Consider the following 72,089-nt stretch of genomic DNA (forward strand, 5'->3'; position numbering starts at 1 on the left):
AGTCCTCAATCCTCAAACTAAAAGGAGAACACACCCTATGGATATCACATTAGTGCTATATATTTGCTATGTGTTTTATGCTATTATTGATTCTGTTTATTGTAAAATAGTTATATTGTTATTTTAGTAGTTTTTCACATATTTGATGTAGTTTTACACTGTATTTTTAACATTTCCTCTACTTTACATTGTGTAATTTTATCTTTGTTAGGTGTATTGTTTTTGTATTTATGTTTTATGACTTTGTTTTTATATATTATGTTTTGTAAAGCGCTTTGAAGCCTTTGCATACTGCGCTATATAAGTTGCATATTATTATTATTATTATTAAAATAAAATAAAACTGTTAGAAAACTGCTTATCCACTAGAGAGCCTGTGTAATAGAATGCGTAAAAGTAAGTTGGCCTGACGTTTCGATCCTAGCAGGATCTTCTTCAAAGGCTAAATGACAAGTAACAGTAACAGAAGGGACAAAAACACGCACAGAATACAGGCAGAATACAGATTACTATTAATCTGTAAAAAATGCTCATCTAGCCAGAGAGGGCTTACTAAATGCAATCCACACAATTTGACAGGGCGACAGGTTGACCATTCTGTCTTTGTTGAAAAAAAAGCACACTATGGCATGACTTGCCTCAACTAGGTTACCTTTTGGTAATAACGTTCTCATATTATCGTGCGTAAGTTTGCACATTGTGGTTTGTAGCCTATACGCGTAACTCATCGACCACATACTGCCTCTGTACTATTATTACTAGGGTAGTACAAGACCGTTAGCCCAATGTTATACATAAGTTATTTAGTTATTCCGAGCGGGTAACGTAATACTCACAGCATAATGCAAATAAAAGTTCTCACCTATGGATTTTCCCGTTTTTATAAAGCTCCAATAATTTTCCGTTTTTTTTCACAGCTGTGTAGCCCACAAATAAGCTGGGCTCCACAGTGGACGTAGAACTTGAAGGTCCATGTGTCATTTCGCTCGTGGCTATAGGCAAGTTCACGCTGATGTGTGCAAGATACTAGCTTCTCCCCAATAAAATGTTGGCACAGCATCCTCCTTCAATATCCGCAATTTGTGTGGCGCATTTACACTGTCACTATTTTTATGACTTTCTTATAATATTAAACTTAACTATTCACAGAATAAAACTAATATTTCTCCCTTGCATTTGGAAGAAATTGTAACAAAGAGCATCTTGAAGCTCACCAAGTATTCCAGATGCATCGGGTTTCATGGATAAATCAACAAGAAGATGAATATAGAAAAGTAAAGCTTTTGAAGAACACTTGCTGTAATAGCACCTATACTGTGACTTACTCAAGGTAAGAATTGAGAGTTGAGTTAGTTACTTATCCTATGACGTGGATACACGTCCTTGTGTATGCATAACGAAACTGATGGTACAGACTAGAACATTAAAGTTAACAATTAAGACTTCTGAACTAATTTTTGCAAAATGTAGAACCGTAGACTAAATGTTGTAGTTAAAGTGATGTTCTTACTTGTGAGATAATTAAGCAGTTTAATAGTTTTGCTAATGGCAATATGTTTACATAGACAAAGTATATCGATATGCCATACTTGTTTGCTTCCTATAATCTTAACTCCAGGCCTTTATGACTTGGTTTTGAAGTTAACAACCGCCTCTTGGTAAAGTAAATATGGTTTAGTTAACGAGTTTTTTTTCTATAACCGTTCCCCTACCTAACATTATCCTAACACCTCCCTCCCCACTCCGAAATATTCGTATAGTAGCATGTTATTCGTAAATTCATCAGACAAAGACACTGCTGAAAAATTCGAACTATTGAAATTCATAGTTTACTATAGGTTTATTCAATATTGCATGTAGCGACAAGTGCACAACATGTTCAACACAGAGAGAAATTATTAGTATACTAAATTAAATACATTGTCTCTTAAGTTCGACACCATTCACGCGATGTTGCATTCATGTAGAATGTTGTAGAAACAAGTTAAGTCCAATGAAACTGCTTCCTTGTATACTTTCCAAATGGCTATTGGGAAACATGATGGCAGTTACATGCAATAAATTACACGCCAGTACCAGAAGGTGACTAAAGCAACATCTCCACAACGAGTTGAGATCTAAACTTGTTTGAAACCAACAATTATTTTGTGAATTTGAACATTCTCAGGCCATGCATGCATAATTAAAGTGCCTATAATAGATATTGTATCAGTCTCTTGATAAATCCATATAATATATACGATAATTCCCTTCAACTTTTTTTTACATGTTATATCGCTCTTGATCATCTGTAGGCGAATATTGTCCAGTAAAGTGGATTACATTCATGTTCACAATTCGATTTCAAATTCCAACACTTCGTGGCCTAGTCTTATTTCTGTATCATATTAATAATAAACACATAAAAAGAAAAATTGGACTTTTCCAAAACTTTGAGATTTGTTTAACTTTATTAGCTTGCGATAAATAAAATGATAGCCAAACTACTCAACTAAGAAATAACGTATTTATGGGATTATCAAAACTCCATCAACAAAGCAGTCTAATGTCAGCTTGTTCACAACCTCTTTGGGATTTTTTTTTTTAGAATACTCTCTTGCAAAAACAACGTTCACGACTGTGAATAATCACACACAAAATGTATGCTTGGTAAGCACTTTTATATATTTCATAGTCTGCTCATGAAAACAATTTGTCAAAGCAGATTTGTTTTGATAAAGAGAAATACAGAAGATAGAAAACCAAATACCCTCAACATATTGATAAGAATTAGCTCCTACAGCCGCTTTATAGTTATGGCATTTCCGCCCTTCCACTTTGCATTACATTTGCAGGCAATAACATGAACTGAACCTATCGTGATGAACGGAAGTGATCTGCCGGTCCATCGCTAATATTTGACGAATCGGTCAATAGGGCAAAGCTGCTTCCTAAAGGTTAGGATAAAAACAGAAATAAATAAAGTAGTACAAAATATGATAAACTATGAATGAATCGATCACTGACGGACGTTTATAACCCATGTAACAACAAACAATTCATAGAAAGCCGGTGTTTAATATTAACATTAATATGTTATGTGCTATATCAAATAGAATAAGACATTAATGTTATCTGACTGATTGTTTGAACTAAGTAACAAAATATTTTTATACGACAGAGTAGTACATGCGTCAATTCCTATTCTGATTTTCAAACTATAATATCCTCTGTGGAACCTTTTATCTGGACATTCACTTCTCGCTTGATTTTTAAATGTCTCCCTCACGACGCTACACTGCGATAAGCATAATGCAGTGAAGTACTGTAACCTACGGCATGGAAGTACTATAACTTACCTTACATCTAGCGAGGCTGCTTCTTCTTATCTTCCATGCAACCAATAACACCACCATTAAGATCAAAATAATAACGATTATCACAACAATGATGCCAATCATACCACGACTCAATGTTCGATGTGACCTCATGCCTACAGTATGAGAAAAAAGCAATTCATATCGTTCTCCCTTGAAAGCAGAGCAAAGTAAATAACACATGTAAAATATTAAAAAATAGCACAAGTCAAATAACATCAGAGTAAATTCACAAATGATTTGCCTGTATGCCAGCAGTTGTTTAAATTACACACTAATACATTTCTCATTTAACAGACACGTATATTGGTTAGACACTTATATTCCCCTGTTTCCCTCCCCATGCTAGATTCCCCCTTCCATCTGGTGTGCATGTGTGCATCTTAGGCCAAAAACACCCCTAGTCCAAGTTCTATAGTCCACAGAGAGATGGAGGGGTCTGCAAGCTCGGAGATGGGAGTTCAGGTATAGTAAGCCCTGTCGTCATTCCATATATAGGCGTAACTTTCGGAGAGGAATACTTCACGGTGGTTTAATTGATATTTTATGATGTAGTTGCTTATCACACACATTGTATTCTTCAATTCATTGTCAAAAATGAAGGAAAGGGTAAATCCCTCAGTATAAATATTCTGAACCATGGTTAACAGTCAATAAGGGAAACTAAAATTGTCACTGTGAACTGACTGTAAAATAAGTTTTAACATTATTCTAAAATCCTTTTTCGATCAAGCATTGATATTTTGGTTACGATGGAATACGTGTGTCTTCCTTACCTGACGCAATCTTGCGAACTGGGACAGTTAATGACGTCATCACTGCAATTTTGCTCTGATCTACAGCTATTACTCTGATTTCTCTGACGTCAGCGCTGATGACACCTTCAATTATAAATTCTCTCTCCTCCGGTGACAACAATGAAGAAACGGTAATCCACTCGTTTAACCCAATTAGCTTCACTTGCACTAAGAAACCGTCGATTTCTACATCGGTAGGAAGTATGTTCCACGTCAAGGATACCTTATCCGAAAGACCCTCAGATTGTACAAGGAAAACGAGGTTTTCTGTAATGTCGGAAATGCTTTGTTAACAAACTTTTATTCTTCTGTCTGTATTCTTTGGTAATTTTTAATTTTTGAAGAAGTACACATAAGAAGAAAACATTACACGTATGTTAGCTAAAAATATAGGTCTTAAATTTAAAGTAAAACAATATAATCATAACTTTTTAAATGATTTATTGGCTGGTGAAATTGCTTAAAGATATAATGAAAAAATCAGTAACATCACCGGACAATACGTGTCCCCATACAATGGATATCAAATGTACCAGACAGTGACTGCTATAGGTAAGAAGGGCATATTCCTACATTTTGCTGTGATGCTATTATCATAGTTTATGTATGTATATGGGAACCTGGGAATGATTAACGTAATTACCAAGGGAGTGGGGAGGGGTGATGACAGTCTCACAAAGAAAACAACTTTTATATAATATATGACGATATGAAAACAAGACTTCATAAACCTTATACAATGATACTTTTTCCAAAAAAGGAGTTATGTTAAAAGGTAAAACGTGTAAGCTGAAAACAACGATATCCCACAAACCATACATCAGTTAAAAAATGAATAGTTCCAGGTCAACATTTTATGGTGATACATTAGGCCAAGCTATTTAATCAGTTACCGATATTGTTTTGGTTGATGTTTTCATTGCATCGATTGCCATCACAGAAGCATGCCCTCCCATTTACTTCTGTCGAACTAACATCAAAGGGAACGATCGTTGGCCTGACAAGGAAATCCTCTGCTGTCAAACACGCTCTATTTCCAGCCAAAGCATCTTCACATCCTCTTCTTATCATGTTTATACTCCTTTGGGCTTCGTCATAAGTACAAAGTTCGACAATTACAATGTGACTTCTATGTGATATCATGTTGAGCGTAACGATATAGGTATTGAATATATCACACACTGCAAACTTAACAATTATTCAAATATTTAAAATGATATTAAGTGATTTCGCATTTCATATACATGTTAAGCATGTTACCATCAGAGGTTAATACAACACAATTCTGGATTCACGGAGAAGATGAGAACATAATGCTTTAACACACTGCGACGCGTTATCATAGTGAGTTCATTCGACGACATTATGGGAATGTTGTCACTCTAGTAGGATATTAGTACCATGATCATACACAAGAGGATGTCATGACAAAGACATAACTGGACGAGAAGCCCCCCCCCCCCCCCACACACACACACACTTACATTGGTTTACAAATGGTTTTGTGAATAATATCTTCGTGATTTTTTTTTTAGTTATAAAGAGATAAACACACGACCTTGTTGTAGCAGGGTAAGAATTTGCTTTCAGAAAGATTACCTCTAATTAATTAAATTATGGCGTTCTTAACGAAGAAACATAAATACTCTTTTACTTACGATCATTCCCGATTGAAATATTTACAGCGACACATATTTGACCAGTTGAGCATGTGACTACTGGAACTGAAGGTGACGTACATGCTAATTCCCCGTTACAATCGTAGCATTCTGCTTTTTCTATAGGATGCAAGAAAAACAACAATTGATATAGTTTGTGGATTAGGGATTTGAATTTTCCCTACTAATTACCTACTATTTTTTTTACTATTCTTGATTTTCCAACTCGCTACGATTTCAAATATATATATATATATATATATATATTCATTTGCCTTTGTCGTTACCTCCATTTCATTAACTTAAAGTCTGTTCAAAGTATCTCTTTTGAGATCCGGCCTTAAGAATCACAATGATATTCGAGTTTGTGGACATCATGTTTGATCTCTAGAGTAAGGCAAAATATGTCACCAAAACAGAACTAGTATTGTTCGATACAGGTGACAAACGCCTACAGTCGAATTACGACCTTCCTAACCGGTTTCGAACCTCTGGACATACAATCAGCGTCCATAGCCTACTGGTTAGGGTGTCCGCATTGAAAGCTGGAGGACCGGGTTCGAATCCCGGTGGAGGCTGGAAATTTTTTCACTGTTCTTGATTTTCCAATTCACTACGATTTCAACTATTATTATATATATATATATATATATATATATATATATTTATAAAATTATATAAGAAATTAATTTGTAGCAAGTGGTTTGACAGATATATAGTAAATAAATAAAGAACAACACACCAGAAAATTTACACTTCACGACCGGTTTCGTCCTTTTGGGACTTATCAGGCGAAGGTAGGAATCGAACCCCGAATCTTGAGTCCGTACCACTCGACCACAGTGATTCTACTGGTGTGTGAATGCGTATAAATTGGCTTGTTTAACTGTCATTAAGGGCGTATAGCCCAATTGTTTTGATTGTACAGAGTGCACCCCTGGTGCTTTGAATCTGACAATTTACACAGAATAACCACTCTTGTGGTCGAGTGGTACGGACTTCGGTCTGGGATACATAATATAATATATTATGTCTTAACACTCACCTGCTGTTGAACTCGATATAGATGTTTGTCCAGAAGCTAGAGGAAAGCAAATGAATATAAACATACAATTAGGGCTCTCTCTATTTATCTATCTGTAATGCGGGCATTATTCAAAAAAATAAAAATCAATACACAACATACATTTAGTTCATTTAGCAAATGAATATAAACATAAAATTATAAATATATATAAATGTTTATATATATATATATACATATATATATATACATATACATATATATATATATATATACATACATATATATATATATATATATATATATATATATATATATATATATATTTATATATATATATATACATGTGTGTGTATCTATCTATCATTTATATAAAACTCTATATCTTTATTATATATATACCACATATGTGTTCGTGGGTGCGCGTGTGTGTGTATTAATAAGTGACAGCACCTACTTTACAAATTAATATATAGATATATAATATATTATGTCTTCAAACTCACCTGCTGTTGAACTCGATATAGATGTTTGTCCAGAAGCTAGAGGAAAGCAAATGAATATAAACATACAATTAGGGCTCTCTCTATTTATCTATCTGTAATGCGGGCATTATTCAAAAAAATAAAAATCAATACACAACATACATTTAGTGAATATTACTGAAAGGAAAAGCGGCACGCTTGGTATCATTGCTGAATGTCTTTTAGCTAATATTCCAACTATATATTTAATCTTTTAATTCATAATAAAAACGGTAAATTTTATCAACCACGACTCTCTCGTACACGTAAGCAGAGTGGTTATGTTGTTACAAAAATCTTCAGGGTCACATAAGCACACTATTCCCGTTGAATTTTGGGTGGAAAAATCAAGCTGAAATACGTCTATGTATTCAGATATGCTGATACAGCCATTCGTCGTGCTGAATTCTAAGATAGTCTGGTCGACACATCCTGCACTAGTTTGCTGTACGACGAAATCTACGGGAAATCAAAACAGATCATGGAAAGATTAGATGCTATTTGTGTATTTGATTTATGATTGTGTATTTAATTCATTTTTTACAGTACAATAATATGTCAATTTAATAAGTACATAATAAGATGTGACAGAGTCAAGCAGTATAGTCGTATCTTTTGTTGTCAGAATGTGTCGGTAATGATACTCGTATTCTATCAACGTTACTCACCCTAGAGATTTGTAAAGGTCCTCGATAAGTCTTTCTAGAAAACTGTTATCGATACTATACATACTCGATCCCCGGCGTAGAGTGTTGTACTTATTGCAATCAAGCCAATACTATTCTACATATATTCATACTCTTGTTCTCATACTTCTTGCTTTCATAACAAAGAATATTCTACGTTCACTCATACTCTTGCACTCAATCCTTACAATCATACTCTTCTATTCATACTTCTTGCAATGAAGCCAAGAATATTTTACTTTTACTTACACTCTTGTACTTATATATCTTGCACTCATAAAAAAGAATGTTCTACTTTTACTCATACTCTTCTACTCATACATCTTGCACACATAACAACAAAATGTTCTACTTTTACTCATGCTCTTGTACTCATAAACGTCTTGCATTTAAGCCAAGCATATGATTATTTTACTCATACTCTTGTACTCATAAACGTCTTGCATTCATAGCAAAGAATACTTTACTTTTACTTATACTTATACTTATACATATACTCATACTCTTGTACTCATACGTCTAGCACTTAGGCAAAGAATATTTTGCTTTTACTCATACTCTTGAACTCATGCGTCTTGTACTTAAGCAAAGAATATTTTACTTTCAATAATTTGCTTGTACTCATACGTCTTGCACTCAAACCAATACTATTATACTTTTACTCATGATATTGCACTCGTGTTATTGCTTGCATTATATTGTATCGACTTCATTTAAACATTCCAGACTAATACATACCAAAGGATGGTCATCAATAAGTCATTATTCCAATAAGTGGAATAATTCCTTTGTGCATCGTGTTGTCCAACTAGTATTAATGATATCCATATGAACAAGGATAGGTTATATGCCTACCTAAGCGACTTGATATCATAGTAACATTAACAACAATGCAAACTTCGCCTCCGGACCCACAAGTCTGATAGCCATCACTATCACTGCAGTCGCCATTTCCATCGATCTGTGTGCACAGAAGACACCGAACGACATCTGCTGACAAGTTATAAAAGCATGCAGTATGGATAATTGTTTGAATACATGGTGAGTGAATGCACTGGTTGACACAAAAAAGAACACCAAGATATGCATGTAGGTATGAATGTGTAAATTACACAGCATAGAATACTAGAGTTAAAATGTTTGTCAACCAAATGCCTCGACTACAATTAATTATAATTTTTTATAGCAAAGTAAAAAAAAATAACTGAATTAAACACTTGGAATGAAAAGGTTTTGTTTCTTATGAAATAAAATAATTTATAAATTATCCGTATAAGATAATTTACCTCCTGAATCTTTTTCCGAAGTAACTATTGAATTTGGAGCTGATATATTGGAGGTAGTCTGCAATGATCCCTCAGACGTAGTAGGGGAAGAAAAAGTCGACGTTTCCTCTTTCTGAGGTGTTTCTGAAATCCATATGCCATCGGTAACACTCGTTAATTCCGTAAAGAGATCAGAAATTGCATCCAAATTTGTTGACGGTGTTGTCAATAACGTTGCAGGCAAGATGTCCGGGTTGGTACTAAAGATAGGGAAACTGTCATTTGATGCTGACTTGTCGACGTTGTCGACGGCTGATATCATAGTACGAAGTTCTTCGACTTGAGAAGTCGATTGCAAGATCTCTTTGGTAGCAATTTCAGTGAATATTCTGGAAGTTGTTAGACTATCTTCCGTATCTGACACAAATTTAAGGAACGGAAAATACATGTATAATATAATGATGTCACTTTGGACGGTAAAAAGAGGCAGTAAAACATACACACATGATAATAAACAATACATTTGGTTTAATTACGATTCATTACCAACCAGTAAGTTATCGTCTGTAAAGTTTTTTTAAGTTGCTATAGGTAAAGTGTCACCTTGAGAAATGTAATCCTTTATAATGTTTTAAAAGGTTTCTCTAATACAAGGTCATGTGGGAATGCAGTTCGAACCTTTGGACACTGCTACTCCATTATGCAGGTATATATACTTACTAGAGATTGGGCCGAGACAGAGGTCTGTATTGCAATAACAGGCTGTTCCTTCTACGGTAAAATTGTTTCCAGGACCAAAATATTCTTGTGCAGATAAACAGCTGTTTGCAGGAACGTTTTCTGGATTTTCGCAATCTCTCAAGATTAATGCAAGTGAACCACCTTAGAAGGAGGACAGGGTTAAAGAGGGAAAGGGTTTCTTTTTAACAATATTAGTATGTAGTTAAGGCATAAAACTATTTAAGTTTAAGAAATACATTCTAGAAATACATTCCAATTCAAATGAAGGCCATATATTTACATATTGTACAATGGAATCAATAAACAATAAAAGAGATAAATATGATATCTACTACAAAAGTTGCAATGTTGAGTTTACTTCCTGATTGAAGCAACATGTATGCAAATGTTTTCTATTTATCTGATACTTTTCTACAGGAATATTGTACGCTTTTATAACTGTCACGGTACGCCTCGTTTCTGGAATGTCCACAAACCTTAGATTCCTCCTTCCCGTCATAGATAATTTTATATTGATTATTGAGTAGCTTCTACTTTAACGATTCTGGTCACACTAATAACATTGTCATAGTGCTTAAAACCATGAGTTGTGGTTAAATGGGTACAAGACGTATTACTTTCTCTTACATTGATCATATATTATGAACAGTAATTGATTGATTAATTAATTATTAATTAATTTATATTCAAGATAAGAAAAAACGGTTTATTATAACTATGATCGTAACTCACCGTCCGCGAGAGATATGTTAAAATTTAATATGACGCAAATTTGATCCTGTAGGCATGTCTTGTTGGAGAAAGAACCAGTCTCACAGGTTGTACCATCCACTCCACAAGTGAAACACGTCAATGGCTCAATTGCATCCAAATCTAGGTGAGAATATTCCGAACTGTATCACTTAATAAGAGACAAACAGCCAACTCACAAACACGTTTCTCGATCTGTTTGGTGTTGGAATAAGTGTGATAACTCCATTATAGGTCTACTCTGTACTTTTCGATCTGTTTGGTGTCGGTTTAAGTGTGATAACTCAATTATAGGTCTACACTGTATATTTTGTTCTGTTTGGTGTCGGTAGAAGTGTGATAACTCAATTATAGGTCTACATTGTATTTCTCAATATGTTTGGTGTCGGTATGGGTGTGATAATTCCATTATTAGTCTACTCTGTATTTCCCGATCTGTTTGGTAATGGTATAAGGTACACTTAATGTTATAAGTGTGATAACTGCATGAAAGGTCTACACTGTAGTTTTCGATCTGTTTGGTGTAGGAATGAGTGTGATAACTCCATTGTAGGTCTAATCTGTATTTCTCGATCTGTTTGATAATCGTATGAGTGTGATAACTCCATTATAGGTCTACACTTTATTTTTCGATCTGTTTGGTGTCGGTATAAGTGTGATAACTCTTTTATAGGTCTACACTGTATTTTTCGATCTGTTTGGTGTCGGTATAAGTGTGATAATTCCATTATAGGTCTACACTGTATTTTTCGATCTGTTTGGTGTCGGTATAAGTGTGATAATTCCATTATAGGTCTACACTGTGTTTGTCGATCTGTTAGGTGTCGGTATAAGTGTGATAATTCCATTATAGGTCTACACTGTATTTTTCGATCTGTTTGATGTCGGTATAAGTGTGATAACTCCATTATAGGTCTAACCTGTATTTTTCGATCTGTTTGGTGTTGATATAAGTATGATAACTCCATTATAGGTCTACACTGTATTTTCTCTGTAAGTGTTCGAGGGTGAGTCTCTTTCTTTTCGTTTTATATTGGCGGTGATGATGGAAAATTCAAGAATGTAATTTCAGAAAAAGTTAATGAAACGATTACATCGGTTATTTATGACTGTTTAAGACTCATAAATAACGTTTATCAAATAATATTTATATGTGAGGTACATGCATGGATATATTATATACCTTGGCAAATAATTCCTGTGAACCCCTGGACACAGTAGCAGGCTATATTCATGTTTCCAATTTCTTCACCTTGTTGTACGCAAGTTCCTCCATTCATGCATATACCTTCGCTCAGTTCACATAAATTAGAGCTACCTATATATAGGAGGAACAAGGGCAAGGCATGATACGTTGTTTTATGAAACGTTTACACGGCACAGTTTTGGCTTGTTTACGTCACGTTTTAGACAATGCAATACATGAATTTCTTATCTCTCTCTTCATATATTTCCTCTTTCCTTTTCATTTTCTAATTAGTTCCCTGGTTGTGTGTTGGTTAAAGACGAAAGTAAAAGTAATATGTTCTTTTTACTGGCAAAGGAATGATGTCCACTCTGCTATTGGTATTTTGGTTCTTTTTTATATTGGTCGTTTATGATATTGGTATGTTGGTCGTTTATGCTCATTAGTCTATATATGTTATGTTTATTCGTCAACCCATATAGTCAATCATAGTCAAAGCTATTCACAAAACTCACCGTTTTCCGTCTATTGTCAGGGGGAGGGGTCGGGGGCGTAGGAAATCCTTCGCTTTATGGCCCGTCTCCCGACACCTGAAAGCGGTGCGACCGGGTTATCGCACATGGATGAAGTATAGGGTTCTACGTTCTAGGTTGGATTGAGGTTAGTTTATGTTTCCCATTGGGTCGGGCCGTGATGTTTGATTTTCCGACTTGTCGGGTCACATAAACATCACTCACCGTTTTCTGCTAGCTAGCCTTAGTATTTCAGTGCAGTCATTTGTTTACATGTCTCAGCGTGATTGTGGAAGGACAATGATAAATGAAATAAGTGAAGGCAAGTATTGTCAGGTACTCGTCGTTATACATTGGCGTTAGAAACTATCAGAAAATTTAAAAGACCCTTTTCCCAAACCTTTCACTTTGTCGGATTATTTCATCATGGTCTATAAACTATTATATCGAAATGTAATTTTTTTTTAATTTCGTTAACCTTTTTCCTGATTTACTTATATAAAAAATCGAACTTTTGAATTTGTTATCAACTTGTTCCTCAAAGTGTGCATCCTCCATATCATAAATTTGACATTTTATTTCTGAATCTTACTTTACATTCTTTATCTCCAAACATTTCTTGAAATTTCGAAGTGAATTAGACATACAACATCGAAATTTCGTATTTTGACTTTTTATTAAGTTACCCTTTATTTCGACTTTGTATCGAAATTGTGACCAATTATGTTAAAAAGTTTACACAAAACCATCCAAATTCCCAAATTCCAAGCAAACTGGGATATTTAGAAAGTTGTATTTTATCAAACTTTTGCTTTTAAGGCGATATTTCCTTATCGATAGCAATCAGTGGCGAATCTATCTTGCAAATTATTCCATTCGTTTCAGATTTAATTTTATGCTGGTATTTCTCAATCCTTTTTGACGCAATAGGCGTTAACTGCTGGGAGTGGAATGGCAGTTCTGTTTACAATACCTTGAGCTATATTTAACTCTGAAGTACAACTCACATCATGAAAAGTTAAATTCTGAAGTACGTGATTTGCCTCAGGTTCAACTGTGGGTTTTCTATAGGATTTCATTTTTCCATTTAAACGAGGAATTTATTGGCACTCACAAGTCAGTTTTGTAATTACTGAATCTTCCGTTTCGTGTACGCATCATTTAATGAATTATACCAAGGTGCCTTATCATTATAACGTGCTACGGTAAATACCATCAAATTCGCACACGAATTATACGATGAGGGGTGTGGGGTGGGGGTTGGGTGTGGTGGGGGTGGGGTGGGGTGGGGTGGGGAGAGAAGTTCAACATCACAGATCTCTAAGACCGAGGAATATCCAATTGTGTAAATATTAAAGGTTTAGTGAATTTCGACATGGCATAGACAATACAGTCACGCAAAATACTCCATTAAAACTTAATCTTTAAACTGTAAAACTGTTTAGGATGTGGTCCTTCACTTTTACGCTAGGGCATACCAACGTGATTTAAGAAAACTTGTAGCACGTGAAAACTAAGACTATACAATGCACTATGTTGTACTATATAGGAAGGAAAATTGTCTAGTAGCCTACGTTTAGTTGTTATCAATCATTACCTCTCCATGAACGAGTCACAGGTCAATTGGGTAAGTTATGACTAAGTCTTGTACAATAGACTTTACTTATTTCGATTCCTTTTATTTTCGAATAACTCTTATGATTGATGTTCTGTACTGAAGACATACAAGCTATGTTGTACATGTTTAAAATTCTGATTTATAGGCGTTTATTATAAGATAGATTTAGTCAGAGTTTTAGCTTTGTTATATCGTTTTTCAATGAAACAGGAAAAATCGGAATGTTACCTATGTTTGCAAAAGATATTCACGATTAATATATGCTAAATTGCTCAATACTACTGATTAAAGGCATGAGAAACGCAATTTCGCATGTTTTCCTTTTTTTGTAAATCGATACTCGCTATACCAACGTCTCAGCTATAAGAATACCCTATGCTGGCAACTTATAATTTCTACAAGATCAAAGGAATCTTCTTTTCTTTTAACTGGAATAACTTCTTCGCATGTTGTATTTCGTGGGTGTTGAGTATGAAAACTTTCCTCCATTAACTGAGGTCATCAATTACATCCATAGTAATTATGAGACTATATAAGACGTTGCGTTAAAACTCACCCACTGTTTAGTTTACAGTGACCAATACGGATTTCAACCACTGTATCACTGCATGAGTAATGCAAACGTGTTCAAGCAGAGTGAACGACCACAATAAAGGAAGACGGGGTTTGTGCTTAGTTGCAAGAACGTAAGAGGGCCGACAAAGCTTCCCTCTAACCATTATCATGGCTGCCAGACAGACTGTCGAAACGATTAATGAGATTACGATGTGTTATCCGTGGCCCTGTATTTAGTTTAGAGACCTAAGGATCCGGAAGCCTTGCAGTAGCTTATTTGAGCCTTATTATACCTATTCCCAACTCACAAGATCTTCATACTTATAGTTGGTCTTGTGGTTTTAGTATGTAGATGGACAATTACGTTTCAAGCAAGATGCAAAACTATTTCTACCCAGATAGTTTTCATGTTTAAACTGTGCATGATTAAACTGTGCATGAACCAAATTTGAAAACAAAATAGAAGGATGTACATTACCGACAGTTTGTGTCTGTGAAGTAGCGAAAACTCCAAGCAAAGCGTAACAGACAAGAAGCCAACACATTTTGGTTTTTATAGAATAAATGGTATTCAGAAACAGATAATAGGTAGTAATGGATGCAACCACTTCTGTGAAGACCAACAATGTTTTGTCATTGCTTAGGTGTCTCCAACAAGTAGCAGGTTCTATTCTTTCAGAAACAAACAATGAGCAGTTTTCTATTCTTTTCAGTATCGTCAGTAAACCATGGCAAATATGGCAGTGGCCACAATCGGTTTCACGCATCATCGCTTAGAAAACAATCTTCCACAGAGTCACACACAAAATATTGAATTCCATGGAATTCCCGTTAACAAGTCGCCATAGTATTCAAGGTTGGTAAATTTGATACTTTTGCCAGATACCAAAGATGCTCAAGAGGTTTCATAACAGTTACCGAATATAGAGATAATGGTATATTCGGTTAATCCATTAGAAAGCTTGTCTAATCTAAGATAATACCGTTCGGGCTGTATGAAGCCTATCCAGACTGGAAAGATCAACCCACAAAGTCTGTCATCACCAATTCAAAAACACCATTCCTGATCCTAAAGACAAATGATAATCGCAAGTAAGTTAATTTATCAAACATATTATTCAATGGTTTGTATCATATGATCGTTAATGATGCATTGATATGTTAGTACTTTAGTTAAAATAAAGATATTGACAGCCCTTATTAAACCGATTTTTACTATTGAGCTACAACCATGTTTCTTTTACACAAAGCGGTGTGCTGCACTACTTTGGTAATCCGCATCAACTTGAAACAGCACAAATGAAAGATACGTACTGTTTGTCATTTTTCATTAATCTGTTTGTTTATTTGGTGCTTACTGAGAGAAATCACGCTGTTGGAACTAAATTATTTGTTGCATAAGTAAAACCTAGGTGCCAGTACATGTTACTGCAATGGTAATCAAAAATATAGTGCTATCATTATATTAATTGAATTTTTGTTATGTCCTTTATAGTTGATATATTTCCGATTCCTGTGATAATTATGCTTACTCGTTGGTATGACACTGACTGGTTAAACCATAGTACATTAATGGGTAAGTGATATGAACATTAATTATACATTGAAAGAAAAGACTATTAAGCTGACATAGTTGATGAAACACCTATCACTGCAAAATCTTACATCCAATTATAAATTCAGCCTCTCACTGGACTTAAAGATATATGTAATTGGAATTGGAGAACATTTCTACTTCCATTAAGAGATGTGTTTAATTGATATGAGAGGTATCTTTTCTTTCCTTTAACTATATTATTAAATGAGTTTAATATACAGTTGATTGAAATATAAAGATTTTTGTAATTAGTGAGAGGAGATATCCCTCATTCATTTGAGATATCTTAAAATGAATGGCATATATGTTAATGAACAGTTAAACTATCTTCCATTACTTTAAGATATCTTAAAATACTTAAAGATTTCCGTTCACGTTGCATAAAACCAAAAATAGGATGCCATACATCTAGCAGGGGTATAATTAGTAAAGTTTGTCAAAGGAAAAACAGAGAAAAAGTGAACACGGATAGACAGCCTTGTTTGATATTCAAAGTTGATACATTACTTTAATGAATTGTTTATAAGTACCATAGATAGTTATGTTATGTATGTAATATAACAGACAGGAAGGAAATAACCAAATCAGGTACCTCAGAGAACAAGTTAGGATCAGGTGTAAAATAAAGTTTAAATAAGTAAGAAATTTTAGTTTGATAGAAAGTAACTTAAATGCTTCAGTAATTAGAGTAAAAACTGATCTTCATACAAAAATCGGAAATTTGCTATAACGAGATTTGCACCATGCAGTGACCTCATGATCACAATGAATGAGTCACTGGTTCGAATTCCGTTCGAGCCAATAATTATTTATAATTTTCTGTCAGTTTTCTGTTGTTTATTAACTTAAAACTGATAACACCTATGTCAAAAACGAACACTATCAAATGAAAGTTTATATTCTTGATGCAAACATTCGTTGGGTCATCACTGTAGCTGACTATTATATTAAGCTGCTTATTTTTGGCAATCCATTATTTCAAAAATACTTTGATACTATAGACAACTAATAACTCAAATTACCAATCTTACATGTTACATAATATTACAAGAATCAAGATATAACCAAAGCTTTTTCCCTTATGCCAAAAGTTAACGAAATATATTTAGTAATAAAGGACAGTAAAATAATTTCAAAAGTTCGACTTTAATAACAATAATTATTACGTATTACTATTCTCAAATGATAGTGAGAGTTTTTATCTGATATGCATATTCAACCATTGAACTTAGTACGTATTGGACCTTGTTTTTCGGTACGTCATCTCTGCTTGTATACTCACAACATTTTACAGATTCAATGTTGTCGTAGTATATATATACTGCGTGTCTTAGAAAATGTTCAAGAAAGTATCCATAGTTAGATGTAATATCACACACGATATAGGCAGCTGGATTGTTTGGTTGTGATCCTATGAGTTATTTCTTTTTACGGATACTCCATCTCCCTCTTTTCAAATCTAGGTGAAGTAGTAGAATAAAGCTACAAAGGAGAGAGATAGAATAAAAAGTATGGTTTAAGTACCGGTAACGATTTGACTATATTTTTAGAATGAAATGTTGCAAAGAAATTTTCCTGATACTTAGCTAAAGATAAATTAGCTATAGAAACTTAGATACATTTGCATTACCGCACAATTTGATCACATGTAGGAGCAGCACAGACTAGATCTATCAATGTGGTACAAACCATTCTTAAGAATTGAAACTGAATACTAAACATACTGAAAATAATAATTATCATTGACTGGCTTGCCTTCCTTCACAGAAGAGGGAAGAGAGCTAATTCCATTTTCCCAAGACTGCTTGTTGAAATGATCAGCCAACTTATTACCTCGTTTTTTAATTTTTGTCATTTGTCAGCCTCAAATAAGCCCCCACCCGCCCTCACAGTCATTTAAAAAAATGTTCATCTTCTGAACTTTGGACCCTTTTTCAGTTCATCGGTATATAATAAAATTCTCCAAAAAGACTAACAACAAATTGTTGCAACTTACTTCCAAGTTTGTGGTTCTTCCCCTTTTCCTTAACCAAAATGCTATCAGTACGACCATTACGACCAAAATCGTTGCTGAAGCAATTACCAACGACAACGTTGTCAGTCCTTCACTCCTGCCACTTGATCTCGTTCCTAAAAAGACAAAAACATTTCAATATTTGATTTTACTCAGACAAAAGCTATATGTGGTGCAGAGAGCCTAGATTGCAGGCAGTACATCCACACCACATTTCTGCAACAAACAACAACAGAATGATAACTTCCTAAATATCTGATTCCCCACAGAAGAAAATATGAAAGGAAGTTTTAGGTATGTCAATGGGTATTTTACAAGAAACTCAATTTAATTGGTCACAACTGTTTACCAAATTTGTTATATAGTGTTATGTTATCAATTACGATCAGGGGCGGATCCAGGGGGGGCCGACCCGGCCCCGGCCCCCCCTTTTTGGAAATCAGCTGCGTTTTTTTTATGCGGGAGTACTTCAAATTCCTAATAGGCATAACTTGGTGAAAGAAAAGCCTAATATATATCCAGCTGCTCTTCCCTGAAACGCGATCGTTTTTATTCCAAATTTGAAACTAAGGCAATTATCAGGCCTACGCGACATCACGTATTAATTAGATACGGCTCAGTACTATAGTGCTGACTATTACTGTCAGGGAATATCAATGCACAGTTAGCAAGTATATCATAATTATCTGAATGAAAGGGGGGGGGTGTAGGCGGTTTTACACTATCTAACGCAACGTAGTCGCCAAGAACCTGAAGTATTTTTAATGGAGGGCCCGAGGAACATGAACTTATAGCATGCTCCTCGTGGTGAAATATAATTGCACCTATTAGGTGAATTGAGTGTACTCTTAATAGTTGGAGAGACTAGTGTAGGTTCTTATGACCAACTAGACCGGTTTCTGCTCTCAAACTGTATAGGAGGAGCTTCATCAGTAGTAGCCTTTGAATATTTTATATTCGGTCTGGGCGTCTCGTTCTCAAAATGCATCTATTTTCTGTGCACGAGTTTTTATGGACTCATAGTGCAGCTACAAGAGCATCTAAAAGAGCTTCGTGTGAACCTTGAGAGTCAGCTGATTCTTCGTTAGTATGAAACCTTGAGTTAACAAGTAAATCTTTGAGATTTTGGGCCCTTTTGTAGGCTATAATCGGTTCTTTTGGAAACAGTTTGGATAATTCCGCGTGCAGGGGCGTAGCGAGCGGGGGGGGGGGGGGTGTGGGGGTGTCACACCCCCCAATAATTTGGTCGCTGTCGGCAAATTTTGGGTCTGTCGGCAAAAGGAGAAAAGGTGAAGAGAGCGGAAGGGGAAGAAAGAAGGAAAGCTGAATAGAGAAAAGGAGAACGGGAGCTTCTTTATCGTTTATTTCGATTTTTCGAATTAAAGGCTTCCGTATAGGCCGCAGCCCATGAGTCGTCCTATCGAGTGACAACGTGTCGTTATTATCTTCTGTTCAGAATGACGTCATCGCAGATGTCATTCGTTCTCCGTGGAAAACTTAAGGACACGGCTCACGAATTGTACACAATTTTTAACGTTTCTCGCTTGTATATCAATGAATGTTGTTATTTCTCATTACCGGAAAGTTTTCTGAACATTTTCATCACGAAGTTTCCCTATTTCAACAATCGGTGAAAGAGAAAACACAGTTCGATAATTGGTCCCAATTAATTCTTCTTCTGCCGACTGCCATAAAAATAATATCGAAATAATTCTACGGTGCCAAATTTGACTTAAAATATGCACCAGATTGCATCTAAGGACGTTTCAAAACTAAAAATTTTCCAAAGGGGAGGGGGACACCCCCTCCCCTTAGACCCCTCCCCCATTTCACCCCCCCTTCACCACTTCCAGATCCGTCGGCAAATCAAATCCTCCACACCCCCCCCCCAACAAAAATAAACTTCGCTACGCCCCTGTCCGCGTGTTGCGAGATTAAGTGCCAATGTTTCAAAAGTATATTTTTCAAATGCGTGGTTTTGATATGGGGTGTATAGGTAAGCTTGTACACCATTGGTGGTTCCTTTTGTTTAGGTTTGGTAGTGAGGTATTGCCCACGGTTTTCAAATTTTATGCCTTTCGTGGCTGAGGCAATTTCCTCTTTCTTACAGTTACGGAGTAACAATTTCTCTGTGAACGCATTCTTTATCTGTAAGAAATCAGTCTCATTGTTACAGAGACGTGCGTATCGTAAGACTTCCCCTTTAATGAAGCCTTTAAAAGTGGCAAGTGGGTGTGCAGAATTTCTGTCGAGGTATTGGAAGGTTTCCGTGGGTTTGGTGTAGACTTTGGTGTCTAATAACCCATTGGTTTCAAACCTTGGACCTTTGAAGATTTTCAAATCTAGGTATGTTACCTCGGTGTAATATTTCTATCGTAAACTTTAAGAAGCGGTGAATTTCATTCAACCTGTTTACTAGTTGTTCAAGTTCCTGAGGTGAACCGTCGTAAAGCAATAGAATTTCATCTCTATAGCGGAGCCATTTTAAGATTTTATTATCTGTCGGTAAAATCTGGTTTTCCAGTCTATGCATGACGATATCACAGATTTCCGGAGAGGCTTGGCTACCCATGGCGCAACCGATCTTTTGTAGATAGAATTGGTTATTGAACTCGAAACAGTTTCTTGTTAAAAATAAGTTCAAATTAGTTTGCGCATGGATATGGAAGATATTTTATTTATTCCATATTCGCTTTTTTCCGCCTCTTCATAGACTTCTTGACATATATCTGTTGCCTCCTCTTGGGGAGTATTGGTATACATGGCGACGACATCGAGTGTAGCAAGTACTACTGCTTTTGGTAACGGGGTGGCTTCCACAATTTTCAGAATGTGATTTGTGTCTTTCACATAGGTGTTTTTTTTTTTAATACAATAGGAAGCAAGAAATAGTCCACAAATTCCGATATTTTTTCGGTCGGTGATCCGTTTCCGCTTATTATCGGGCCCTCCCTTAAAAATACTTCAGGTTCTTGGCGACTACGTTGCGTTAGATAGTGTAAAACCGCCAACACCCCCCCCCCCCTTTCATTAATAAGTATATCATAATTATATCATTGAATATATCTTGTTTTATGTTTTTTCTTGGGGTGAATCTGGTGTCCTAATTTTCGCGCAAAAGAAAAAACGAATCGACGCAATAATAGTGTATCCATTGTACATGCACTGTTGAGCGTTGTTAAATATGTGTCTATCGAGAAAAAATATGTGCACAAAATAAGCGTGTCTGCAACGTTTCTGGTTTTTCTAGTTTTTGGCGAAATGTTTCACCATTTTGCATCTAAGCACTCACAATTAACCAAAAATTTCCAAGGGGAGGGGGACAACCCCTCCCCCTAGACCCCTCCCCCAGGACGCAGATCACTAAAGTGCTACCATCGGGATGTCGGCCCCCCCTTTCTCAAAATCCTGGATCCGCCCCTGACGATAATTACGACAATGAAAACGATATCGTTCTACGATTATAGCTGTACTTTGTGTTACTTTGTACACAGGGACAAATATACGGGGTTGAGGGGATTTCACCGCTACCCCAACCCTCCCCACTCATTGAAAATGTAAGTCCAATCTTCGATGCAAATGTCGTATGCTGTTCTGAGTGATATTTTTACCATTTCGGAATTGCTTAATGACCTCGTGTTGGTTTATAAATGTGTGAATAATTCAAAAACTTTTACACTTTCAGTTAACAACAATGGCAACTTTTGCACTTCATTGTCAATCCTTGCAACGGTGAAAAGGAAACCAGACATTCAATCTAGATGGATTCTTTCACCACCACCGTTTTTCTTGAACAAACAACAAAGCATTTGCTCACCTGAATCAAATTTTCGCAACGACATTGGTATTGACCGGGAAACCTCTTTCTTGCTTTGATCAACAGCAATCACTCTGAGAAAGCTAATTGTAGAATCGATTCCTGATATCACAAACATTCTTTCATCCGGTTGAAGGAGACTGGATACATCAATCCATTCATCGGAACCTTCTAGTCGAACCTGTACCAAAAACCCATCAAAGACAAACCCTGATCCGAGGATGTTCCACTCGAGTGTAACCTTGTCCGAGAATCCGTCAGTGGTAATCAGTACCACCAGACTTTCTGAATGGTAAGAAAAGGAACCATAAGAGAAAACTGTTACGATTCTTTTGACACTGGGCTTTAAACGTGCATTTAGCGTGTAACATGTGATATTACTCATTCCCATTGACCACATTTCTCGTTACGTGACTTAAATGCCTCACGCCATTCTTTATCTGAGGCTAATTTGTTTCCTCTATGTTAGTCAACTTCCCAAATAAAAGTCACGAACACAATGCCATTTAGCAATATAGGTCGGAATAGGTTAAGACGCATGACAGACACTTAAGGGTGACATTTAGGATAAGTAACGTTTCACCCCTGTGAATCAATTAAGTAAATTCGAAGCTATCTTCCTCATCCTTTTGGTCTGAAATTATATCCATATTCCAGACTTGGAATACATGTAGAAACATCACCTGCCGTCATCACAAAATACAGCATCGGTGAAGACATAAACATTACTTCTTACAAATATTGATAATAACATATGTAATACTTATTATCAAACTGGAATCTCGGCTCATGCAAAGTTACTTTTAAGAAGACACATTTTCTATATTAATACAAAAGCCAGCTGGTTGTGGTTTCTAACCTATTTTCCTTCTCACCAGTTCACTCAAACTCCTTTTTGTCCAAGGAGGCCAGACGTTTCTGTTATTAGCTTCAGAAATTTTAAGGAAAGTCATCCAAGATAGAGCCTGGGCACAGAAACCAAACAACTTAACTGATCCACTTTCAGCCCAGTCACCTTTCATCGAGACTAATCGTAACATCTTATATGTGTATCACCTTTCCTTTCAGCTTGTCATGTTCGGCAAAGTACGTACCTCTGCTATGATAAACCGCTGGGCATAACCGCTTAGCTAAGCTAAAATCTTCTTTGCAAAGCAACATACTTTCTAAAGACGTCGAAACGTACATAACGACGGTAGCTAAATTAGTTCTAGCAATACTAGTATGGCGATAGAATTAAACCACATTCTCAACCAGCTGAAACTGTCTTAAGAATGAGGCAGAGGGCAGCTTACCAATGTTTTCTTGATTTATGTTTGCATTACACAAATCCTCATTACAAAAGCAAGCACGGCCAGAATCAGGCGTTTCCTGAGTCGATGGAAAAGCATTGACGTAGTCCTCTGTAGATAAGCATTCTCGATTACCAATCAAAGTTTCTTCACATCCTCTTCTTATCATATTCGTCAAGTTGGCAACTTTGTAAGAGAAACCCAGTAATAATGCAGAGAAGTTACATAAGTTTTTTTTTATTAACTACACATCCTTCTTGATGCTCCAGAAATTCTATCACAACTCTTATTTACTTTGTTATGGTTATAATTCGAATTCATAGCTGTATAAACCAAAAACTTTGAAACAGATAACTATCTGTTAACCATATCTTGCGATTGTTAAAATTGAAATGGTTGTATAACCCTTGACAATTATTCAAGTTATTTATGTTGTTAAGGTGTGAACTTTATTATTGTTAAACAGTGCTCTCAATTATTATGGTCTCATTATTGCATCAGTTACTTGTAAAAGATCAAACCAGTTTGTGTCGTGTCTGTATGGCATAATTAATTATTGCACAAGGTATTCATCCTTTTAAAATGAATGAATGAATTGTAAAATCACGTCTTAGCAACAGGAAGTGCTATCAAGATGGAAGTTGAACCAATGTATTTCTCCTTATTATGTGATACAGTTTTTTGTTAGAATTCGTTATCCCATAACGTTTAATATGGACTTCAGTCATAACTAACGCTACAAGGTTTCGGAATAGCTCAACTTTGTTCATTGATTTGGATACATTTACCAGACTTCGCTGCCAGCCTCGTTTAGTACAGTCATTTATTAAGCTGGAATACTCAATATAGAGTCTACATCAATGCGCCGGAATAAATAGTCTCTAATAGCAACGTAAGACATTCTTCGATACGTTATCGAGGAGCATCTGGTGTTTATGGTTTAGAAGCTAACATAAAGTACATGAAGTACTCACAAGGGAATTGAGGCAATTTGAGACCATTGAAGGATTGCAAAGAGGAGCAGCGTAGGACAAGTTTTGTTAGGTGGGTAGAAGAGGTTGCAAACAAGTGACGAAACCTATGGTCTCTTGTTGGTAACAAATCTCCATGATTAAATGTTGAAAATATTTTCATTATACGGTAAATTGAAGGTGCCACGAATGACCAAATGTGCTTCCGTCAAAGAGAAGCTTTTGCCTGATGAGAACTGCTGAAAGGTTTTAGAAACCATTTAGAAGATTTAGTCAGTGTACCAATGACACATTAATATGGAGCATTCTACCAGACGCTAGACAGATGTCTGTGAATCATTGCCAGTACAATGATGTAGTATCTGTTCTGTGATGAGGGACTAGGGTTCATAATCGAGTCAGTTTGAAAGTGGCGGTGAAATATGTGACCCTTGTGCTCGATGTAGGCACTTATTGCCACATCGGAGAGAGTTTAATGCTGCATCGAAAAGTTTATAATGCTGCATTTTGTGCTGAAGTTCTCACAAACTTTTAGCTGCACCTATCATTTCGTTAAAATAAGGTACATAATTTGGAATTGTCATGGGTTGGTCAGGGCAACAATGTGTTATATATTCCAATTCGAACTAAGAAGAAGTCAATCATTTTGTCAAGAATTGTGTCAAAGAAACACTTACGATCGTTCCCAATGGAAAAATTTAGAGCAACGCATGATTGCCCTATCGAGCATGTTGTCACCGGTACATTGGGGGCCGTACACTCTTGTTCTCCGTTGCACTGATAACATTGCAGTCTCTCTGTCGTGAAATCAATGAAAAGGAAAGAAATAAACTGGTGTAAATTATATTGTGGATATATATCGTGCATCGATATCATTACGCCCTGCATTTCAATAAATTCAAACATATAACAATAACTAAACATTTAATAATAATAAAGCATTTGTCATAAATATGTCATAAATAAAATAAGCTCATACCGTCAGGAGGAACTGAACCGGTTCCCTGAGTTTGTGTCCCTGTGCTCACAGTTTCTGGACCTGTCGAAGTAACTGTCTGTGTTCTGTTTTGAACGGACGTGGAGGCATCGGTTGTAACTGTTGTGAGAGATTTGGAACCGGAAACAGTTGGCGGTATGCTCTGTGAATTCGACGAAGATGGTACATTAGTCGCTGTACCGGTTTGAACAGACGTAGAAGCATCGCTTGATGTTATTGGAAGAGATGTGGACCCGGTCACAGTTGGTGGAGAGCTCTGTGGTCCAGTTTGAACAGACGTGGAAGCATCGCGTGATGTTACTGGAAGAGGTGTGGACCCAGGTCTCTCTGTCGTGAAATAAATGAAAAGGAAAGAAATAAACGGTCAACAATAGTATGCTATACAAAATGGTTCATTTAGGTTTGCCCTCCACAGTCGTACCCGTATAACAAAATGAAAAAAAGCAATGTTTGAGAATCTTCTCTCTGATGCAGTCCCATTTACTACAAGGAGCTGCATAAGTACTGGAAATAAAAAAATTGATACAACTCGATATCATACCTTTCATTCCTAGCATTTTCAACTGAAATAACGTACCAACTTCGTTTCTTACATTTATAACCCGATACAATTTTAATTTTACATTTTTCTTTTGTTACTCTTACGTTCATAGGTACAATTTTGAGACCGAATTTTCATTTACAGTAATACCCCCACCCCTTATCTGCCTGTGTAAATACCATCTTAACCATAAAACTGAATGAAGATTTCAACGACGTGCGTAGAGTATATTCCTCTTTAGTTTCAGTATTGCAAGCGAGTAAAAGTTGATGCTCATATTACTTGAGACACATTCATTTGATAACTTAATTATATTTGTATTCCTTTAATATCATAACATAAAAAGCAAATGAGTAGAAAACCACGTACCTGTTGCTTGTAGTGTGACATTATTACAGAAATCTGCGTTGTCACATACAAACACCAAACCAGTTGATTCCGTGGGTGAAAAGGTAAGGTTAAAACCAGATATAAACTCGGCGACACTTAGGAAACCATTTGATGTGTTAAAAACATCGTCGGCGCATCCAAAGCTAGCTAGTTCGGTGCCGCTACCTAAAGCTGAAGAAGAACAGATATGTCACGTGTTTATATATTTCTATAACTTTTAATAATGAAAACCAATCATGCTACATTTGTACGTGACAGTTTCATATAGATGTACTAAACATCTACATGAGTGATTTTAATCTAGGAGCATTTCTATATGGAGATGGGGAGTAGAGAGCATCACCTTCAGAAAAGAACACAGCATTCACGGCTATACAAATATTTGAGGTTGAACATGTCGCGTAACCGTCTGGATCGAGACACTCTCCCGTATCGCTTACAGTTGTGCAAAGCACACATTGTAGTCCAACTACGGAGAAAAAAGAAGAAAGTTGATGGGTTGAATAAATATGATTATTTTTAAGGAGTTGCATGATATTCTAAGATAGTGCTTAGTCTGAGAGGTGATTAGTTTTAGAACGTGTGACTACATAAAGATGATTTAATACCTTGATTACATCCGAACCCAATCAGAATTTATTTTCTATGAAAGCAACAAAAACTTAATACGGGTGTAAATTATATTTTAGATATATTTTGTGGATCGATATCATTACGCCCTGCTTTGCAATAAATACAAACATATAACAATAACTAAACATTAATAATAATAAAGCATTCATGTCATGTATACAAATAAGCTCATACCGTCAGGAGAAACTGAACTGGTTCCCTGAGTTTGTGTCCCTGTGCTCACTGTTTCTGAACCTGTAGAAGTAACTGTCTGTGTTCTGTTTTGAACGGACGTGGAGGCATCGGTTGTAACTGTTGTGAGGGATGTGGAACCGGAAACAGTTGGCGGTATGCTCTGTGGACTCGACGAAGATGGTACATTAGTCGCTGTACCGGTTTGAACCGACCTTGAGGCATCGCTTGATGTTATTGGAAGAGATGTGGACACGGATACTGTTGGTGGTGAGCTCTGTGTTCCGGTTTGAACTGATGTTGAAGCATCGCTTGAAGTTATTGGAAGAGGTGTGGACCCGGTCACAGTTGGTGTTGAACTCTGTGTTCCAGTTTGAACAGACGTGGAAGCATCGCGTGATGTTACTGGAAGAGGTGTGGACCCAGGTCTCTCTGTCGTGAAATAATGAAAAAGAAAGAAATAAACGGTCAACAATAGTATGCTATACAAAATTGTTCATTTAGGTTTGCCTTCTACAGTCGTACCCGTATAACAAAATGAAAAAAGCAATGTTTGAGAATCTTCTCTCTGATGCAGTCCCATTTACTACAAGGAGCTGCATAAGTACTGGAAATAAAAAAATAAAAAAATTGATTTAACTCGATATAATACCTTTCATTCCTAGCATTTTCAACTGAAATAACGTACCAACTACGTTTCTTACATATATAACCCGATACAATTTTAATTTTACATTTTTCTTTTGTTACTCTTTCGTTCATTGGTAAAATTATGAGACCGAATTTTCATTTACAGTAATACCCCCACCCCTTATCTGCCTGTGTAAATACCATCTTAACCATAAAACTGAATGAAGATTTCAACGACGTGCGTAGAGTATATTCCTCTTTAGTTTCAGTATTGCAAGCGAGTAAAAGTTGATGCTCATATTACTTGAGACACATTCATTTGATAACTTAATTATATTTGTATTCCTTTAATATCATAACATAAAAAGCAAATGAGTAGAAAACCACGTACCTGTTGCTTGTAGTGTGACATTATTACAGAAATCTGCGTTGTCACATACAAACACCAAACCAGTTGATTCCGTGGGTGAAAAGGTAAGGTTAAAACCAGATATAAACTCGGCGACACTTAGGAAACCATTTGATGTGTTAAAAACATCGTCAGCGCATCCAAAGCTAGCTAGTTCGGTGCCGCTACCTAAAGCTGAAGAAGAACAGATATGTCACGTGTTTATATATCTCTATAACTTTTAATAATGAAAACCAATCATGCTACATTTGTACGTGACAGTTTCATATAGATGTACTAAACATCTACATGAGTGATTTTAATCTAGGAGCATTTCTATATGGAGATGGGGAGTAGAGAGCATCACCTTCAGAAAAGAACACAGCATTCACGGCTATACAAATATTTGAGGTTGAACATGTCGCGTAACCGTCTGGATCGAGACACTGTCCCGTATCGCTTACAGTTGTGCAAAGCACACATTGTAGTCCAACTACGGAGAAAAAAGAAGAAAGTTGATGGGTTGAATAAATATGATTATTTTTGAGGAGTTGCATGATATTCTAAGATAGTGCTTAGTCTGAGAGGTGATTAGTTTTAGAACGTGTGACTACATAAAGATGATTTAATACCTTGATTACATCCGAACCCAATCAGAATTTATTTTCCATGAAAGCAACAAAAACTTAATACGGGTGTAAATTATATTTTAGATATATTTTGTGGATCGATATCATTACGCCCTGCTTTGCAATAAATACAAACATATAACAATAACTAAACATTAATAATAATAAAGCATTCATGTCATGTATACAAATAAGCTCATACCGTCAGGAGAAACTGAACTGGTTCCCTGAGTTTGTGTCCCTGTGCTCACTGTTTCTGGACCTGTAGAAGTAACTGTCTGTGTTCTGTTTTGAACGGACGTGGAGGCATCGGTTGTAACTGTTGTGAGGGATGTGGAACCGGAAACAGTTGGCGGTATGCTCTGTGGACTCGACGAAGATAGTACATTAGTCGCTGTACCGGTTTGAACCGACCTTGAGGCATCGCTTGATGTTATTGGAAGAGATGTGGACACGGATACTGTTGGTGGTGAGCTCTGTGTTCCGGTTTGAACGGACGTGGAAGCATCGCTTGATGTTATTGGAAGAGATGTGGAACCGGGAACAGTTGGTGGTGAACTCTGTGTTCCGGTTTGAACTGACGTGGAAGCATCGCGTGATGTTACTGGAAGAGGTGTGGACCCAGGTCTCTCTGTCGTGAAATAAATGAAAAAGAAAGAAATAAACGGTCAACAATAGTATGCTATACAAAATTGTTCATTTAGGTTTGCCTTCTACAGTCGTACCCGTATAACAAAATGAAAAAAGCAATGTTTGAGAATCTTCTCTCTGATGCAGTCCCATTTACTACAAGGAGCTGCATAAGTACTGGAAATAAAAAAATAAAAAAATTGATTTAACTCGATATAATACCTTTCATTCCTAGCATTTTCAACTGAAATAACGTACCAACTACGTTTCTTACATATATAACCCGATACAATTTTAATTTTACATTTTTCTTTTGTTACTCTTTCGTTCATTGGTAAAATTATGAGACCGAATTTTCATTTACAGTAATACCCCCACCCCTTATCTGCCTGTGTAAATACCATCTTAACCATAAAACTGAATGAAGATTTCAACGACGTGCGTAGAGTATATTCCTCTTTAGTTTCAGTATTGCAAGCGAGTAAAAGTTGATGCTCATATTACTTGAGACACATTCATTTGATAACTTAATTATATTTGTATTCCTTTAATATCATAACATAAAAAGCAAATGAGTAGAAAACCACTTACCTGTTGCTTGTAGTGTGACATTATTACAGAAATCTGCGTTGTCACATACAAACACCAAACCAGTTGATTCCGTGGGTGAAAAGGTAAGGTCAAAACCAGATATAAACTCGGCGACACTTAGGAAACCATTTGATGTGTTAAAAACATCGTCAGCGCATCCAAAGCTAGCTAGTTCGGTGCCGCTACCTAACGCCGAAGAAGAACAGATATGTCACGTGTTTATATATCTCTATAACTTTTAATAATGAAAACCATTCATGCTACATTTGTACGTGACAGTTTCATATAGATGTACTAAACATCTACATGAGTGATTTTAATCTAGGAGCATTTCTATATGGAGATGGGGAGGAGAGAGCATCACCTTCAGAAAAGAACACAGCATTCACGGCTATACAAATATTTGAGGTTGAACATGTCGCGTAACCGTCTGGATCGAGACACTCTCCCGTATCGCTTACAGTTGTGCAAAGCACACATTGTAGTCCAACTACGGAGAAAAAAGAAGAAAGTTGATGGGTTGAATAAATATGATTATTTTTAAGGAGTTGCATGATATTCTAAGATAGTGCTTAGTCTGAGAGGTGATTAGTTTTAGAACATGTGACTACATAAAGATGATTTAATACCTTGATTACATCCGAACCCAATCAGAATTTATTTTCTATGAAAGCAAAAAAACTTAATACGGGTGTGAATTATATTTTGGATATATTTTGTGGATCGATATCATTACGCCCTGCTTTGCAATAAATACAAACATATAACAATAACTAAACATTAATAATAATAAAGCATTCATGTCATGTATAAAAATAAGCTCATACCGTCAGGAGAAACTGAACTGGTTCCCTGAGTTTGTGTCCCTGGGCTCACTGTTTCTGGACCTGTCGAAGAAACTGTCTGTGTTCTGTTTTGAACGGACGTGGAGGCATCGGTTGTAACTGTTGTGAGGGATGTGGAACCGGAAACAGTTGGCGGTATGCTCTGTGAACTGGACGAAGATGGTACATTAGTCGCTGTACCGGTTTGAACCGACCTTGAGGCATCGCTTGATGTTATTGGAACAGATGTGGACACGGATACTGTTGGTGGTGAGCTCTGTGTTCCGGTTTGAACGGACGTGGAAGCATCGCTTGATGTTATTGGAAGAGATGTCGAACCGGGAACAGTTGGTGGTATGCTCTGTGTTCCGGTTTGAATAGACGTGGAGGCATCGCTGGATGTTATTGGAAGAGATGTGGAACCGGGAACAGTTGGTGGTATGCTCTGTGTTCCGGTTTGAACAGACGTGGAGGCATTAGTTGATGTTGTTGGACGAGATGTCGACCCGGGTACAGTTGGTGGTATGCTCTGTGTTCCGGTTTGAACAGACGTGGAAGCATTAGTTGATGTCATTGGAAGAGATGTGGAACCGGGAACAGTTGGTGGTATGCTCTGTGTTCCGGTTTGAACCGACGTGGAAGCAACACTTGATGTTATTGGGAGAGATGTGGAACCGGGAACAGTTGGTGGTATGCTCTGTGTTCCGGTTTGAACAGACGTGGAAGCATCACTTGATGTTACTGGAAGAGATGTGGAACCGGGAACAGTTGGTGGTATGCTCTGTGTTCCGGTTTGAACCGACGTGGAAGCATCACTTGATGTTATTGGAAGAGATGTCGACCCGGGTACAGTTGGTGGTGAACTCTGTGTTCCAGTATGAACAGACGTGGAAGCATCATTTGATGTTATTGGGAGAGATGTCGAACCAGGAACAGTTGGTGGTGAACTCTGTGTTCCAGTTTGAACAGACGTGGAAGCATCATTTGATGTTATTGGAAGAGATGTCGAACCAGGAACAGTTGGTGGTATGCTCTGTGTTCCGGTTTGAATGGACGTGGAAGAAACACTTGATGTTATTGGAAGAGGTGTGGAGCCGGTTACAGTTGGTGGTGAACTCTGTGTTCCAGTTTGAACCGACGTGGAAGCATCACTTGATGTTATTGGAAGAGACGTGGAACCGGGAACAGTTGGTGGTTTGCTCTGTGTTCCGGTTTGAACAGACGTGGAAGCAACACTTGATGTTATTGGAAGAGATGTGGAACCGGGAACAGTTAGTGGTATGCTCTGTGTTCCGGTTTGAACAGACGTGGAAGCATCACTTGATGTTACTGGAAGAGATGTCGAACCGGGTACAGTTGGTGGTGAGCTCTGTGTTCCAGTTTGCACCGACGAGGAAGCATCACTTGATGTTATTGGAAGAGATGTGGACCCGGCTACAGTTGGTGGTGAACTCTGTGTCACGGTTTGAACAGACGTGGAACCATCACTTGATGATATTGGAAGAGATGTCGACCCGGGTACAGTTGGAGGTGAGCTCTGTGTTCCAGTTTGAACCGACGTGGAACCATCATTTGATGTTATTGGAAGAGATGTGGAACCGGGAACAGTTGGTGGTATGCTCTGTGTTCCGGTTTGAACCGACGTGGAAGCAACACTTGATGTTATTGGAAGAGATGTGGAACCGGGAACAGTTGGCGGTATGCTCTGTGAACTCGACGAAGATGGTACATTAGTCGCTGTACCGGTTTGAACAGACGTTGAGGCATCACTTGTTGTTATTGGAAGGGATGTCGAACCGGCTACAGTTTGTGTTGATCTCTGTGTTCCGGTTTGAACCGACGTGGAAGCATCACTAGATGTTATTGGAAGAGGTGTCGAGCCGGTTACAGTTGGTGGTGAACTCTGTGTTCCAGTTTGAGCCGACGTGGAACCATCATTTGATGTTATTGGAAGAGATGTCGAACCGGGAACAGTTGGTGGTATGCTCTGTGTTCCTGTTTGAACAGACGTGGAAGCATCACTTGATGTTACTGGAAGAGATGTGGAACCGGGTACAGTTGGTGGTGAACTCTGTGTTCCGGATTGAACCGACGTGGAAGCATCACTAGATGTTATTGGAAGAGATGTGGAACCGGGTACAGTTGTTGGTATGCTCTGTGTTCCTGTTTGAATAGACGTGGAGGCATCGCTTGATGTTATTGGAAGAGATGTGGACCCGGCTACAGTTGGTGGTGAGCTCTGTGTCACGGTTTGAACGGACGTGGAACCATCACTTGATGATATTGGAAGAGATGTCGAACCGGGAACAGTTGGTGGTATGCTCTGTGTTCCGGTTTGAACCGACGTGGAACCATCACTTGATGTTATTGGGAGAGATGTCGAACCAGGAACAGTTGGTGGTATGCTCTGTGTTCCGGTTTGAACGGACGTGGAAGCAACACTTGATGTTATTGGAAGAGATGTGGAACCGGGAACAGTTGGTGGTATGCTCTGTGTTCCGGTTTGAACAGACGTGGAAGCATCGCTTGATGTTATTGGAAGAGATGTGGAACCGGGAACAGTTGGTGGTATGCTCTGTGTTCCGGTTTGAACGGACGTGGAAGCATCATTTGATGTTATTGGGAGAGATGTGGAACCGGGTACAGTTGTTGGTATGCTCTGTGTTCCTGTTTGAACAGACGTGAAAGCATCACTTGATGATATTGGAAGAGATGTGGAACCGGGAACAGTTGTTGGCATGCTCTGTGTTCCGGTTTGAATAGACGTGGAGGCATCGCTTGATGTTATTGGAAGAGATGTGGACCCGGCTACAGTTGGTGGTGAGCTCTGTGTCACGGTTTGAACGGACGTGGAACCATCACTTGATGTTATTGGAAGAGATGTCGAACCGGGAACAGTTGGTGGTATGCTCTGTGTTCCGGTTTGAACCGACGTGGAACCATCACTTGATGTTATTGGGAGAGATGTCGAACCAGGAACAGTTGGTGGTATGCTCTGTGTTCCGGTTTGAACCGACGTGGAAGCAACACTTGATGTTATTGGAAGAGATGTGGAACCGGGAACAGTTGGTGGTATGCTCTGTGTTCCGGTTTGAACAGACGTGGAAGCATCGCTTGATGTTATTGGAAGAGATGTGGAACCGGGAACAGTTGGTGGTATGCTCTGTGTTCCGGTTTGAACGGACGTGGAAGCATCATTTGATGTTATTGGGAGAGATGTCGAACCAGGAACAGTTGGTGGTATGCTCTGTGTTCCGGTTTGAACGGACGTGGAAGCAACACTTGATGTTATTGGAAGAGATGTAGAACCGGGAACAGTTGGTGCTATGCTCTGTGTTCCGGTTTGAACAGACGTGGAAGCATCGCTTGATGTTATTGGAAGAGATGTGGAACCGGGAACAGTTGGTGGTTTGCTCTGTGTTCCGGTTTGAACAGACGTGGAAGCATCGCTTGATGTTATTGGAAGAGATGTGGAACCGGGAACAGTTGGTGGTATGCTCTGTGTTCCGGTTTGAACCGACGTGGAACCATCATTTGATGTTATTGGGAGAGATGTCGAACCAGGAACAGTTGGTGGTATGCTCTGTGTTCCGGTTTGAACAGACGTGGAACCATCATTTGATGTTATTGGGAGAGATGTCGAACCAGGAACAGTTGGTGGTATGCTCTGTGTTCCTGTTTGAACAGACGTGGAAGCATCACTTGATGTTACTGGAAGAGATGTCGAACCGGGTACAAATGGTGGTGAACTCTTTGTTCCGGTTTGAACCGACGTGGAAGCATCACTTGATGTTATTGGAAGAGATGTAGAACCGGGTACAGTTGTTGGTATGCTCTGTGTACTCTGTGTATCTGAAACAGTTCCCTTTGAGGGCGTGGAGCTTATTACATCAGGAGAAACTGAACTTGTCCTTTGGGTTGGTGTTACTGTGCTCGTTGTTTTTACTGTGTTGGAAGTAATTTAGAACAGACATATGGTGACATATTTGCCTCACTCCAGAGATCAAACATGATTGTAACCAAATTATATGTGATTCCTACAGCTGGAGCTCTAAAGAGATACTTTGAACAGACTTTTGTTAATGAAATGGAGGTGAACGACAAAGGCAAATGAATATATATATAATTGAAATCGTATATATAAATATATATATATATATATATATATATATATATATATATATATATATATATCTATATATATATATATATATATATATATATATATATATATCCACAAGGAAAAAAAATGGAAAAAAATGATACTTTCATTACACGGCTCTTCTTCAGTTGTACTAATGAAATGGAAGAAACTAGACCTTATTGGTATTTAGCTTAGCATGTATGCTCATTATGAGCATACATGCTAAGCTTTTATTGCTATTTTTTTTTTTTTTTTGCTAATATTTTGTTACCTATTTAACGTTCTAAGTAATAAAGTTGGAAATGAAAGTATCATTTTTTTCCATTTTTTTCTTGTGGATATTCTTAACTTTCCAACACACGCCATCAGACATGTCTATATATATATATATATATATATATATATATATATATATAGGGAAATGTATAGTTATCAACAAAATTGGATTGTTCAACAGTTTTATATTTATATATATCTAAATTAATTAATTTATATATATATATATATATATATATATATATATATATATATATATATATATATATATATATATATATATATGTATATGTATATATATATATTGTTATGTAACCCACTTATTCATCTACCCTATTTCGTAATATAAGTTACCATTCAAGTCTCCGAGTCTTCCGATTGTTACGATCCCAGATGCGCTCACGCATTCTACATAACTGGAACTCGCCAACAAAGTGTTTCTGCGGACTTCATGAATATTCATAACTTACTGGAACATTCCTTTACACTATATATTTAACTCTATACTTTTGTCGGAACTCCGACCTACTCACTCTAATGGATTCGCGTCGCTCTATCTGAACTTTATCTACATCCAGCCGAACTACTTCGAAAGCAAACCTGGACACTATCCGCCTAGCACTATAAGGTAACTCAAGAAATAAGCAGAAACTCTCCCCCGGTTCTCCAAGTCCAGAAAGACGTTAATTGAATTAAGAATCTATAGTTATGTATTATGTTCATATTTATACTTTGTTCTGCCATGTAAATAGCTTATTAAATGCTTTAAACTTACTTTCATCCTCGTGTTCTCCTTTTTATGTCACGTGATCTGTTCTCCACATTAAGTCTGAGAACGGTCACGTAACAATATATATATATTTATATATATATATATATATAAAAAATATATACGATTTCAATTATAAACTTATTCCGTTTTCATTTATATATATATATGTATATAAATATATATATATATATATATAAATATATAAAGAAAGCTCGACTCCATCTCCAAAATATGCTTGAACCTCTCACATACACTAGCTTTAAGACAATTTCACAAATTGAAGAGGGATAATGTCACACAAAGAGAGGTATTTAAGTCTTTTGGTAAAACCCAACTTGAAACCTCAAAAAAAAAAAAACAGGTCTAACAGATTCCCTCGCAAAGAGATACAGACCCCATGCAACACCACCAACAGTGCAGTTTTTACCATTGAGTGTCAAATCTCGGTAGGAGAAACAAACCTACTGTCCAAAGGTCGTAATTTTGCCTTAAACCACGGCAACTTAACGCTCAGAAACTTCTCTTGACCTAAATATATTCTATCGACGCTTACGTCTCCGTGAGTTTTTTGCCAAGCACAACTACCTTTTACCAAGCAATTGCCATCCACGTCACTGTACCAGAAATATTCCGTGCAGTCAAGCGTTGCGCATTCGATGAACTTGCTCCTCTGAAGTAGATTTTGATTCCTGCACTAAAGAACTGTCACAACACCTCCTAAACAGGCAGTATTTTCGGGGTACTATTGAAAATGCCATCAAAAAGGGCTAAAAGCAAACTCCGTACCCGAAACATTGACGTACAAAACTCGTCAAACCAGTTCCAAAAGAGTACCATTGGTTACTGAATTCCACCGTGGTCTCCCACAACTGGCTAATATCGTTCAGAGGAATTTTCACCTACCTCAAGGCACCGAACGTCTGAAATTATTGTTCTCAGAACTACCTGTCATCGCTTTTAAAAGACCCAGTAACCTACGGGATATTTTAGTTCGGGCATTCTTTCAGTATGACACCCCATTAGGGGGAAAAACAGAAATTACAGGATCACTACAGGAAACTACTGTACACATAATTGCAAAACGTGCTTACTTGTCGATTCGACTGGGGCCTTTCAGAGCAACCAAACCAAACGCACGTTCCAAATTCGGCATAAAATATACTGCCTATCCAAAAATGTCATTTACTTCATCTACTGCAATATTTGGAACTAACAATACGTTGGAGAGTCAAAAATCACTCTAAGAATGAGAATGCCACAACATAGATCGGCGATCAAAACAAAAAAGATCAAGCAACCTGTTGCAAATCACTTCAATCTCCAAAATCATTCAATTGAGAATTTGCGTGTCATTGCCATTGACCAAAACGATTCTTGGACAGATAAATCTAGGATATGAAAAGAAAATTTCTGGGAACTAAACCTAAAGACCAGGGCACCATTCGGTTTAAACATCAGAACGATTTGCCGTCCCAGATAAACCAAAACAATTCCTTTGCAATTACGACGGAATCGGATTAAAATAATCCTACACGGATTAAAATAGTCCGATTTTTCAAAACTTCTGCTAAATCCAGCAGAAATCAGTAAGTCGCTTTGACTTCACAACCATGCCGACACTCTCCTCTATAAAATAGTTTCAATTCCTATAAATTAAAAAATATATAAATTAAAAAATATATAAATATATATATATATATAATTATATATATAATTATATATTATATATATATAATTATATATATAATTTATATATATATATATATATATAAGAATACTAAATACGGGTGTAAATTAAATTTTGGATATATATCGTAGATCAATATCATTACGTCCTGCATTGATATAAATAAAATCATATACCAATAACTAAACATTTAATAATAAAAAACATTAATGTCATGATTCAAAATACAGTTACATACCGTCAGGAGAAAGTGAACTGGTTTCCCGAGTTTGTGTCACTGTTTCTGGACCTGTCGAAGTAATTGCCTGTGTTCCGGTTTGAACAGACGTGGAAGCCTCGCTTGATGTTATTGGAATAGATGTGGAACCAGGAAAAGATGGCGATATGCTCTGTGTATTCGAAGATGATGGTACACCTGAAACAGTTCCACTTGAGGGCGTAGAGCTCATTACATCACGAGAAACTGAACTGGTTCCCTGGGTTGGTGTCATCGTTTGTGGGCCTGTGTTGGAAGTCATTTGGAACAGATGAATCAAACCATTGAAAGGATTATGACCATTTCATTATGTAATATGAAGCGCCTTTGTAGAGTCAAATCTGGCTTAACCATATTTAAAGTTGACAAAAGAACACCATTTAATATAGAATATAATATCATAGTCAAGAAATTTGTAAATTCTCTCACCAACAGTTGAGGGAAAAAAACGAAAATTTGCTCTATTGCTGAGAGTAAATTAATTAAACTTTCCATCTTAATCCTAAAATGAACCACCGATACCGTTTTTTAAATTGCAGTATCTTTCTATTAGTTTCTGACCAGAATAATATTTAGGTTATGAGCAAATGACCCAAAAGGTTGTGATGATGTCACAGTATTCGTGGGACAATTGATATAAACTTACATTATTCAAGAGTTTCACTTCAAATTTTCAACTGAAACTACAAACTGTTCCTTATAGTGAAACAACATATAAAAAGGTAATACCTTCGATTTCGCAAGTAAGTCCGGAGAAACCAGGTACACAAATGCATGCGACATTTTGGACCTGCGTGGTGCATGTTCCACCGTTGAGACAAATAGCACCGACGAAACGACACAGATCAATGGCTGATGAGAACAAACAGTTATGTCATCAATTTGTAAAGTGCTGATAAAATTTTTATGTTTATACATTTGAAAGTATGAGATTATCACAGGTACAGCCTAGTATTTGTAAAAGCACCATTACATAATAACCCATGTTTCGTAGACCTGGATTGGTTAACCTACCACATGGAAACATTGCCAGGTCCATTATCTGATCAACCACATTCAACATGAGGGGAATTTTAATTTAAAAACATGAAAATGTAATGGTTTCATTGATATATAACATTAACGGGATTGGCTAAGTGCTATTTTCAAGTAATAAATATCTGTAGATTTCGTTGATTCTGTGCCATTTAATGCCACTTCAGTGATAGACCCACTTATTTCCTGGCAACAATTAAAGGCCTATACCAATATCAAAGACTGGGGAGCTTGTTACTATCTTAGTCTGTAAATATCGGTTGAAATAATGCAAAATGAAAGAGTTGGACATTGAACATGCATTAAATTACGCCATGTTTGTCTTGACAAACAATTAAAATCAGATCCTTAGCAAAGCAAAATAATACTGACTTGAAAGAAAGTGAACTGTAACTGTAAGGGAAAACTTTAAATTTTGTTAAGATGATGATGTTAAAAAAGGAGGTTTTGTAACATAGAATACATAGGATGAGTTGTAACATACTGTTCTACGGTTTGAACATTAAAGGGTGTGAAGACTCGCGCAAAAAGAAACGTCTAATGCCGGTAATTTGACCTAGTTTCGAATGAGGTGTAACAGAAGTGTTAAACACCACCATCGATCCCAGAAAATACACACACAGCTTGCCACCGTCGTTAATTAGACTCTAGTGTACAGTCAGTACATACAGCTGTGGACAATAACCTCAACACAGTATACAAACGATACAGCGATGGACATCTCAGGTCCAGCTAAAAATAACAATTAAGGTATCACGTTTCATTACTGTCTGCATTTTGTAGCGACACGAACAAAACGTCACTTGCAAGCAACAGAAAGTTAAATTTTTCAGATGGCCGCACGCGGTTTGGGGCGAGTTTTCAATGCCTTTAAGTCGGCACATACTCGGTATACTGTAGATTATATTCGATTAGATTATATCCGAGTTAACGTTTAAATATTGATATGAAAAACCAAGATAGTCTTGATGTTTCTATTTTATTTTATATTCTCTTTGCGTCGACTACACTGAGTTCATTCACGTGGATTTATTAGCACAAGACATCAAGGGCGTAGGAACCGGGGGGCTGGGGGGCGCCAGCCCCCCCCCAGTGAAAAATGTGGAGGGGCGGAAGTATCGTTCCGCCCCCCCGGTTCGCAAGTCAGAAAACCCCTTTTTCATTTCCAAATGAGAAAAAAATCTCATTTGGAGCACCAAATTGCATCTAAGGCCAGGTGAAAATACAAAATTAAGTTTTCAAAATGGAGTGGGTGTTGAAGTGTGCTATATTGCACCAAATTGCATCTCTCACCCCTCCCCTTAGACCCCTCCCCAGGCCGGCCATCAGTCTTCAGCCCCCCCCCCACTCAAAAGTACCTTCCTACGCCACTGCAAGACATAAACCTATCTGGTAAAGCATGAATATTAACATTGGATGCCCTGAAAAGACAATGGACATCCCAACCCACACCCCTCCTCCCTCCTTAGTTGCTAAACAAAACTGTCTTATCTTTAGGATTGTAATCATATACAGTAATATCGCAGACTAAACAAGACTACATATTTTGTTTGGGACTCTGGAGAGGTTGCCTTACAAGATATTCTGTTCGTCTGTTAGGATTATATTATCTCATTCAAAAACAAACGATTGTTGTTGAGCATTTCCTTTACGTCGTATATTGAACATGGCGATCAAAATACCATGGACACGCAAAACGTTTACACTATTGGCTGCAACCGTGCTTTGATAAAAGATTATAAGGTATCGAGTAGTGTTTCTAATAACTGAATGATCAACTTCTTATAGCCATTTCAAAACATGGTGTAAATTATTGTTCTGTGATCAGTGGCGTAGCTAGAGGTTTTGGCGCCCGGGTGCAAACATAGATAATTGCGCCCCCCCCCCCACTAATGAAAGAAAAATAAATTGCGCGCGAATTTATATTTTTCGGGCAAGTGGTTACAGCCGCCCCCCCCCCCCTCTCCCCAAATCAAATTGTGCTCCTACGCCTATGATATTTCCACCTTTCGAAATCTTCTGCCTTGGAACTGTATCCGAAATTTCCGTGACATGTAGTCATTACAGAAATACAGAACAAAATTTTTTTTAAAAGAGAAAACGGTCGAAATGGACTAAAACGAAATCAAAATCTATAAATTTGCTAATAAAAACATCTACATTTAGTTCAGATTCTTATTACTAACTGGAAAAAAAACATGACTGACGACATACATCAATTTCGTAATGTTTTTCTAAAAGTGCTTATTTTGTTTACTCTCATTCTCCCATTTCAGCGCCCTCCTAAACCCGGCGCCCGGGGCACGTGCCCTCCCTTGACCCCCCCCCCCCCCCCACTAGCTACGCCACTGTCTGTGATATATTCTGAATTATGAACAAGTGAATTTCCGGGCCTATGAAAAGTTGTATAAGTAATATATAGCATAATATTCTCGTCGCTGATATAGTGATATCTAAGTTCGTTCATGTATGTAGTAAACCAGTTCCCTTGCTTCTATTCTAACATATATGAATTTAAAAAAAAAACTTGCTCGGTTGTTAAGTATACGCACTCGAAAAGATCTGGTCGTTATTCAAAAATAAATGAAAAAATTTACCTTGTCCAGATGTCGCGTGGGGTAGAATTAACAATCCGAAAAATAGTAGAACCTTCTTCAACCCCATGTTGTTCAAGAACTAAATCTAGTGTATATAACCACCTTACTCTTTCATGGATCAATGGTTTTCTAGCCGCTGTAGTCGACATAAACTGCGGCGGCAATTGAGGCTAATAATTGTCAAATATCCTATAATTTCTTGTTTGATATCAAATACAACAATCCAAACCGATACCCATTGTTCTGGCCTAGTCAGGTCTACCTGAATTCGGTTGTAGTACGACCGTACCTAATAGCCTACCACACACTACACACACACACACACACACACAAACTTATATATATATATATATATATATATATATATATATATATATATATATATATATATATATATATGCATATGTATATATATATATATATATATATATATATATATATATAAAGTTGGTTGGTTGGCGTCTATCTTGGCGCAGAGTGCTCTATGTTCGGTGGACAGAGCGAAATATATGTTGAGACTAGTGGAACACTAGTAATTGTTACTCAGAGTTTCACGCGTTGAGCGATTATCAAACAACTCAGAATATATATATATATATATATATATATATATATATATACAACTGGTGACATGGGACAAAAGAAATTCCTGTCAGTAGTTGTCGAACAACGGATAACAATAGTTATTGGTTGTCCAGACAAAAGGTTAGAATGAACGGAATTATCATCGATTGTAGCTAACAAAACAAGTTTGCAAGATCGCAGTAAAGATTAGATAATGGTTGTATCGTTTTCATAAGATTTGTATTGCTTCGGTAACCTGCACGGTAAACAATCCTAAACCAGTGAACACATAAGATAAATTAAGATAATTTTGAAAACACTAACTACAGCTGATCAATAATATTATATTTAATATCAGTACGTAATTAATATTATCATATATTTTATAATATAATTTCATTAATAATATCACAAAGGGTTTGACAGGGTGCCAACTTACCTTTGTATATATTTTAACAAGTAACATGTGTTCATATCCAGGGGCAACTGGGGAAGGGTCTGGCCTTGGGATCGTTGAGCCGACCCCCGTTTAGGCTTGTATTGGGGTACACATGTAAAGAAAAACGTTACTACCTAACGGTGTAACGATGTAACAATAACATCTGAGGTCCACACTCTACGCAATGTTTGGTTCAATATGGGTATTATCATCGCCTTCACTGTCTGCTTCGAATATGAGAAAGGGCACTCTAATTCTAGCCCAATTTCACTGCCTGGTGAAGAACCACTGTCACTTTGAACTTCGGTTGCCGCATTTGGTTCTAAATCTGCCATTCCATTGGAAATTTATATTTGATTTCGCACTGATTTGTTACCGATTTTTTGTGTAGTATATGTACATTTATCGTAGTGAACTACACGAAGAGGGTAAATTAATTCTCAATTTTCGACTGGAAAATCAAGTTTTTAACTGGTACAATGGTTGGCATATGTTCTAGGGAACATGCTTAGATGGTTCCCCTTCAATGATTGGACGTTGACATTTTCGTGTCATGGCCACTTTAAGATTCGGTGCAGAACTGGCACCTACAGAAAGATTGTCAATACCTATTTACCTTGTCCACTGCTAACAATAGTACAGTAATAGTTATAAAGAACGTACACACAGAAAATTTTTGCCATAAACAGATTTGATAGTAGTAACCAGTTAATGGTATTTTTGCAATCAAAACGTATCGGTGAGCTTCCTTACCAATATGAGGCAAAATCATATATATGTTTAATTAATAACACCAAATAATACAACACAATATACAAAATCTGATGGCAACTGAATAATAAACCCGGCAAATATTATTGTCCAATTCATTTCTTCCAAGAATGATAGTTATGCATAAACGACGATAAAAACAAGGATAGTGTTTAGTCACGCTGTTATTGCTAAGTTGCTTTCTTCTAGTTATCGAAGTATATCACAAAGGACACCGACCGGGTACCAATTTATTATATATTATCATATATTTTAACGAGTTATATGTGATCATACCCAGGGGCGATTTGCATTTATTTTGTGTATTGGAGGGAGATATTTCAGTCGTCCCGGTAAGGGATCTTGGGCAACGTTGAAAGTTTGAAACAATGCAGTTGAATTTTCGACAGTTTAGGTTGTACCGCATGAACATGCAATATATTTGACAACATGTTTTTCTGCATGCCGGGGATCTTTTCTAAGGAAATAAAGCCTTCAATCGGAGAAGTATACGTGGTCGAAATACCATATGGCTAGAAAAAAGAGGTATGGGACAGCCTTAAAAATACAGTTTCTACACTGTATCAAACTGTAACATGTAATACAAATATAATTTGACAAGATCAAATAGGTCTTGGGAAATTATCAATAAATAACCATTAAATAATGGTCATTCAATTAATAATTCAATTACTAAATTACCGTGACTAAGGCTTTTCACTTGTTAGCCAAAATGATATTATAAAAAGGCAAAGGCACATTTAGATATGATAAATAACATATGAGATCTTAAATTCCAATAAGTAAGAATAACACCTTAATGGTAGAGTTCAAACATTTACCTCACCACAACCATTACCATGATATACTCTGTTTAATTAATTACCTACCCCCGCCCACCCGATATCCCACTTATGAATTCATTTATAACATAAGCGCTTGAACTGATCAGTCCAATTCGACAAGGACTAAATCAGGGGTCATGATTTTTGTACAACGGCCACCACTCGTATAATGCTAATTCCTCTCTCTTCCAGGTTAGTAAGCTCTATTTCCCTGTCTGTGGGTTCTAGAAAATCATCGGATATCCACTCATCATCAGCGTTTACTTTACTCTGAAGCTTAAAATAAAGGAGAGTATTCCCGGCTTCGTTCCAATCTTTCCAATCCAAAATTAGACCGTTTATTAAAGTGCCTCGAAGCGTCACCACCTCGATGAAACAAAGAGACGAGAAATCAGTCGTCGTTACAATTTCTGAAAATAAAAAGACATTTATTTAATAGGATGAACATAGAAATATGTTATTGTAATATGGCATAAAAATTTTTATTCATAAGACTTCGTCTCCTGTAATCGTTGGGTTTGTTCCCTTCAATAGACACAGGAAAGAAAGCTCACGATTTGACTCACAATATAAAACCAAAGGTATTAAGTCTCAAACGATTCTTTTAAAACTTGTATTCGTCTAACCCATATATTGGTAACTCAGCTACAACATTGTCTTTACCGGTAATGGAAATTCTCTTTCGAAATTAATTATATCCCTATTTTCAAACAAACGTTGAGAAAAGATGTTACGTTTAAGGATATCATCAATATCCTTAAGCTACGTGTACGTCGAGTGAGTGTATACTAACGTACATCTAATTATAGACGAGTCTCATTGTTGTGAGGCATGGGTTCATTTAAAAATTTACCTACCAGTTTTGATTTCCATAGTGGCTGACATTGGCGTAACATATGTTGTCTCTAACGTGGACGGTTCAGAGGTAGTCACCAAACTTGACATTGTAGTCTTCAATTCTGTGTGTGAAATAGATTTCCGCATGTTCTGTTTATGGAATTTGAGTTTGACTTTTAGTGAATATTTCTAAAGGAACATAGAAAAAGTAAACTCGCTTCATCATTCAAAGTCTTTAAATAAAGTACGTTTTTCTTGTTCAAAGGGCATAAAAACCTACCAGACTGTGTTGAAGTGTAAACCTCCGAAATGAATTTGATATCAGGAGAGAGAAAGATCATTAATAATAGTTAGGCCTTAGTAGCATACGTTTACTTAACAACGCAAGTCGGAGAGTGGGGCATGTTGGCTTTAAAAAGTACCTGGTTGTGTTGAGGTTTGCAAAACCTGATCACAAAATCTCCCTTGAACTCCAAGTGGACAAAGACATAGAAAGTCTGTTTCGTTCAGAGGGATACACGAGCCTCCTCGTTGGCACCGGTTTGGATCGCAAGGACTAAACGTATCTGGAGTAAATAAATATAACACCAAAAAGGAAACTGATATAACTACAGAGAAAGATCACGACAAAACAACTCAGAGTGTCATTATTCTTAGAAGAGTATATTGGCTTTAAAAAGTACCTGGTTGTGTTGAGGTTTGCAAAACCTGATCACAAAATCTCCCTTGAACTCCAAGTGGACAAAGACATAGAAAGTCTGTTTCGTTCAGAGGGATACACGAGCCACCTCGTTGACACCGGTTTGGATCGCAAGGACTAAACGTATCTGGAGTAAATAAATATAACACCAAAAAGGAAACTGATATAACTACAGAGAAAGATCACGACAAAACAACTCAGAGTGTCATTATTCTTAGAAGAGTATATTGGCTTTAAAAAGTACCTGGTTGTGTTGAGGTTTGCAAAACCTGATCACAAAATCTCCCTTGAACTCCAAGTGGACAAAGACATAGAAAGTCTGTTTCGTTCAGAGGGATACACGAGCCACCTCGTTGACACCGGTTTGGATCGCAAGGACTAAACGTATCTGGAGTAAATAAATATAACACCAAAAGGAAACTGATATAACTACAGAGAAAGATCACGACAAAACAACTCAGAGTGTCATTATTCTTAGAAGAGTATATTGGCTTTAAAAAGTACCTGGTTGTGTTGAGGTTTGCAAAACCTGATCACAAAATCTCCCTTGAACTCCAAGTGGACAAAGACATAGAAAGTCTGTTTCGTTCAGAGGGATACACGAGCCACCTCGTTGACACCGGTTTGGATCGCAAGGACTAAACGTATCTGGAGTAAATAAATATAACACCAAAAGGAAACTGATATAACTACAGAGAAAGATCACGACAAATAGATTAAGGATAGATCTATCAACCAACTCATAGTGTCATTATTCTAAGTAGAGTATGTTGGTTTTAAAAAGTACCTGGTTGTGTTGAGGTTTGCAAAACCTGATCACAAAATCTCCCTTGAACTCCAAGTGGACAAAGACATAGAAATTCTGTTTCGTTCAGAGGGATACACGAGCCTCCTCGTTGACACTGGTTTGGATCGCAAGGACTAAACGTATCTGGAGTAAATAAATATAACACCAAAAGGAAACTGATATAACTACAGAGAAAGATCACGACAAAACAACTCAGAGTGTCATTATTCTTAGAAGAGTATATTGGCTTTAAAAGTACCTGGTTGTGTTGAGGTTTGCAAAACCTGATCACAAAATCTCCCTTGAACTCCAAGTGGACAAAGACATAGAAAGTCTGTTTCGTTCAGAGGGAAACACGAGCCACCTCGTTGACACCGGTTTGGATCGCAAGGACTAAACGTATCTGGAGTAAATAAATATAACACCAAAAGGAAACTGATATAACTAAAGAGAAAGATCACGACAAATAGATAAAGGATAGATCTATCAAACAACTCAGAGTGTCATTATTCTTAGAAGAGTATATTGGCTTTAAAAAGTACCTGGTTGTGTTGAGGTTTGCAAAACCTGATCACAAAATCTCCCTTGAACTCCAAGTGGACAAAGACATAGAAATTCTATTTCGTTCAGAGGGATACACGAGCCTCCTCGTTGGCACCGGTTTGGATCGCAAGGACTAAACGTATCTGGAGTAAATAAATATAACACCAAAAGGAAACTGATATAACTACAGAGAAAGATCACGACAAATAGATTAAGGATAGATCTATCAACCAACTCATAGTGTCATTATTCTAAGTAGAGTATGTTGGCTTTAAAAAGTACCTGGTTGTGTTGAGGTTTGCAAAACCTGATCACAAAATCTCCCTTGAACTCCAAGCGGACAAAGACATAGAAATTCTGTTTCGTTCAGAGGGATACACGAGCCTCCTCGTTGGCACTGGTTTGGATCGCAAGGACTAAACGTATCTGGAGTAAATAAATATAACACCAAAAAGGAAACTGATATAACTACAGAGAAAGATCACGACAAAACAACTCAGAGTGTCATTATTCTTAGAAGAGTATATTGGCTTTAAAAGTACCTGGTTGTGTTGAGGTTTGCAAAACCTGATCACAAAATCTCCCTTGAACTCCAAGTGGACAAAGACATAGAAAGTCTGTTTCGTTCAGAGGGAAACACGAGCCACCTCGTTGACACCGGTTTGGATCGCAAGGACTAAACGTATCTGGAGTAAATAAATATAACACCAAAAGGAAACTGATATAACTACAGAGAAAGATCACGACAAAACAACTCAGAGTGTCATTATTCTAAGTAGAGTATGTTGGCTTTAAAAAGTACCTGGTTGTGTTGAGGTTTGCAAAACCTGATCACAAAATCTCCCTTGAACTCCAAGTGGACAAAGACATAGAAATTCTGTTTCGTTCAGAGGGATACACGAGCCTCCTCGTTGGCACCGGTTTGGATCGCAAGGACTAAACGTATCTGGAGTAAATAAATATAACACCAAAAGGAAACTGATATAACTACAGAGAAAGATCACGACAAATAGATAAAGGATAGATCTATCAAACAACTCAGAGTTACATTTTTCTAAGTAGAGTATGTTGGCTTTAAAAAAAGTACCTGGTTGTGTTGAGGTTTGCAAAACTTTATTACAAATTCTCCCTTGAACTCCAAGTGGACAAAGACAAAGAAATTCTGTTTCTCTCAGAGGAATGCATGAGCTTCCTCTTTTGCACAGGTTAGTTCAAAAGTACTTATTGTTACTGTAATAAATAATACAGTTGAAGCTTCCAAGGTACATCCCACCAAGTTACATAGCCTAGTATTGTCATATATTGTAGGATATATTCATGTTCATGTGTACTCATATTTTATGTTATGTATAGTATCTTTCAGATAACATGCATTAATTGGGGCTAACCTTGATTCTCTGTTATGACGGTTGATGTTTTCCCTGTAACAGGCATGGTAGTGGCAGGCATCTCACAAAACCTCCCGAAAACACCAACAGGACAGATACATAATGCCATGCCGCTGAATGAAATGCACCTTCCACCCATCAGACAAGGAGATGACACGCATGGGTCGGATTCTGTCAAATGAATTATGGTTTTATATGTCCACATTTCCTGCTGTTATAAATGTGGCATATCATCAATGTTAATAAATCAATTTATTGATATTTTTTGTGATGGAAAAACCTCTAAATTTCTCCTACTTAGGTAATAGATAACCTTCCCATGTGAATTCCGTTTGTCGTTAGATATATTGTGCAAAAAAACATGAAATTGTGTCAAAGTCAACGCAAACTGCAACGTTAGGCAATATTATATTATATATACCCCCGATCCCAGCTTCAAAGAGGCCTCTACATACAACTAATAGTAGAACCCCCCCCCCTCTCCCCACCCATCTCCTCCCCCTCTTGCACCAAAGTCAGAATACTCCCTACTCCAATGTTTATGGCTACAGCGCCTTTGACAAAGAAAGACGAGCTTGATCAAAATCGTATCTGAATGAGATGTTCAACTCTGTTTGATGATGCGTTGGCAATATAAACGGAACCTTATTCGCTTTATATACTGGACAATACAACTACCGACTTGCATCAGTATTTGTAACGCTTTGCTTATTAAGAACCGAATTATCTTAGTTCCCATCTAGGAACGACTAACTTCTACTTTCTTTAGAGCTCAATTTAACAGTAAGGCAGACGTGCAAATTTACTGGACATGCTGTGTTTTGTAAGCCTACCTGAACAATTAGACAATAAAATAAAGAATAATTGAATAACCAACACATTCACACAGAGACTACAGTAACTATACTGTAAAATTTCAAGTTTTGTACCACAGTAAAACCTGTATCGTGATGATCAATCTGATACATCGGTAGCATGTGCTATAAGGGTTACAGTAAGATCTGAGGATATGTGAATCCCAAACAAATGTATCAAACTGGATTTGTTGGGATTACACATATCCTCAGTTCTTACTCTAATCCTAATAGCACATGTTACCGATTTATAGCACGATCCAATTTTTACTGTGATACAAAACTTTAAGATTTATAGTATTTTTGCCGTGTTCTCCGTGTGTATCGGGTAGAATAACACGATAGTGAGCCCCTAATTAACCAACAAAATCTGTTTCAACAAGTTCGACGGTGGATATGAAAATCGAATGTTCTCAACCGCATAGGAACGTATGACTCAACATTTGCAAAATAAATCAAACAGACCAACCAAGTTATCTCTCTTATTCTTTAATCACCATCATTGTCAAGAGAGCGTCGCAACCACGATCATAATTATCTACTGTTTTTAAAATGAGTTACCTGTAACAGACAAGGTTAGTGTCGGACTACTGGTCATTGCTCTGATATCACTGGTAGAGGTTGGGTAAGTACTGGTAGAACCTGTGGGTACAAATTGTTAACACATGTTGTGCATTCACTTAAAATCGATATAACTTTGCATAGTTGCACACCAGAATGTACTCCATCGTGGGAACTCGATTTTACTTTAATTGTTAGAGTTAACTTCTAGGTACCAATTTAAAAAAAGAGGCACTGATGTCAAGTATCAATGACCTTACACATCACTTTTAAAAACCTAAGCAAACTATATGGACTACGACTTAATTATAATTAACAGAAATGTTAATGGAAAAACTGAAGATTAACTAATTTACTTTTCCATGATTCAACATAGGAACACTTTCAAAATTTTCCGAAGTCTTTCTAGAAAGTTACAATACAGCATGTGTCCACTTACCTGCAACCGCGATGTTTAAATTGACGATTGCATACAGCAATACCAGAGACAATATTTGAGCCATGACTTGGAACTTGAATCTGGAATAGAGTACTTCTAGCCTTCACAACGTTCAGACTGTTATAAAATTTAGTGCGTTGAATCGTCTGCTATTGTGTTGGCATATAAAAAGCTTTGTTGTTGAAATCATTCAAACCGTAACTGAGCATATTGGTTCGCCAAGTCTGTGATTTATAGAATCTGCGTACGTTAAACGGTTCCTATATCTACAATGTGTCAAATGCTGTGAATGATATTCCCTTACAGGCAAAGTTGTACACAGTTTAGTACAAACCACTTCGTCTAAAGACACCCTCGGTTATTTAGATGTTTATTAAGTATGCATTGAGATACAGTGTATCCTTCCAGGGTAATCATCTTTACCTATGAGAAATATTAATTTACCACAAGACGCTTACAAACATGCTGAAATGATTTGACAACAGGCCACATGATCAGAAAAGCTCAAGGTTAAGTTTTAAACGTAAAAACGTCTTTGGATAAATTTATTTCAGACCCCTTTGAACCCGAAATGCTCTAATAGATGTCAATACTTTTACTAAGATGACCTCGCTTTGGAATGCCAGAGGTTATTGAATATCTCCATGGCTCTAGGTTAAGTTCAATCTTTCCCCTTGGTTAATATCTAATGTATTGTTAACATGGACATTTATCAGATCCGAATTCTGTTCAAGATTGATACGGAGCCTGCATACGGCCTTTACTTTCTGCTCCAGAATGATTATGATAACACCATATTGCATCCTAGCCCCCTTACCCCCCCCCCAAAAAAAACATTCTAACCGGGGAAGGGACACCCTCACCCTTAGACCCTCCCCCAGAATCGGCATCGACCAACATTTGTGCACTCCACGGTTCTGCCTACGGTTCTCTATGAGTATGCTTTTTTAGTTATTCATGAGAGTGAATAAAAGCCTCGACTCCATCTTTTCGCTGATTGTAACATTTCCATGCTGCTCCAGCGTTTGACTTATATTACGCATAGGTGCCTACTGTTGCACTTTTGTTGTCGTCGTAAGGAATTCAGTGAGGGCTAATTAATTCTAACCGCACATAATAAAATATGGCAATTGCATTGATTCTGCAGACAAACTGGACCTATATCTGTTAGATTGTTATCATAGAGCAAACGATATATAAGAAAGATACGTCAGGTATGTACATAGTAACGGAGAACGATACAAGGATTCGATACAAAGTAGTTCCACTTTTGAGCTGATTCTTCTCTATCAAATATAAAAGGGCTTACATTTAAACTATATGGACTCATATGTTATTTCATAAGGTAATATGAGATATAAGGAGTTTTAATTTTAACCCAGCATACGCAAATCGAAACTTGTACTGAACGACACTTCACATTTTGTTTTTAATAAAATATAATGAGTGCATGCATTTAAATTATATGAACTCATAAGTCATTTTACAAGGTAACATAGGACATAAGGAATTTAATTTTTAATTTATTTTAATTTTAACCCAGCATACGAACATCGAAACTTGTACCGAACGTCACTTCAAAAATGTAATATGTGGCCCAAACCTGCTATATCCTTTGACCCATGAAAGTTAACAGAGGAATTGGGTGAGGGGTGGGGGGGGGTTTATTCCACGAAATTAAAAGTTTAATATTTGGCCTAAACCTGTTATATTCTTTGACCCATGTAAGTTAGCAGATGAATAGGGGTTTTTTTTTGGGGGGGGGGGCTTATACATGAAATTTATGGAGGAATTTAAAGGGTTTTTTTTCAATTATAAGCTTTATATGAACAGAAAGGTAAGACATTTGGATTTCAAATTTGAACAGTTTATTTGAAATTTTGTTGTATTTATGGGTGAAAATATGAAATTCATGCCGCCATTTTAATTTACGGTGAAACTCCTAAGACCATACAATATTTATTTGGTTAATTTCTAATGCTTGCTTGATTCTTCATAATAAAGCCCACAAAAAAAACATCTTTATATTCAAATAATGCGTTATGTCTGCCAAAATTGAACAAAAGTTATGAATCTACTTTTTTACCATCACTTGTCTCATTGGTCTCACTCGAGAGTTTTTAATAATGGGTATTACAACCATTAGCATACTAATGACTTGGAGCATACAGCGGTCCTGTGTTGCCTATTCTGAATGTATCCGGCTTGAATTCGAGAGTTTTTAATAATATGTATAACAGAAATTAGCATACTAAGGACTTGGAGCATACAGCGGTCCTGTGTTGCCTATTCTGAATGTATCCGGCTTGAATTATGTCCTTCTTATAAGTTTAAATATAGTTATAAGACTAATGATCTGCAACACACCTGGTTACTTGTTCCTTAATATGGAAAGTTCTATAATACATGGTAATGAGTTTGTTCACAAAAATCAAGAAATCAAGTTATAAGTATTAAGAATTCTATCAGTCTGACAAATATGTAAATGAGTTTACTTTGCAATATAGCATATTATCCTCAAATCAGATCCAAGTGGCACTATGACGTCACATATTTACAAAACAACAGCTGGCAGCTCCCATACGCGACTTATAAACTAGGTTATTTCCCAATCGGAACAGGATGTTTCTTCGTTGTTCTTCACAAAGATCTCTGTCATTGAAGCTTAAAGAGGATGGTTGGGTTATGTCTCCTTGAAGCATCTGATTAACAACGTTTCATAGAGCTGTACAGCCGCAGTAGTCATTATAACAAAGAGACAAAGTGGACAATATTCCAAATGTCATGAATGTAATAAGATGACGGTGAAAACAAATTGTTTGCTGCTATATTAAAGTTAATATACAAGTATTTTAATCGAATTCGATAGAAAACGTTTGACATAAATGTAACGTTACTTTTTAAATGCTGTTTGACGTTCTTGTTAAATCTTGTAGTTCTTGTAAAAGCTAGGTTAGGTTATCTAAACGGTGGGTCACATTTGTCTGATTTCAAATGATCCCATTGTCAACACCAAGCCGTTTCTTGGAAAACATAATATAAATATGGTGATAGTAACGTTTGTCTTCAATGTTATTTTCTTGCTGTCTCTTGTGTTTTAGCACTTTACTGTTTTTGTGATATTGCTATGGGGTATTGATCCTCTGCTGTGCGAAATCTACTGCAAGGCCGCTGTCTGCATCATCACGGACCTTTAAAACAGGGAAATGTATAGTTATCAACAAAATTGGATTGTTCAACAGTTTTATATTTATATATATCTAAATTAATTAATTTATATATATATATATATATATATATATATATATAGATGTATATTTATATATATATATATATATAGGCAAATTTAAAGAAATGAACAGTAGATTTAGACAACGTGATTAGGTGAATCGATCAATTGCAGTAATCATTCGAGGACCATGCGAGTTCAGAATAAAATATTTAATCCTCTTGTGGTTGTCAGAACAGGATTAAGCATTTGTTCCTCATCGGTGGTTATAGATTTTGCTTTGATCATGTCTAATCTTGTCTAGGATCTTGTCTAACAATAACATCAAATGTCAGCACAACTAATTAAATTTAAATTTCTAAATAGAATGAATGAATCTGAAGAAATAATTCTTGTAATCATTTTGTCTCATTGATGATACATTGTGAATCTCGGACATACCTAATTGACATCTGTCTCCAGACAATCCTTCGGGGCAGATACAAAAGAAACCTATTGGTATTGTAAGACACACACCTCCAATACCACACAGACCAGGCACACATTTAGAGATGATTAAACCTTCTGTTAGTGAAGGAAAAGTAAACATGTTACGATATCAAGAGAACATTTTCCCTATTTGTTTCTTTTGGAAAGTTTTATTCTGAAATACATATATACAAATCTGGATTATTGTTAACTTCATATATTCGCAGTTGAAATTCCATTTTGCTATAGTTCAAAAATGGACGATGACCTACTTTCAGAAATGTATAGATTAGAACCAATTTTATTTTTGTAAGAATTAATTTTCTGTCTGGTAAAACCCAGGATGAGGTATAAGTGTATCCCCCAGGATAGTTTATGGCACTGAATACGCGAAATATTAAAATCTGATTTTTCCCCTTTTCTTCTTGTGTTTTTTTTTTGGGGGGGGGCGGGGTGTTCTTGTCGACAAAGGTAAAACAGAAATTGTAGTACTTTTTATATATAATTATCAAGTATATCGCACCTGTCGACTCTGACATTGGTTCAAATCGTTGGGTGGAAGGGTTCCTGGTTGACATTTCGTTTGTTGGTTCTCCAGATCGTTCTGAAGTTAACCGAGCAAGTATAGAAGTAACCGTTGCTAAAGTGGAACTTCTCGTAGGTGAAGATGGTTCGTTTGCTACGGAAGATGTAGAAGTTTAAAATATCTTCACATGTTTTGCCCTTGACAATAACAGAGCAGACAAAAGAAATTCCTTTGAATCCAGAGGCAGAAAATATTCATCTCATTGACATGGATTCGGTCTGAAAAAGTTTCCACTTTCTATGGATATAGATTGCATAACTGAACATCTCTCTCCCTCTATTGATTTCATAACTTTACTTACAGTTTAAGTTATAAAGTCCTTAAAAGGTAGGGAGGGGGTGGGGTTAGGCGGGACATTATATCTCGCCACAGTAGTCGGATACCCTAAGACACTTGCACATACGGATAACCGAAGTTCCTGGAAACAGGAAAAGAACATTGCAGTCTCTCGTTGTGAGAAATATTTGTCTTATTTTGCCTATTTTAAACACAGAACCTGTCTGTTGAAATGGTGTAACCCTCTGTTACACATGCTAATCGAAAAATAAAGAATTTTCTTTTGCACTGATTTGCTAATTGCTTCTAAGAAGCTTACTTGATGTTCTCAGTGCTAGGCAATATGTAATCTATATACGTAATTTATATATGTAATTTATGTGATCTGTATATTTAATTTATGTAATTTATGTAATCTGTTTATGTAATTTGTTTCTAGGTGCAAATAAAAATATTTTTTACTACAATCTTATGTTGATTAACTCGGAGTAGTGAAGTTTTGAGATGTGATTAAGAACGTTTACATGGTATGTATATGTTCTTCTTCTTCTTTTGCTCATTTGTTTATTTTCTCTTTCATTTATTGGATTTTGTTATGTTTTAAGATATTATGTTATTTAAAATTGGGTGTTTCTTGTTACTATATACCTGGACTGTTGGTTAATGGTCGTAGAGTCGTGGTGGTTACCAAGGAGGCCATTGAGATATCGTTGTTCGAATCTGTAGTTAAGACATCGGTCCTTACGTCATAAGCCATTGAACTTGGGGACAGTAACGCACCTGTGGAATTAATATCCGTGACCACCAATGTCCTGTCAGACTTTGATTGCCCTGCGGTCGAAGTCACAGATTCCTGGCTAGATGTGTCAGCTGAAACGGTCACCGTGGTTACAACATCAGGCATGTCTTCCGTCCCTCGTGATATTTTGTTAGAATATGAAGATTCTGATGATTCAGCAGTTGTTGTTATCATCGTTGAAGACGATACTGACTGATCGAGAGATGTGACGAAATCCTGGTTTGTTTTACTATCCGATAAGTTACTCACGATATCAGTGCTACCGACATGATCTGATATAATGTTTGTTGATGTTAAATCTGAAGAAACAGTTTCATAGCCCTCTGATGTGAAAGGAGATACTCTGGTCTGATCAATCTTCTGAGTTGATGTTTGTTGAGAAGCAGCCTCTGTTCTAGTATCGATGTTACCATCAGTGACAACAACATTAAGTGGAACAGTTGACCCTCCATCAGTCGATTTCGTCGTCTCTTCAGGAAAAGTTGACATCACAGTAGAGAAAATGTTGAGCCTATCCACCGTAGTGCGAGAATGACCTGAAACCATAGTAGGTTGGTATGAGGTGGTAGCAGCTATCGTCGATGGCGGATCTGTGAGTAACATACTATTAGATTCATATCAAAGTCTGTTAATTAGTTTGTGGTTATTAGGAACGTTTAGTGAGTTAAAGCAGATATAATTGAGTTTGGTCGACATTTGGTTCATGCTTACCAGGTATGACTGAAAATGATACTTTCATGGCACACAGTAGACATTTCAACGTATTGTTCTAAAGTTCTAGAGACACCATAGCTACTTGTAAACAACTTTTCGACTCGTAAGGTTATGTCCGACGATTTAAAACGTACGGTCGTTACATACATGCATGTGTGCTCTTTTTTCGATTAGAGATGTAGCAAGGAAGGAAAGTTAACCGTTGGGGCAATCAGGCAAATCCCGGTGGCTAGCTGAGCAATATGGGCCAGCCTACTGATCGAGTCAAGTGTTTACTACGCTTGTGTACCAGTATATACCATTCATTCTGCCTCCGACAAGGTAGCATTGTTGCAGACTTCTCTATCTTAGTTGGATATAGTGTGCATATATCAGTAATTGAAGTTCTATAGTTCTAATAATAGTCGGCATACCAAAGGGTTTATACATTTATCATTCTGCAGTCCCCCCCCCCCTCCCTCCTTCCGGTCTATTCTTCATAATGGTGCTGAGTCGACATAATACATAACGTAAAAATCGTGTTACACTGAAGCTCATATGTAAACCTTTAGTGATATGCCTAACTTAGTTCATTCTTCACATTACGTAGGGAGCACTGGGTTTTGTTGTTGCGACCAGAAAAACAAGAAAATACCGTTACAGTTCGATGCACATGAAGTTAAGAGTCCACAATGGAGTCAAGTTCATGGTCAAATACGATTGTACAGTAAAAGGCAAGGCTTACCTGTTGTTTCAATACAGGTCTTTCCGATAGCACCCATTGGGCAAACACATATGAAATCGTCCTGGTATGCAACGCAAAATCCGTTGAGTTGACAAGGATTAGGGGTACACTGATTCTCTGTAGCAAAGAATGATTTCAGAAAGACAAAATGTAAGAAAAAACATTGACCAAAATCAAATTCCAAGTATCAAGAAAATGAAAATATTTAAGAAATATTTCAGTATTTCTAAGAAAGTCGACAATGATCGATACTTGTCATGATTGGCTAGCACCATTATTATGTTTCTCTTGGGTCTTTAGTCAACGTAATGAGGCAACAGTGACAGAACCCCCCCCCCCCCCACCCCACACACACGCAGACACACACACTCTACTATGAACAATATCAAGGTAAGACCAATCGCATAAGCGAGCAGCAAGATGAGACATATGATATCATAATTATTATAAAAAAAACTGCCATGGCTGAGATTCTTCGTGAGAACATCACATGACACGAACAGCCACACAGACCAACGCACAATTACACAGACAATCAGATAATACATAACGAGTGACTGAATTGTATGTGAATAGAAATTCAAACTTACGTGCCAGTGTTGGCATTATGGATAATAAAAGACAAGCTGCCATCGGAAATAAGGTAGCGGCCATTTTCAAATATGGACTAACTTTTCGTTGTGACTATAATTTAAAGGTCCCAAATAAAGTCTGTCGTAGGCAAGTGACAACACTGTGGTAATAACGGGCTATTCAGATGCATTATACCTATACAAGGTGTGTCTTTGTTCATATTCGTTCATTAGCGACTGGGCTACTATATAAACAGTACAAGGTCATTTTAAGAGTTGATGTGTGAGAAACACTCTTTTCACTAGTAAATTTACATAAGTAGATACGCTGTAAACTGGCACAGCTAAGTTTCTGTAGCAATGGAGACTAGTGTAGTTATCATTATTAATTAAGTGTTTCTGTCATTATTGTTGATGATTGGATTCGTTTAGTTTATCTGGTTACCCTGTCTATTGAATGGTCCTCCTTCCAACACTCAAATAACAATATGTATATGACTCTTTTTTTGTAAGTGAAAATCTTGGCCAGTCGCCAAGATTCGTTCATTACTCTGTTTTACTAATTGATCCTGTATCTGCTTTAGTCTCAGTTAGCGTTTATAAATCCCACTGTAACCAGAATGTTAGGTCCCCTAAAAAAAAAAAATTTTTTTTATAATCAATCTATATTACGTAAAATTAAAAAATATAGACATGGAAATGAGTACTGTTTGAATATATCAAAAAAGCAGTAGCGCATGTGCTTACATTGGTTCGTTTTACTGATAAGCTCTCTGCAGTTCGTCAATCTTCAGTGTCAATCCAACATCATTGTTACTCTAAATTTATAATCCCCAAACAATGACAAAAGATTTCAACATCTAGAGTTCGTCTGAACTATATTTAGCTGCTCAGTCAACATTTAATGAGAACAAAATGAACTGTTTTCCCATAATCACGGCTTTAAATTGAAATTTTAGCTGACATGATCAACCATGTGTGGACTAAGTTAGCGATGACCTTTGAACAGTTTATGAGTGACGCCTACTTCTCGACAACGCCCCACCCCCCCCCCCCCGCACACTCGTCCCAATAACACTATGAATATTATACGATCATGTTTACTTCACGGGAAATGTTCAGATAAATTTCACCAATAATGCTCTTCAATTTTTTAATATTTTCGGTAATATCCTTTCTTCTTTTTGTCATTTAACATCACTTTTCACAGATGATAATCATGCATCGATGTGGTTACATTTATGATTGTGTAAGATGCATCTACAACAGCTCACGAACCCACTAAAAACAGGGACTCATTTCCATGGTAAGCGATGGACCGGAAAACATATCACTACTTTCATCGTCCCCTTATAAATCTTTGGTGTTATGATTTGAGACGCTCTTCTATTGAGCGTACTGATAGCGTAACTTATATTGGGTGTCTTACCACATTCAATTGCTCCGTTGACTCAGTACGCACAAAATTCGTCACTTTGCAAGGCCGCTTAGAACTTAGATATTTTCAACTGACATGTACGACCCACCATATGCGTTGGGCTACCACAGCACATTCATTTTTTTCCCGCCATGACCGTTTAGATTTTGACCTACAAGCGGGAGTACTTTTACATAGTACACCCCCCCCCCCAACCCATCCGCCCTGCGGCTCTCTTTGCATAAAAAATCTTGTTTCACCCAAGATTTTCTACCAGCAACTGCTGTAATTGTGGTATGGAACCATTATACAAGCTGCTTAAAAGAATAGACCAGGTCAAAATGTATTTTAATATGTTAAAGAGGAATATGATCTAAGCTTTCTAGTGAAATTTGCATTCAATTCCTATGTACCGTTTTGAGATATTGACAGTTGAAGATATCTGATATTCTACCAAAATTTAACTTGAAGCAAACAGGTGTGATGTCATAGTTGCACACTGACAAATATTTTTTGTTTTTTCTTTATTTTTCAGTCTATTGATTTGACCTTGGATTGAATAAGGTTACTAGTTTGTCTAAAGAGGATGTGAAGTTTATGAAATACCAATAACTATGGTACATTCAAATTATGGATGCATCTAATTGAGGAGTATAAAATTAGACGAAAATTTTAAAGGAAAACGAAACATTATGTATCAGTGTGCAACAATGACGTCACCCCTGTTTGCTGGATCCAAGCTCACTTTTGGTACGAAAGGTGACAACTTCAACTGTCAATATCTCAAAAGCGGTTCATAGGAATTGAATGCAAATTTCATCGGAATGCTTAGATTGTGTTCCTCTTTAACATATCAAAAAAGAAATTTTGACCTGCACTATTCTTTTAAGGCCGGAAGTCACATGTTCTAGCTGTCGCGGACTTGTGGTGTGAAGAACCATATCGTCAACCACATCCCCTACCCAGTCAAAAGTTGTGACAAACAAACACATTGATTATGATTCAGTAAACATAAAGGTTTATCAATTACTGTATATACAGACCTCCTTCGATTGAATTTCAAAATATCTTTGAAATGACTCAATCAATTGATAAGTCCGTTACTGTTTAGGCCTACTCTGTTATTTTATGATTCACATGAACAGACGAACACAATGTGTTGTATATTCTTTATTAATAAAGCTATTATCCCCCGCATGACCTTGCGAGGTCGATCAGGGTTAAACTCCTGTAGTATACTATAGGCAATGGCGGCTTACTGTGTATTGTGGTGAGGCCCTAGGAGCCAATTTTCAACAGCTCTTTACTTAAAAATCGAGTATTAGAGGGTTTTAAGGCTACTGGATAATATCAATTGTCTTTGATCCATGCCTTTGTTATTCCTTAAAGTTAAAATAGAACGGTCCGAGATTGGACTTCCGGGCTTGACTGTATACCTTCCACAGAAAATATATTTCTCGCTATGTGATGTGCTTTTGTGCTTTAAACTTCTGAAAACGGTTGAGTTTCAAGAGCTTTCCACTCCTCCCCCCCCCTGCCCGCTGGACTTTCACTATGGCCCTGGTTTTACACTCCGCTCCTCCCCTGGACGTTAATTATGACCCGGGATACATTCCACTCCCCCTGGACTTTCACTACGGCCCTGGGATGCATTCCACCCCCATGGACCTTCACTATGGCCCTGGGATACATTCCACCCCTTCCCCCCTGGACCTTCACTATGGGCCCTGGGATACATTCCACTCCCCCTGGACTTTCACTACGGCCCTGGGATGCATTCCACCCCCATGGACCTTCACTATGGCCCTGGGATACATTCCACCCCTTCCCCCCTGGACCTTCACTATGGCCCTGGGATACATTCCATTTCCCCCCTGGACCTTCACTATGGCCCTGGGATACATTCCCCTCCCCCCCCTGGACCTTCACATTGGTCCTGGGATACACTCCAATCCCCCCCCCCCCTTGGAGACCTTCACTATGGCCCTGGGATACATTCCATTCCTCCCCCTGGACCTTCACTATGGCCCTGGGATACATTCCATCCCCCCTGGACCTTCACTATGGCCCTGGGATACATTCCATCCCCCCTGGACCTTCACTATGGCCCTGGGATACATTCCATTCCTCCCATGGACCTTCACTATGGCCCTGGGATACATTCCAGAGAAATGTTAGTGTAATTCCTCCTTCTGACGTGTCTTGCTGCGCCCCAAATCACTACAAAGGTGAACAAGAATTATTTAATTGTCCTGCAGCTTCGGGGTTCTTGCACTCCCAGTCAATACCAGAGCACAGTTGTCATTATAAAGCAAGTAGCAGCTTTTTTTCAAAACGTTGCTCAGCTAGTAGTCACTGTCAGTCGGTCTCAAGAAGCCAACTCTGAATCAAAATCGATCATCGTCCCTCTTATTCAAGTTTTGTCATAATTTTGATTTTTTTTTCAAATTTAAATTTGGTTTACCGACACCGATGAAGCATTGGGCTTGGTGGGTTAGAACGTGTTCCTTAGCCTCTAAACTTTCCCGTGATGTACATTTTATACAGGTGCGTTTTTGCACTTCCAGAAATGTTCACGTAGCCCCAGAAAATGAAATCCTCACTCCCATACCCCTTCCCTTTGGAATTTCTGGTGCCGCTACCGCGGAAGGGCACACAAATTTATACGCGTCCTGTACATTGTGTGTGTATTTTGTACGAATGATAAGAGCATAGATAGGGCACAGTAGTCTGTTCAGAGGGCTGTCCTACGGGTTTGCCTTAAGCCTAAGCACATCTTCATAGCAATTTGTATGGCAAATATATGATGATGTCAGCATGGAAACATCACAGTTATTGGTACGTAGTGAGCATGAGCTTAAGCTTGAAAGTATTCAATCCAAGATAAAGCGATAAATTACTAGATACAGTTACATTACAATTATCAATACCTAGAAAACAAAAAGTAGGAATTGCGTGTGAAAGTCCACAGGTTGCTTTGGAAATGTTCCCATTTGATCAGTCCAATTTAAAGGTTCCGGTTTAGCCAGGCAATTAGTTATCATTCAATCAACCATGTTAGCAAGTCATAGGTATCATTCAATCAACCATGTTAGCAAATCATAGGTATCATTCACTCAACCATGTTAGCAAATCATAGGTATCATTCAATCAACCATGTTAGCAAATCATAGGTATCATTCAATCAACCATGTTAGCAAATCATAGGTATCATTCAATCAACCATGTTAGCAAATCATAGGTATCATTCAATCAACCATGTTAGCAAATCATAGGTATCATTCAATCAACCATGTTAGCAAATCATAGGTATCATTCAATCAACCATGTTAGCAAATCATAGGTATCATTCAATCAACCATGTTTCAGGGTAGCCAGTCAACATATGTATCATTCAATCAACCATGTTAGCCAGTCATATCTATCATTCAATCAACCGTGTTTTCGGGTAGCCAGTCAACATAGATATCATTCAATCAACCGTGTTTCGAGTAAGGGTTAAGATGTTGAGATGGAGCTTCAAGAAACCGTTAAAGACATTGTCTGCCACCGGAATGTCCCTTTGAAATGAAACACTGACTTCCTCCAAATTTAGAAGTGTATCGACGTTGCCAAAATGGCACTACTGCATGTGCTCAAATCGCGGACAGAGGCACTGACGTCACCGCATTCCTTACGTTTTTAATGAGACACGACAAGTTACTCATAAATCATGAAGAAAAGTTCAACGAATGTATATATAATATTATGCTACTTTATTGAAAATGAATATTCAAAGAGGAAAAAGATATTTCTAGGTCTCTATTGAATAAAAAATTACCTCTTTACGACATTTTGTCATGTATGTTTTTGGAAAGAAGAAAATACAAAAACGTACCTTAACAAGGTATATTTCATACTTATTTTAACTTATTTTGCCAGTCTTTATAAACTTTCTATAGTTACTGTATGTGGTACCCATATTAATTACTTTCTGCATACATAATTTATACCCGACATTCCCTTCCACCACTTAATTGTTTTTATTGATCACACTGTCACGGAGCAGTAGTGAGGAACAGCAGTAGTAAAAAGGGTTGAAGTCACGGGGAAAGAGTTTCTAAGACTGCCTCTGTCGTCTACACTGATGTTCTAAAGAGTAAACTTTGGATCTGCGAACGAGAGAAATAAAGTAGGTATTATAGCAAGCCAAACATTATAATGATGACGAGATTAAAGACATGAAAAAAACCATTATAACGTTTTAAATTCGAATAAATATAAGTAAACAAATAACCTTAAGGATGGCAGAATGATACAATAACAAGAATAGCTTGGATTTTGTTCGCAAAATTACACAGAAAAGAGGAAAATGTAAAGGCACTTGATTCATTTAGTTCCTTTTTAAAGGTTTAGTTTTAGTATATCTACTCAGTGACTTCATAAACCTCCCTCCCTACCTATTATATTCTGTCTGCCAGTGAGGGTGGGGGAGGGGATAAAATCAGGGGGCTTATGGCGTTTCCCAGTCGCCCTCAGAAGTATACGTGTTTGCGTTCCTTCCCGTTCCCAATGCTGCGCGCAAAAGTTGATCTCAAATATAGACAAAGATTAGGGACCTGCTCCATGGTCATATTGCCTCACCTTCCTCGCAGTTTTTGCCACCGAAACCTCTCTCGCAGACACATACGTACTTCTCGTCAAATCCCGCGATCTCTTTTGTGATGTCCAGGCACATTCCTTTGTTCTTACAGGGTACGGAGTCGCAGGCGAGATCAGTGTCACTCGGTTTGAAGGGTGCGCCATCCAGACTGGATCGAAAACCAGCTGAAAATACAACAAGGAGACCATAAGTTCACTTAAAATAACAAGTCATTAATTCATTTTCATTTGTAACACGATTGATATCATTTATACCTTTTCATGATTTCATCTTCTTGGACACAGCCTATATTCAAATTGTCAATAGGTATATCAATAATAATTATAACATGTCCGATAAAACAGTGGAAGAAACGAACTATCGACTCTCTATATCGAAAAAAAATCGGGAAAATATTGGGGGGGAAGGATTTTTTCAGTCAGGCATTGAACGTTTGATACCAACTTTAGTCGAAATGTGGCCAAAAAGGTGACATTTTGGTAGGAAGTTTGAGAGATAAGTGGAAATCAGGGCGAGATCAGAAAAAGTCGAAATTTCGATAGTACACAAAGCCAAAAACTAGAAAAGCAATTCGAGATTAGAGGAAATAAGTCGAAATGTTAGAATTAAAAATTAAAATTACTAAAGACTCATTTCGCCACACACTAACAAAACTGAAATCATTTTGGGCACACCCTCCAAACTCCTACCAGTTTTCCGCGCCCTCATTTTTTGATAACTTTCTTCACAACTGCTCTAATATTTGATGGCCACGTTGGACGAAAAGGAGAGGCTCGACCCAACCATATGGTATCTTAACTAGTGCAGATTTAATTAACCTTCTTTTCTCCTTTATATGCGTTTAGAGGGTGATTTATCAGTTTATTTGACAAGCAGGGTGGGTTGGGTGGCATAGGTAAAAGGCATGAACATTTAAGAAACGGCCTGAGTTGGATCCAGGATTTTTAAATGGAGAGTGTGTAGCGGTGCCTTTGAAGCAGCCCACTGACTCTATAAGGTGGGTGTAGGATGGGGAGTTAAGAAGTCAAATGGAGCATTCTGAGGCATATGCTTAGACAATATTTTATATCTATAATTAGGTCTCAACACAAGGTTGTATGGATATGTACTTTTGAACTTTTGTGTGGCTGAGGTTAAACAGGGAGTATCCTTATGTATATATACTATATTGAGGGGGGGGGGGGCAAACAGCTCCAGTAGTGGCCACACAGTGGACGGGAGGCAAGCCCCGATTCTCCAATACTGAAAAACTCAAAGGTCAGATTAAAGTTACCATGCCAGGGACCACGCTCACGGCTTGATTTGAATATATATCCCTCTCCCTCTTTGCGCGGCCCGCCAATCTAAACATATTGCAGGTTACGCCACGTTCAAGCAGTACTGTCTTTCACTTGGCTACCTTCAACAGCGCTTGCTCACAACCAGATAATTTTCATTCCAAATACCCCGAAACAAAGAAATCAAAGATGGCCGACGTTAAGGCGGAAGTAAATTTCTCACGTCATTCACTACATCCTATATGCTCCTTATCAGCTCCTCTGTAACAAAATCAGTTCATAAATTACGTTTCCTTTTATATATATGATTCAACTACGATGCTGACCAATCAAAAGAGTATCTTTACTTCCAGAAGCAATGATTTCTGGAAATTTCGTTAACCCGCATATAGTTTTGGAATGTTTATTGAAAGAGCGAATGTGAAATATTTCTAAAAAATACTTATATGCCAAGAATTTTCCTTCGTGATCTCACTTACCATACGTGGCTCCGACCATCATACAAATAAGAGCAAAGCAAAATACGGTCTTCATGTTGGATGAATGTGTTGTTGGCGATTTTCAACCTGAAAGTTTGTGTTAGTAGGCCTATACATGAGACGGTATACTGCATACAATCATATCACTATTGCATAGGATTCCCATACAGTTTAAAGGGCACTATAAAACAAGGTCATATCGTTCGAACGCCTGTTCAACCCTAACGGTGTTTGTACTTTTGAAAGCTATTGAACCGTAACTCTCCTTAGGCAGATTTTTTTTTATTTTTCCTTCTTGTTATGAACAAACATTTGTTAAGCTTAACCGTCCGAGGTATGCCTTTGTCTTGTACAAATATAGGTAAAACAATTAGTTGCCTTTGAAAATAACAACTGTCCATACTAAGCAATTTTAGACGCATCGACAGGATGGTTATCGATGCTTCGGAGAAATTTATCTATATTTGGGCGGATTGTTCAAAACGGCTCTTTGATTAAAAAGCTCCTACTCTGTTGAATCCGCTGATTTTGCGGCGAGACGAAGTCTCGGTGACAATGCCTGAATGGCTTCTTTTGTAAGCTGTGGAGGAAGACAAAAAAAAAACTAATTATCAGAAAAACTATTACCATTTATATATATATAAATATATATATATATATATATATATATATATATATATATATATATATATATATATATATATAAATAAATAAATGTGTGTGCTCGTATCAAGGATTTTCTAAGCCAGAGGGCGCGAATTACTGTCAAAGCGGAGCGCTACCGTTGGTTGGCGCGCAGCGTACAAGAAAATTTCTGGTTTTGATAATCCCAGATCACCGGAAATGGCACTTCTCGGGCTTGAAACTGACCAACCAGATGAACACTTTTGCCTGAGAACCAAATATTTCCAAATAGTTTTTTTCTCATCTATAACCTTTTTGAAGGTGGTCACCAGTCACACATCATGTTCGACCTCATCGCATCTCCTGTGGTTCATTGCTTTTGTAGGTGATTCTACATCGCGGCCCACAATACCCGTCCGGTCCCACTTTTAAAGGTTTTAAGCCCATTATTTGTTCAGAATATGAAATTTCACATTTCTCGATTCACTTCAAAACATACCCACAATGTTGCACAAAATTTCATCTATGGACAACCAATATAGAAAAACCTCCTTCAACCCCTAACAGACCGGTCAAAATTGCACGAGCATTCAGAGGGAAGTATGATGAAGAATGTTGGTCAGGGAATTTTCGTTAATTCAGAATGCTACTATAAAACTTCGTTGAAGGAAAGAAAAAAATGAGGCATGGGCGCAGATCAGTCTTGGATAATGGTGGGGACGCGTGTCTGTTCTCTGACACTATCTAAGCGTAGCGCAACCATGGGTTCGCGCGTAGCGTACGCTTTTTTGGGCAAATATAACCTCCCGGATCGCCGGAAAAGCACTTCCCAGACCTAATGATGCAACCAAACCTCCTAAAGTCGGAGATTTTATGGCTTAGAAATTTAGTTTGGGGAAATACATGGGCGTCTGCAAAAAAAATCAGGGGACAAATAATCCAAGTAGACTTTTGTATACGATGGGTCTGGGGTCCTCTCCCAGAAAACAATTATAGACTGCCGCAAATGCGATTTCCGTCCTATATTTAACAACTGTGGATAAAATATAATAAAATGAGAACTGCTGCATGTCATTTGCATAATACTGAATCAAACTGCGCCAAAGTTCAATACAGGGGAACTTGAAATGCAGCTATTGATCAAGACAAATTGGTGGGGACACGGTATATCATGTCCCCACTATACTGAAAAAGTTGGTGGGGACGCGTCCCGCTGTCCTCACCAGGATATGCGCCCATGGTTTGGAGGCTGTTCATCCTGGAACGCCATTTTCATGCTCACTGATATGATGTGATATCTGCTATTTGCTTTACAAATTCGAATAATTGAAATGAGACTGAAATAAATTGAATTTGATCAGTTTATTGTGCAATGACTCCCAGGGCCGTCTTAACGCATGGGCCCATTGGGCCCTGGCCCAGGGCCCCGCGATGTCAGGGGCCCCGCAATCGTAGTAACCCCATGTCTTAATATGGGAGGAAAACTTATTGAATAGGCCATTATGCCTGATTGAATTCGATACTTGACAACTTGTGACGAGAGTTGGTGAAACAATTGAGAGTTTTACATTAAATATTAGAATCTGAGTTTGCAACCCTGGAATATACAATACTCCGTAACAATAAGAAAGAGGATATTGCCTCAGCCACGAAAGGCATAAAATTTGAAAACCGTGGGAAATACCTCACCACCAAACCTAAACAAAAGGAACCACCACTTGTGTTCAAGCTCACCTATACACCCCATATCAAAACCACGCATTTGAAAAAAACACTTTTTGAAACATTGGCACTTAATCTCGCAACACGCGGAATTATCCAAACTGTTTCCAAAAGAGCCGATTCTAGCCTCCAAAAGGGCCCCAAATCTCAAAGATTTACTTGTTAACTCAAGGTTTCATACTAACGAAGAATCAGCTGACTCTCAAGGTTCACACGAAGCTCTTTTAGATGCTCTTATAACTGCACTATGAGTCCCTAAAAATTCGTGCACAGAAAATAGATGCATTTTGAAAACGAGACGCCCATGCCGAATATAAAATATTCAAAGGCTACTACTGATGAAGCTCCTCCTATAAAGTTTGAGAGCAGAAACCGGTCTAGTTGGTCATAAGAACCTACGCTAGTCTTTCCTACTATTAAAAGTACACTCAATTCACCTAATAGGTGCAATAATGTTTCACCATGAGGAGCATGCTGAAAGTTCATGTTCCTCGCACCCTCCCTTAAAAATAATTCATGTTCTTGGCGACCACGTTGCGTTAGTGTAAAACCGCCTACAGCCCCCTTCCAGTTGAAAGACTCAACACAAGGATGTTACAAATGGTGAGTCCAGTATTGTTAGGGAAGGGATGGAGGGCAACTCGAAGATTACTCTTCTATAATGTATTTCAGCTTTTAGATATATCACATATGTTATTCAGCTAAAGTTTTATGCATTATGCGCGACATAGGGAGGGGTGGTAAATGCAGGCATGTCTATGCTTGAGCGCTTGTCAAGGATGTCAAGTTTCACGCAAATTTTTGCGAACTCACTTGATTGAGGGGCCCCGCTCTATTGCCGGGCCCAGGGCCCGGTGATCTCTTAAGACGGCCCTGATGACTCCACATTCTTTTCATTTCAAGACGCAGTTGCAAGTTCAGTACAAACTGGGGGCTTCGATTCTCTATCTGCCTTCAGTTTAGGGAAGATCTTGGGATTTTCACCCCTAGATATCGCAGTACAGTAGATATACTAGATATACAGTAGTGTCCTTGGGGTTTCTTTGGATTTTTCGGGCCTGATCTTGGGAAATTGCCAAATCGGGAGTGGTCACACTCCATTTGTCAGTGCACGACTCTAGACGTCACTAATACACACCCGATCACTAGTCTGTTATCGATGAAGTGGTGTTGCCGGAATTTTTCAAGGTCTTGGTACTACGGGCGAAGGTTGTTAATTAAGTTTCGTAACTCATTGGGAAGCGATAAGAGGCGTAGGGCGTTGGGGTTGTGGGGCGCGCGTTTCCATGCGGATGGTTAGTTTTTGGGAACAATCTCAAGAAGTGATGGGTGCGTGTATATATAGTACATATATATAGAATATATTATATATAGTGTGTGTATATATAGTGTACATATATAGTATATATATATATATAAAGAGTAACTCACGACACAAAGACTAACTCACGTTTGTTGTTGCATTTTATTTAACTGTTTTTAACAGTTAAATGGTAATACAAAAAAAGGAAAGAGACAAGAAAAGGTAATACAAAATAAAAGATTTCTCAAGACAATGATGAATAATAATAGACCATGGCAATGACTGGACAAGAATGGACGAAGGCTCTTGGACGGGGCAAGAATACAGGTTGAGAAGACAGTAGTACTGTTTATATTGCATCCGATAGGAGTTCAAGTTTGGAGTTTTCAAGGTGAATTTGGATCATTTCTTCATATCAAATGTTCGTGCTTGGTAAACAAAATCCTTTCCACTTTTTCTACACAAGTACTTTTGCAGGAAATCGAACACCAACATTTAAAAGGCGGCAACAGTAACAAGCGGAGATATTTCCGGAATGCTAAACAACCCGTTTGGTATATTCGTAATCAATGAGGTTTTCTGTTGGCAGAATTTTCACACATAATTCCCTGAGTGACTGATGAATGAAGTCATTCGGGGAAGTGATCGTTTAACTGTTGTTGTTGCCTTCATTTACTTTCTTTGTGGTTCTTTTTCTGTTTTTGGCCTTAAAGTTTCATTGCGACCATTGATTGGCCACAATGCTTATTTTGAATTGAAAGCCCTCTATATTACCTGCAATATACGTTTTTTTAGTCAGTTCTCTCTCTCTCTCTCTCTCTGACAGTCTCGTTGCTCTAATCAGGACAAATTCAATATTGAACTCTTGACAGCAATTAAGCACCTGAAATCCCTTGACCCTTGATTTCTTACCAGACCTCTCGGGACTTTCCCCAAAGACCCCAAAGAGGTACCTGCCAAATTGTTGGGCAACCCTCCAAGCCTTTCCTTGTTACACCGTGGTACCAAGGTATCCAATCACTGATATGCACCGAGGCAAAATCAACATATTCATAGATATGCTATGCACGATGGCAAAATCCTCTATCCAGGAGCAAGAATTCACCTTTCCTGTGAAATTCATTGGTTCTATTCAAGAGGTTCATATCCAAAGTACCTTTCAACCTTGCAACAATACTACCAATGATGGTCATCATATTCAAGGAAACCCCTCTGGTACATTTAGGGATTTCACACATTTCCTTCTGCAATCTATATAGCTTTAGAAAACAAGAACTGTCACTGATAGGAAAATCGTTTTAAGGTTCAACATCAATTAAAACAGATCAAATATGACTTAAAAGTATCCACAGTGCACAGCCAAACACAGATCCACACAATACAGATCCAAACAAGAACGGCCGTTGCAGGTTGCAACAGATGCAACCATACAGCTGTTACCACAGACCCATGCCACACAGCTGTTACCACAGACCCATGCCACACAGCTGTTACCACAGACCCATGCCACACAGCTGTTACCACAGACCCATGCCACACAGCTGTTACCACAGACCCATGCCACAAAGCTGTTACCACAGACCCATGCCACACAGCTGTTACCACAGACCCATGCCACACAGCTGTTACCACAGACCCATGCCACACAGCTGTTACCACAGACCCATGCCACACAGCTGTTACCACAGACCCATGCCACAAAGCTGTTACCACAGACCCATGCCACACAGCTGTTACCACAGACCCATGCCACACAGCTGTTACCACAGACCCATGCCACACAGCTGTTACCACAGACCCATGCCACACAGCTGTTACCACAGACCCATGCCACACAGCTGTTTCAACAGATACATGTCACACAACTGTTATACCTGATTCGCACCTCACAGCTGTTACAGCATATCTGCACCTCACAGCTGTTACAGCATATCCACACCTCACAGCTGTTACAGCATATCCGCACATCACAGCTGTTAAAGCATATCTGCACCTCACAGCTGTTACAGCATATCCGCACCTCACAGCTGTTGCAGCATATCAGCACATCACAGCTGTTGCAGCATATCCGCACCTCACAGCTGTTACAGCATATCCGCACCTCACAGCTGTTACAGCATATCCGCACATCACAGCTGTTAAAGCATATCTGCACCTCACAGCTGTTACAGCATATCCGCACCTCACAGCTGTTGCAGCATATCAGCACATCACAGCTGTTGCAGCATATCCGCACCTCACAGCTGTTACAGCATATCCGCACCTCACAGCTGTTACAGCATATCCGCACCTCACAGCTGTTGCAGCATATCCAGCTGTTGAATACGATCCAAACGTACAGCTGTTACAACAGTTCCACAAATAGAGATGTTTAATCAGATGTAAGTTCAATATCCAGGAACACCCCATGGCTTCCAGACTTTCTATTTTAGTTCATTTTCTCTGCCAGCAATTTTTAGCACCCCACTAAGGCACCACAGTTCACTGAGCAATCCCTTGTCACTACTTAACTGCATCATCGTCCATGCCTTCTAACAATGGTTTGGCCATATTGTCCCTTCCTTATTGTCCTTGAGAGGGAGGCAGTTTGTTTGGGTGCAGAAGACCTCTGCTAAACAATCTTGGTTCTTCAAAACTTCCTAGCAAGTCCTGTTCATTTGAAGAAATATCAGACAGTCACAGTAAGACATCTCAAATGCATAGCAGCAGATGTTGCGTTGACTCTTCTTCAAAATCGTAGGGATACCAACCGGGCTCAATTTCCAACAGCTCTGGGTAATGCGGACATCATCTACGCTTTAGGATCCAGTACAGACCACATATCCTTTCTGACTATTTTATTCGCAGTGGCTACACCTTCAGAATATAATGTGCTGGCATTCACATAATAGAAAAGGAATGCAAAGTATCCATCAACAAAATCAGGTATATTGTCCAGGGACTGCTTCAAGTATACTGTCACATACTGCACAGTTTAGTCTTTTCTTATGCTCAGC

At 37.6% G+C, this 72,089-nt stretch overlaps 6 protein-coding genes across 12 annotated transcripts in view; all 6 read right to left on the bottom strand.

Annotated features, from left to right (window-relative positions):
• Positions 1-1,823: 1,823 nt before the first annotated feature.
• LOC139976048 (uncharacterized) lies at positions 1,824-5,927 on the bottom strand. Its single transcript, XM_071984450.1, has 5 exons — positions 5,812-5,927; positions 5,047-5,241; positions 4,133-4,420; positions 3,339-3,472; positions 1,824-2,930 (listed from the first exon to the last, which is right to left on the bottom strand). Exons 2-5 carry the CDS (start codon positions 5,222-5,224, stop codon positions 2,910-2,912), a joined length of 621 nt encoding a protein of 206 aa, XP_071840551.1. The 5' UTR covers positions 5,225-5,241; positions 5,812-5,927; the 3' UTR covers positions 1,824-2,909.
• On the bottom strand, positions 5,804-15,636 carry LOC139976604 (uncharacterized). Its single transcript, XM_071985364.1, has 10 exons — positions 15,151-15,636; positions 11,985-12,119; positions 10,784-10,924; positions 10,031-10,192; positions 9,332-9,727; positions 8,901-9,035; positions 7,624-7,818; positions 7,342-7,377; positions 6,857-6,892; positions 5,804-5,931 (listed from the first exon to the last, which is right to left on the bottom strand). The coding sequence occupies exons 1-10, from the start codon at positions 15,440-15,442 to the stop codon at positions 5,804-5,806; spliced, it is 1,656 nt and encodes a 551-aa protein (XP_071841465.1). The 5' UTR covers positions 15,443-15,636.
• A 374-nt stretch (positions 15,637-16,010) lies between these two features.
• Positions 16,011-41,799, bottom strand: LOC139976054 (uncharacterized). Its single transcript, XM_071984463.1, has 18 exons — positions 41,555-41,799; positions 38,652-38,774; positions 37,905-38,168; positions 30,791-34,732; positions 30,328-30,453; positions 29,964-30,149; positions 28,945-29,373; positions 28,481-28,606; positions 28,117-28,308; positions 27,099-27,527; positions 26,635-26,760; positions 26,271-26,462; positions 25,343-25,687; positions 25,041-25,160; positions 23,396-23,578; positions 22,101-22,385; positions 18,266-18,399; positions 16,011-17,751 (listed from the first exon to the last, which is right to left on the bottom strand). The coding sequence occupies exons 1-18, from the start codon at positions 41,619-41,621 to the stop codon at positions 17,698-17,700; spliced, it is 7,323 nt and encodes a 2,440-aa protein (XP_071840564.1). The 5' UTR covers positions 41,622-41,799; the 3' UTR covers positions 16,011-17,697.
• Positions 41,800-43,919: 2,120 nt separating this feature from the next.
• On the bottom strand, positions 43,920-50,468 carry LOC139976061 (uncharacterized). 3 transcript variants are annotated; one of them, XM_071984475.1, is made up of 15 exons: positions 50,262-50,468; positions 49,823-49,903; positions 48,408-48,578; positions 47,822-47,965; positions 47,562-47,705; positions 47,302-47,445; positions 47,019-47,162; positions 46,736-46,879; positions 46,477-46,620; positions 46,194-46,337; positions 45,934-46,077; positions 45,673-45,816; positions 45,412-45,555; positions 45,010-45,111; positions 43,920-44,562 (listed from the first exon to the last, which is right to left on the bottom strand). In XM_071984475.1, exons 1-15 carry the CDS (start codon positions 50,323-50,325, stop codon positions 44,288-44,290), a joined length of 2,133 nt encoding a protein of 710 aa, XP_071840576.1. In that variant the 5' UTR covers positions 50,326-50,468; the 3' UTR covers positions 43,920-44,287. The 3 variants fall into 3 exon arrangements, with proteins under 3 accessions (XP_071840576.1, XP_071840588.1, XP_071840583.1); XM_071984487.1 differs by lacking the exon at positions 47,822-47,965; XM_071984482.1 differs by lacking the exon at positions 47,302-47,445.
• A 1,542-nt stretch (positions 50,469-52,010) lies between these two features.
• Positions 52,011-58,085, bottom strand: LOC139976069 (uncharacterized). Of its 3 annotated transcripts, none has more exons than XM_071984511.1 (6): positions 57,648-58,085; positions 57,058-57,174; positions 55,601-56,209; positions 54,482-54,637; positions 53,932-54,054; positions 52,011-53,452 (listed from the first exon to the last, which is right to left on the bottom strand). In XM_071984511.1, exons 1-6 carry the CDS (start codon positions 57,709-57,711, stop codon positions 53,445-53,447), a joined length of 1,077 nt encoding a protein of 358 aa, XP_071840612.1. In that variant the 5' UTR covers positions 57,712-58,085; the 3' UTR covers positions 52,011-53,444. The 3 variants fall into 3 exon arrangements, with proteins under 3 accessions (XP_071840612.1, XP_071840615.1, XP_071840605.1); XM_071984514.1 differs by having other exon boundaries at positions 55,469-56,223; positions 57,648-58,084; XM_071984504.1 differs by having other exon boundaries at positions 55,469-56,209; positions 57,648-58,080.
• Positions 58,086-69,236: 11,151 nt separating this feature from the next.
• The window catches only part of LOC139976100 (probable ATP-dependent RNA helicase DDX4), a 21,659-nt gene continuing 18,806 nt past the window's right edge, over positions 69,237-72,089 (bottom strand). For all 3 annotated transcript variants that reach the window (XM_071984543.1, XM_071984548.1, XM_071984554.1), the window contains one exon: positions 69,237-72,089. This exon is cut by the window's right edge and continues 627 nt beyond it. The gene's annotated coding sequence lies outside the window, so the exon portion shown is untranslated.

Source organism: Apostichopus japonicus, chromosome 2 (assembly GCF_037975245.1).
Source record: "Apostichopus japonicus isolate 1M-3 chromosome 2, ASM3797524v1, whole genome shotgun sequence".
Classification (NCBI taxonomy): domain Eukaryota; kingdom Metazoa; phylum Echinodermata; class Holothuroidea; order Aspidochirotida; family Stichopodidae; genus Apostichopus; species Apostichopus japonicus.

Bases quoted from the DNA above. Each gene is read 5' to 3' on its own strand.
- LOC139976048 (XM_071984450.1), bottom strand. From the start codon at position 5,224: ATGATAAGAAGAGGATGTGAAGATGCTTTGGCTGGAAATAGAGCGTGT. The intron at 3,473-4,132 runs GTAAGGAAGACA...CTCATACTGTAG, and splicing joins AGTTCGCAAGATTGCGTCAG to GCATGAGGTCACATCGAACA. The intron at 2,931-3,338 runs GTAAGTTATAGT...CCTAACCTTTAG, and splicing joins GCAGCCTCGCTAGATGTAAG to GAAGCAGCTTTGCCCTATTG.
- LOC139976604 (XM_071985364.1), bottom strand. From the start codon at position 15,442: ATGATGCGTGAAACCGATTGTGGCCACTGCCATATTTGCCATGGTTTA. The intron at 10,193-10,783 runs GTGAGTTACGAT...CCTCCTTCTAAG, and splicing joins TAACATATCTCTCGCGGACG to GTGGTTCACTTGCATTAATC. The intron at 6,893-7,341 runs GTGAGTTTGAAG...GCTTTCCTCTAG, and splicing joins TATATCGAGTTCAACAGCAG to CTTCTGGACAAACATCTATA.
- LOC139976054 (XM_071984463.1), bottom strand. From the start codon at position 41,621: ATGGGGTTGAAGAAGGTTCTACTATTTTTCGGATTGTTAATTCTACCC. The intron at 38,775-41,554 runs GTAAATTTTTTC...TGTTCTCATCAG, and splicing joins CCACGCGACATCTGGACAAG to CCATTGATCTGTGTCGTTTC. The intron at 25,161-25,342 runs GTATGAGCTTAT...ATTTCACGACAG, and splicing joins CGGTTCAGTTCCTCCTGACG to AGAGACTGCAATGTTATCAG.
- LOC139976061 (XM_071984475.1), bottom strand. From the start codon at position 50,325: ATGGCTCAAATATTGTCTCTGGTATTGCTGTATGCAATCGTCAATTTA. The intron at 45,556-45,672 runs GTACTTTTTAAA...TATTTACTCCAG, and splicing joins GCAAACCTCAACACAACCAG to ATACGTTTAGTCCTTGCGAT. The intron at 44,563-45,009 runs GTAGGTAAATTT...TTTTATTTTCAG, and splicing joins CACTATGGAAATCAAAACTG to AAATTGTAACGACGACTGAT.
- LOC139976069 (XM_071984504.1), bottom strand. From the start codon at position 57,711: ATGGCCGCTACCTTATTTCCGATGGCAGCTTGTCTTTTATTATCCATA. The intron at 57,175-57,647 runs GTAAGTTTGAAT...TCTTTGCTACAG, and splicing joins CATAATGCCAACACTGGCAC to AGAATCAGTGTACCCCTAAT. The intron at 54,638-55,468 runs GTATATAGTAAC...CATCTTCCGTAG, and splicing joins ACCATTAACCAACAGTCCAG to CAAACGAACCATCTTCACCT.